General features: G+C 41.5%; 2 protein-coding genes across 2 annotated transcripts; one reads left to right on the forward strand and one right to left on the reverse strand.

Annotated features, from left to right (window-relative positions):
• Positions 1 to 42,063: 42,063 nt before the first annotated feature.
• Positions 42,064 to 45,896, reverse strand: alg2 (ALG2 alpha-1,3/1,6-mannosyltransferase). The gene is made up of 3 exons (XM_080857697.1): positions 45,842 to 45,896; positions 44,720 to 45,041; positions 42,064 to 44,279 (listed from the first exon to the last, which is right to left on the reverse strand). Exons 2-3 carry the CDS (start codon positions 45,026 to 45,028, stop codon positions 43,374 to 43,376), a joined length of 1,215 nt encoding a protein of 404 aa, XP_080713823.1. The 5' UTR covers positions 45,029 to 45,041; positions 45,842 to 45,896; the 3' UTR covers positions 42,064 to 43,373.
• A 428-nt stretch (positions 45,897 to 46,324) lies between these two features.
• sec61b (SEC61 translocon subunit beta) lies at positions 46,325 to 57,643 on the forward strand. The gene is made up of 4 exons (XM_080857718.1): positions 46,325 to 46,437; positions 46,947 to 47,044; positions 47,943 to 48,047; positions 57,260 to 57,643. The coding sequence occupies exons 1-4, from the start codon at positions 46,435 to 46,437 to the stop codon at positions 57,345 to 57,347; spliced, it is 294 nt and encodes a 97-aa protein (XP_080713844.1). The 5' UTR covers positions 46,325 to 46,434; the 3' UTR covers positions 57,348 to 57,643.
• The last annotated feature ends 14,446 nt before the right edge of the window (positions 57,644 to 72,089 follow it).

Genomic DNA, 72,089 nt, shown 5'->3' on the forward strand with positions numbered 1-72,089 from the left:
TCATCTGGCTGCTTTAGTGAAAAATGACTAACCTGGTAAGCTGTTCTTCTGTTACCCAGCTCCTCTGTTGAGGCATGGTTATTATGGAAGCATTTGCATCTGTTTCAACTACCCAATGACTCACCCTGTCATTTTGATCTTATGTGTTATGTGAGAATGAGGTATGCACAAACATGACATGGAGGGGAAAAAAATAGCACACACACACACACACCCCACACTTTATCTTGTCATGAGACCTTAGACTTTGGGTAGAGAGTAAGCGCAGCTGGCATGTCCATCTTCCTGACTTCGACAGACACGCACGCTGGAACACACACACACACACACACACACACACACACACTTTAAGAAGAGATCGATATATGTCTGTGTGGCTGGCTCTGAGCAGGGCTGTCTGCTGGGGTCTGGAGTCCCTGTTTTCCCTGGGAGCCCATTATGACTGCACGCGCACTGTTAGCACATTAATCTGCTCATAGTGTGTCACACCAACTCCCTTCCCCCCTTTTCCCCATGGGACAACCTTATTGTGACCCATAGAGGTATGTGTTTGTGTGTGTGCCTTACATTTGAAAGAAACACTTATCTCCTTATCATTTCTCTCTGAGGCTCCATTCAGAAGGCAGGTCACAGGTACTCTCAGCTGTTTGATTACACGCTGATTGCTGTCTGACACACACACATTTAGAGTTCTATCACTGTCTCTTTCTCTCTCGCTCTCTCTCACTCCCTCTCTCCATTTCTCTCTGTCTGTTTTGGGAACAGAGTTGCCACCAGAAACTACTATAGGGTGAATTTGGAGGAATCATTTCATAATCTGTTGAAGCAGATAAACTGAAGTAGAAAAACTGAGTGAAGAAGAAAGGCCGTTGTACTTTGCTGGTACTTGCTCAAGTAAATCTTTCTTCAATACTCGACCTTAGCCCACACTAAACAATTCGGATTTATGTGCCTGTATTGTACTCAAGATGAAGTATTTCTTCAACATAGACTGCTTTTATGTCTTTCTCTCCCCCTTCTGTGTTTGATTGTATAGTGTATTTGATTGAAGTGTATAATGTTTGGGGTACTTCTGCAACACCACTTTTCAGACATCACATTGTATGCATGTATTCATGAATGTAGGCTACCCCCGATCATATAACTCATTTTAAGTGACTTTTAATTATGACTTTGTCACTTTTCTGACAGACTGCAGAACATTATATGAAAGTAGAATATTCTCTACTTTACAAAAGTGTGGCTATATGTGGACATTAATTGCACATTAATAAGAAGAGCCAAGAGCTGAAGATGTTTTAGTGAGCAAACACACATTCTCTAGAAATAGCAGGTATAGTATTGCATGAATGAGCATTTGTTGGATGCATAAATATTGTGTGTGTGTGCATAGTTTATTTTTGGTTGTGAAATATACAAATTAAAATAATTTTATAGTACTTCATAACCTTTTTACACCCACATCATCAAGAGACAACAAACAATTACTTCAAAATCATATTCTTAAAAGTAATTTTCACACACCCACACTCAATGGGCCTCATTCTCGACCTTTTTCTGTAATTCTTCAGAAATGTTTCTTACACGACTTCGCAAAAACAACGTAAGAGAAACGCTTCCGCTGCATTCCCGCACGCTTGAAAATGTGTTCATAAGCAGCCGAAGTCTTCTCAGCTGGGTTCCTTCCGATTAGCTTCTTAGATTGATGCGCGTTCTCGTGAAAGTGGATTTGCGTATACACGCCCTGCCAGCTCCTTATTAGGAGACGCAATTTTAGAAACGTGTGCTGTCGCAATCTCCCGAATCCACCTCGTAACAGGTGTTCATTAATAAGGTGGAGATATTGTATAACGTTGAACGTCCGAAGTCCGTAAAACACATTTAAGTAGTCACTTTTTTTTTTTTATCGAAAAATAGGCACCATAGGTGTGAAGACCGGTAAGTACGAGTATAAATTGTAGTCCGTCCTGTCGTTCGAAATGGCCACCATAGGAATGAAGACTGGCCACCAGTAGTAGTATAAATTACAATAAATTCATGCCGTAGTTCTTAGAGATTGAGCTTAGTGTTTATTTATTTATTCACTTACATTTGCAGTGTTCATGTCATTCACAATCAGTCTCTTAGCAGACGCGGCCTTTGTCCAAAGTGACGTACAAGGGAGAGAACAGTCAAGCTACGAGCCATATAGACCTAGTGTAACAATAAACACTACCTCGTATAATTATGACTATAAATGTGAAACGTAATTGTTAATGATACAAATATTCTCGTATTTATTATTATCATAATTATTTTAATCCGAGGATGTCTGTAGAGTTGACGTGAACACAATCACCAACGGGTTCTCACAAATTCGCCCGTTAACCCTTTTACTGTAATACGGAGTTTTTTCAAATGTCATTCCTCAACGCGATTCCTGAAATAACCACAAGATGGCCCGTGGAATCACATTTGAGAAGATTACGGCAGAGTTACGACTGCTATTTCGAGTTCTGAAAGTTGTCTGAAGTTCAGAAGAAAGCACAGAAGAAAAAAATAACGAGAATGCAAATGTTTTCATAAATGTTTCCGAAGTGGAGTTCCTTCTGAAATCCTTCGGAAAGTCTTCCCAACTGCTGTCGAGAATGAGGCCCAATGAGTTTTAGATTTACTTTACTTTAGTCGTTAGTTACAATGATACACATCTCATGGTTACTAAGCTTGAGTAGGCCTACTTGCTGTAGGACCCATCCCACTGTAGTAGTGGTACTGAGAGAGTCTAAAGGCTTTTATCCCAGTGTAGTAGTGGTAGGCTACTGAGCAAGTCTAAAGGCTTTTATTTAACAAAGGTACGAACACGTTTAATCATTATTATGAATATGATTACAACACGTTTTATGAGGATGATCTTGTCAACTGAAAAAACTAGACGTTCCTGATTTCGTTGCTGTTGATAATTGTTAGCGAATAACGGTAATAGCCTATTGCAACGACCAAGTCATTGAAGAACATTGAAGTATCAAAGTCGTTGTGACTGAGATCGCTACAATATCCAACTTAACATGAACGATTTTCAGGACTGTTTATTGCTTTCCAGCTATTTGTGTGGACACAAGAATTTGTCCTTACAGATATAAATAAACCTATCTATTTCTTTATAACTTTACATGCTTTAAGTGTAATAATCACAATATCATGTTGTAATGCAGAATTTACTGTGTAATCAATATAGACACAGTAAGTTACAGTGATTTCACAGCATTTTGTTATTCCACAGTAAAATACTCTATTCAAATCCTCCTTTGAGATAACCCAATAAATGACTGTACGTTTGAACAACTGCGCGCTGCATTGTGGGCTCAAGAAGAAACAGTTGGATCCACGGAGGGAGGTATGTTTATCTCCAATTTCTGGCTCATCGGCCACGCTCAAGGACCAAGCTGCTATTGGTCAATCCGCGATTTCGACTTCGGGGTCCAAAAAATATTGCCAATATTACCTGTAAAGTGCCTTAACTGGTCGGTAGATGTAAGGGCCATGCCAATATTACCTGTAAAGTGCCTTAACTGGTCGGTAGATATAAGGGCCATGCCAATATTACCTCTACAGTGCCTTAACTGCTCCGTAGATGTAAGGGCCATGCCAATATTACCTGTAAAGTGCCTTAACTGGTCGGTAGATATAAGGGCCATGCCAATATTACCTGTAGAGTGCCTTAACTGGTCGGTAGATGTAAGGGCCATGCCAATATTACCTGTTCGGTGCTTTAACTGCTCCGTAGATGTAAGGGCCATGCCAATATTACCTGTACAGTCAGTGCCTTAACTGGTCGGTAGATGTAAGGGCCATGCCAATATTACCTGAACGGTGCTTTAACTGGTCCGTAGATGTAAGGGCCATGCCAATATTTCCTCTACAATGCCTAAACTGGTCCGTGTATGTAAGGGCCATGCCAATATTGCCTGTAGAGTGCCTTAACTAATACTAATAAATAATAATAAATTGTACGAGCCGCACAAATACCTAATAAATAAACTTCTCACTATCAGCCGACAGTGGTGTAGGAGGTAGAGGAGCAGTTTAGTAAGGAGAAGCAGTATAGCAGTGGTCCCCAAATGGCGGCCCGTGGGCCAGATCCGGCCCGGGTACGGCACATTTTTGGCCCGCGACGTCGTAAAAAAAACTTTTTTTTTTTAAGATTAACGTTCTTTTTGGCCTCGCAAACTGTGTAGTAGGCTAACGTTACGGTTTGAGTGATGGTGAGCGCGATACGGCGAAATGTTTGATAAAAAGCTTCTGAATAGAAAGTTTACCTTTTAAAAGTTGTGCAAAAGAAGCGAGCTTCACTGTTGTCTGAAAATGTCAACGGGCAGCTTTTCAGCAGAGTCTGAAATGTGCACTTTATAATTTTATTTTGTACACCCCTGTTTGGCAATGTTGTTTTTCAATAAAATAAAACATTGCATAAAGCAAGCCAATCCACTTTTCCATGATAAGAGCATTAAAATAAAATTTGCGATTAATTAATTTGCGATTAATCGTGATTAAATATTTTAATCGTTTGACAGCACTAATAAAAACTGTTATTTTTTTTAACCGCTGTCATTTTTTTTGGGGGGGGGGGGGGGGTTGTTGGCCCTCAGCCTCACTTGCTTTACATAATTTGGCCCTTGGGGAAAAATAATTGGGGACCACTGCAGTATAGTGATGAGAAGATTGTAGGTTCGTCCCCCTGCTGAAGCGTCTGGTAAGACGACTGACACTTCCCATCTCCCTGCGAAATGAATACACGTGAAAAAAATAAACGTGAAAAAAATATATTTATTTCTTATTTTATCGACTGCTACCTAACCTCTAATTGTGTAACCTCTAATTGTGTACCATTTTATTGAGTGAAACCTACTAATTTTACCATTTTATCGACTAATTTTGTTTCTTGACATGCAAGCGCTGAAAATGCGCATATTTTTTGGACCCGGAAGTCGAAATCGCAGATTGACCAATAGCAGCTTGGTCCTTGAGCGTGGCCGATGAGCCAGAAAATGGAGATAAACATACCTCACGGAGGATACAGCAGCACATGATAGAAGAGCTCGAAGGTAAGTTGGACAGACAGCTTGTCACAACTTTATAATAATGTTTGCTGTCTGGGTTAGTAAATGAACGATGTTTTGGATCAAGTGTGCGAGTTATTCGATGAAGAATACGCGAATTAGCGTGGAAGTTAAAGTTAGCTAACGTTAGCCACCAGCTGCAGTAACCAGTTAAGTCATTTTAAAGGCGTTTTCCCCCGCAACGCTTTGCCTCATATCTTTGGAAAGCTCAAATTACGTGTTTTCGTAATGGTCCCCTGATGTCTTTAAGAAGCATAGCGTGCCAGTTATTTGGTCGAGAATACGCAATTATTAGTGCAAATATGCGCAAGTCAAAGTGAGCTAATGTTAGCCTCCAGCTGCAGCAACTAAGTAATTTCAAAGTTGTGTTTCTCCAAAAAGCTCGCATCACAGACAATGAAGTAAAGTATTTTAAATCTTAGGAAAGTGCAAACTATGTGTTTTCATTTGGTGGTCTTTACATGTCAATATAAGGATATGCATGAGTATTTGCTAGACTACTATCTCTCAGTATCTGTCAGTAATTGCTCTCCATACTTTTTCAGAGGCAGTTAACAAGAGTGTATGGAAAGCCAAAAATGACATAATTAAAAATAAATACATATGTAAAAATGTGAGTCATAAATAAACAAAATGACTAAAAATGCACCAAAGAAAAGCATTAGAAAAAATATATCATGCAGTTATGTGAATGGAAATGGAAAATGAGTCCTTTTTATTTACTGTTACATTTATTTACGCTTACATTTATTCCCAAATACATTTCTTCCTCCTTTTATTTTTCTATTTATTTACACATTTTTTACCGTACTATTTCCCGTACCGTATTTATTTCTTCTCGCGCCTTTTTACATTTCTTTCAACTACATTTACATTTCTGGCTGCATTTATTTCTGGCTGCATTTATTTCCGTATTCATTCTTGTCTCAGTATGCAAATGAGGTGGGCTATCATTGGCCAGCGCACCGTTTCGCTCATTGGTCTCGCTAGGCCTCTGGCCTAAGTGTTGGTGAGAACTGAGAAGCTGAATGGAGAGATCGGAAGAGATTGAAAGCTATTTTGATGCAATTTGAATCACAATTTTTTTGTAATGAATCCACCGATCACTTGGAGTATGGTGGCGAGGGAGCTTCGAGGCTTCGCAGAGATGGCTGAGCGTAATAGGATGTCTATGTGGCTGAGACCTTGACTCCAGATTTCTTACCCTGCTCGCTCGCTACAATACGCCATACTCAAACGAAGATCCCCGCTACCTGTTGTGCAGTGGGATGTAGCAACAAAATAGGGGACGCAAACGTCTCATTTTATAGCTTTGGTGTATAGTACTTTCATTGTAGATGCACGACAGTTCATTTCCACGAGGGATCAATAAAGAGACTATCTATCAACTTTTTGAGAAAGTTAAAGAGCTGCACACATTGCCTTAGAGTTATTACAATCCTCACGTTATGTGTGGCCTGATTTCATGGGTTTGGGTGACAAATCCAGCGATTTTTTTTCTCACTTGTCATTAGGGGGGATATTGTGTTGACAAAGCTCTGCAAAAGCTATGTATCACGTCCTGCAGTTCACGTTACAACCGAGCTGACGAGAGCGGACAAGGATCTCAACTGCTGATGTGCACTGGTTGTGGTTAACTTGCTTAGCTTCTGTTAGCTAAACTAACGGTGCACTGTTTAACTTGGTTAGCTTCCGTTAGCTAAACTAACTGTGCACTGCTTAGCTTCCGTTAGCTAAACTAACTGAACCATGGCAAGCAAAACGATAAACCTCATACGTTAAGGTTGACAGCTTGGGTATGATCAGTGTGTGTGAAGGTGACTAACGTGAGTTAGCTGGTTAGCTTGCATAGCTTTGGTTATAAGAATACAGAGCTAGGGGAGAGTGGGGTAAGCAGCTCGACCAATGAGAGAGACGGTGCGCTGGCCAATGATAGCCCACCTCATTTGCATACCGAGACAAGAATGAATACAGAAATAAATGCAGCCAGAAATAAATGCTAGAGATGCACCGATTGCAAAATTCTTGGCCGATACCAATTTCCGGTTTTTAAGGAGGTCTGACCTGCCAAAACCGTTTTTTCCGATACCGATTTTCTAAGAAATAATTATAATCATATAATAGACACCATATTTGTTTGGCTTGAGTACCCTTCTCCCAGACAACATTTTGCTTATATAACTGCAATTAAAACCACAACTAGTGGTAGGCAATATGCTATCATAACTCCCCTTTTCAAGAATAAAACATCACAAATAAGAAATAGAGTGAGAGTTTCAACAGTGCCTCCTGAGCAGATTTATTTTGAACACTGACTTTCAGTCCAGTTTACAGGTCAATAACTAGGATAAAACTAAAATAAATACAAACAAAAGATAGAGTGCACTATTATGTACTGAAAATAAACTGGTTCTCAAAGTAAATTGCACATTTCAGGCCTTTGACCTCTCTAAATAAAAAAGTGCATCATAATATGGGATAAAAAAAACCCATCAATACAAACAGGTACGTTAACGTTACTCGGCTACTCTCAACAGCACAGACGTTCATTTGTGAAAATAGCGATCTTTTTCTAACAATCATCAGAATCAGATCAGAATCAGAATCATGTTTATTGGCCAAGTACATTTTCATATACAAGGAATTTGTTGTGGTGTTTAGTTGCTCTCAATGTACTTTAACTGAAAATGTGCAATGTATCACAACAGTTTAGGATCAAATAAATAAATATAATGTAATATAAATATAATAATAAATGTAACACATTTTCAAGTGTTCATTAAGGTGACGACAAGGGGAAAAAAACTGTTCCTGTGTCTGGTGGTTTTGGTGTGCAGGGATCTGTAGCGCCTGCCAGAGGGGAGGAGCTGAAACAGATTATGTCCAGGGTGTGAGGGGTCTGCAATAATTTTCCCTGCCCGTTTCCTGGCTCTGGTGGTGTACAGGTCCTGGATGGTGGGCAGGTCGGCACCGATGATGATTTCTGCTGATCTGACTGTCCGTTGTAGTCTGTTCCTGTCCAGTTTAGTGGCCGATCCAAACCAGACAGTGATAGATGAGCAGAGAACAGACTCAATGACTGCAGTGTAAAACTGGATCAGCAGCTCCTGAGGCAGGTTGTACTTCCTGAGCTGGCGCAGGAAGAACATCCGCTGCTGGGCCTTTTTGGTGACTGATCTAATGTTTGGCTCCCACTTCAGGTTCTGGGAGATTGTGGAACCCAGAAACCTGAAGGATTCCACGGCAGACACAGTGCAGTTCAGTATGGTGAGGGGGGGCAGTGATGGGGGGTTCCTCCTGAAGTCCACTATCATTTCAACAGTTTTGAGCGAGTTCAACTCCAGGTTGTAGCGACTGCACCACAGGGCGAGCTGTTCAACTTCCCTCCGGTATGCAGACTCATCTCCATCTCGGATGAGGCCGATGATTGTACTGTCGTCTGCAAATTTCAGGAGCTGAACAGACGGGTCTCCTGAGGTGCAGTCATTTGTGTACAGGGAAAAGAGCAGCGGGGAGAGCACGCAACCCTGGGGAGCACCAGTGCTGACTGTCCTGGTACTGGATGTTATTTCTCCCAGCCTTACCTGCTGCTTCCTGTCTGTCAGGAAGTTCGTTATCCACTGACAGGTGGAGGCGGGTACAGTGAGCTGGGTGAGTTTGGTGAGGAGGGCTTCCGGCATGATGGTGTTGAAAGCCGAGCTGAAGTCCACAAACAGCATCCTAGCATACGTCCCTGGGGAGTCGAGGTGTTGTAGGATGTAGTGCAGTCCCATGTTTACTGCATCTTCAACTGACCTATTAGCCCGGTAGGCGAACTGGAGAGGGTCCAGCAGGGGGCCTGTGATGACCTTCAGGTGGGACAACACCAGTCTCTCAAAGGACTTCATGACCACAGACGTCAGAGCGACCGGCCTGTAGTCATTCAGGCCAGTGATGGAGGTTTTTTGGGAACCGGAATGATGGTGGAGCGTTTGAAGCAGGACGGGACTTCACTCAGCTCGAGAGATCTGTTGAAGATCCGTGTGAAGATGGGGGCCAGCTGGTCAGCGCAGACTTTCAGACAGGAGGGTGACACACCGTCTGGGCCTGGAGCCTTCCTGATCTTCTGTTTCTGAAAGAGCTGACACACATCTTCTTCACTGACCGTCAGTGCCGGGGTGGAGTTAGGAGGGAGGGGGGAGGTGATGGCAGGGGGTGCAGTTAGTTGGATAAAGTCTGAGTTAGAGCGGGGAGTGGATGTAGGGTGATCAAACCTGCAGTAAAACTCATTCAGATCGTCAGCTAGTTGAGGGTTCACTGCAGTGTGGGGGGACTGTTTCCTGTAGTTGGTGATGTCCTGCAGGCCTCTCCACACTGACGCAGGATCGTTGGATGAGAACCTGATTTTAAGCTTTTCAGAGTAGCTCCTCTTTGCTGCCCTGATCTCCTTTGTCAGTGTGTTCCTGGCCTGGTTGTATAGGATCCTGTCCCCACTCCTGTAGGCCTCCTCTTTGGCCTTCCGAAGCTGTCTGAGCTTTGCTGTAAACCACGGTTTATTATTGCTGAAGGTGCGGAAAGTTTTGGTGGGTACACACATGTCCTCACAAAAACTGATGTAAGATGTCACAGTGTCAGTAAGTTCGTCCAGATCTTTAGATGTAGCCTCAAAAACACTCCAGTCAGTGCAGTCAAAGCAGGCCTGTAGCTCCAGTTTTGACTCGTTGGTCCATTTTTTCACTGTCTTGACTACAGGCTTTGCAGATTTTAATTTCTGCCTGTAGGTTGGGAGCAGATGGACCAGGCAGTGATCAGAGAGTCCCAAAGCTGCACGGGGAACAGAGTGATATGTGTTCTTTAAAACTGTATAGCAGTGGTCCAGTGTGTTTTTGTCTCTGGTCGGGCACTTAATCTGCTGCCTATATTTTGGCAGTTCGTTGCTGAGGTTTGCTTTATTAAAATCCCCAAGGATAATGAGAAGGGAGTCTGGATATTTTCTCTCCATGGTGATTATCTGGTCAGCCAGGTGCTGTAGCGCCTCGCTAACGCAGGCCTGAGGTGGAATGTAGACACCGACCAGAATGAAGGAGGAAAACTCACGCGGAGAATAAAACGGTCTGCAGTTGATGGAAATAGTCTCTAGGTGTGGAGTGCATATTATCCTTAATACTGTGACATCTGTACACCAACCTTCGTTAATGTAGAAGCAGATTCCGCCTCCCCTAATTTTCCCTAATCATATTCTACTCAACTGTAAGGAATATTATTCTGCATAATGATCGGCTAAATATCCCGATGTGTTTCACATTTTTGTATAGTTATTTGCGAAGATATCCATAGATTTGTAAACTTCTTTTTCTGCACTGGCAGCAATACATAGCATTCCATATGGGACTAGTGGCAACGGGATTTCTGTTAGGGGAGTTGCCATGGTAATGGGTTGACTTGTTGTGGTTGTTCTGAGCACGAGTGAAAACGCTTTTATTAAACGGAGAGCTACTTATCCAAAGAGATATTTTCTCAGTGTGAGTTCTTGAGAGAGCCCTAACACGGACGCTACACATGTCTTATTTTTGACTTGCAAGCATTACAAACAGCGTGTTTTGGGTCGTCCTGGCACACAGCGAAATAAGTCCAAATCAGCGACATGTTTTCTTCCCGAGTCTTGCTAGTTTTTAGCTGTTTTGCTCTTGGTGCATTGAGCTGCTACGCACCGCGCCTGTGGGTCAGTTTGATCGGCCGAAAACCGGAAATTACGACAGTGACCGGCAGGTCACCGATTGTGGCCGGTTGGATATAAAACCGGCTTTTTTAATCGGTGGCCGAATGATCGGTGCATCTCTAATAAATGCAGCCAGAAATGTAAATGTAGGAGAAAGAAATGTAAAAAGGCGCGAGAAGAAATAAATACGGTACGGGAAATAGTACGGTAAAAAATGTGTAAATAAATAGAAAAATAAAAGGAGGAAGAAATGTATTTGGGAATTAATGTAAGCGTAAATAAATGTAACAGTAAATAAAAAGGACTCATTTTCCATTTCCATTCACATAACTGCATGATATATTTTTTCTAATGCTTTTCTTTGGTGCATTTTTAGTAATTTTATTTATTTATGACTCACATTTTTACATATGTATTTATTTTTAATTATGTCATTTTTGGCTTTCCATAAGAGTGGAGCAGGCTGTTGAGATAAAAAGAACACCTTGCCAAAGGGGGCAAAAAACGATTTCATCTGGGGGGGGGGGGGGGGGGGTTATATTCATGAATCACTACAAAGTTGCTATAGCCTAGTTGATATTTATATTTAAGGATGATATTTTTATTTAATTCAATTTCTACACACCTGATTTGCTTGCTTATATCAATCTGGCTTGGCTTTCAATACTAATTGATTTGGTGTACGATTTGGTTAAAGGGGAAGGGGCAGCACTGCATGTGCCTTGGATAAACAATGCAATATTAAATCTGTAAAACTGAAAGTTGTCTTTGCTTTTTGTTTACAGGTGCATCTTAGGCATTAACCCAGAACAAGGCTCGAAGGAGAGGGGTGGACTTTGAGTGGTCTTTGTAAATGTGAATTTGTCGTGAGCATTTGAATTTTTGTTCATATTGTATGTTCTGAAGTTTTAAATTGTTTATTCAGTGTTAAAATGTTAAGGGGCAGCCCTATAGTAAATTGTGAATTTAATACTTGTTATCATTATTAAAAAGTAAAAATAAGTATTCTCTTTGACTTTTAATTAAGCAAACCCAAAGCATGTTTGTGTGGTAAAATCACAGTTTGCAAGTCAGATTTGCAGTATTTTGCAGTGTTATTTAAATCGGTGTCTGTGATACCGTTCAATACCGTCAAAGCGACACGAAGCAAACAGCTTCTAATAAATGTCAATTGAAATTAAAATCGATATCGCTAATGGTTTCATATTTGTGGTATTCCGTCAGGAAGTGTACCTTTGTCTCCACGGCCCCCACAACCTCTCCACTCTGGTCAGCCAGGTCTGCCTGTGTCTGCCTCTTTCGATGGCGAGGCGGTGCTTGTACATTGTCATGGTTTTCCTGAGTTTTCATTCTTTAACTGTCTTCTACTGTATTCAGGTAATAAAAACACCTTGTGCATGTGTGTATTTCTTGCGCCCTCAGTGCAAGATTATTGCCTGAAGAAGTGTTCAATGCATAACTAAGTACACCAGTTCTTCCACTAGGGCAGCAGAGCGCTACAAAGGGTGGTTACGGTAGGCAAGCTAGCTCCTGTAGGAAACAGATTCATTCAGTTATCAGCAGGAGAAACGTGCGTTTGCGATGTTGTGCTGATGAACGGATTTTGTATGTGTTACAGGTGAGCTGGTGTCTGTTGTAATTAGAAATGTGTACTCAGTTAAAATAATAGGTCATGTGTTGTTTAATGTGAACTTTGATGCGATGTTAAATAGGATTAATAGAGATGATATGTATGTTAGCTAACTAGCATGTGTTCGAGTAAGATTAACCTACCTTCTTTTTCCCTCGGTGTTCGGACCACAGAGGACGTATTGTTTTACAGTTCGATACCCTTGAACGTGTGTGTATATATATATATATATATACAGCCGCGGAAAAAATTAAGAGACCACTTCAAAATTATCAGTTTCTCTGGTTTTACTATTTATTGGTATGTGTTAAAGTAAAATGTACATTTTAGTTTTATTCTATAACCTACTGGAAACATTCCTACCAAATTTCAAATAAAAATATTGTCATTTAGATCATTAATTTGCAGAAAAATGACAATTGGTCAAAATAGCAAAATTGATGCAGTGTCTTCAGATCTCGAATAATGCAAAGAAAACAAGCTCATATTCATTTTTAAACTACACAATACTAATGCTTACACTTAGGAAGAGTTCAGAAATCAATATTTGGTGGAATAACCTTGATTTAAAATCACAACTTTCATGTGTCTTGGCATGCTCTCCACCAGTCTTTCACATTGCCGTTGGGTGACTTTATGCTACTCCTGGTGCAAGAATTCAAGCAGCTCGGCTTCTTTTCATGGCTTGTGACCATCCATCTTCCTCTTGATCACATTTCAGAGGTTTTTTATGGGATTCAGGTCTCGAAATTGGGCTGGCCATGACAGGGTCCTGATCTGGTGGTACTCCATCCACACCTTTACTGGCCTGGCTGTGTGGCATGGAGCATTGCCCTGCTGGAAAAAACACTTCTCAGAGTTGGGGAACATTGTCAGAGCAAAAGGAAGCAAGTTTTTCTTCCGGGACAACGTTGTACTTTGCCTGGCTGAGGTTTGTAAAAGACCATAAGGATTGAAAAAGCGGACTGGAGGTTCTTCTAAGTTCGTCTTCTCTGATGAGTCCGATTTCACAGTAGGTGCAAGACTCTCTGGCTTGTAGGCCTCTCCAGGTCTCCGTCTAACCATTAGACGACCATGTGTTGGGCAAAGCTGAAAATTGGACTCATCAGAGAAGACGAACTAGAAGACCCTCCAGTCCGCTTTTTTCAATCCTTATGGTCTTTTACAAACCTCAGCCAGGCAAAGTACAACGTTGTCCCGGAAGAAAAACTTGCTTCCTTTAGCTCTGACAATGTTCCCCAACTCTGAGAAATGTTTTTTCCAGCAGGGCAATGCTCCATGCCACACAGCCAGGCCAGTAAAGGTGTGGATGGAGTACCACCAGATCAGGACCCTGTCATGGCCAGCCCAATTTCGAGACCTGAATCCCATCAAAAACCTCTGAAATGTGATCAAGAGGAAGATGGATGGTCACAAGCCATGAAAAGAAGCAGAGCTGCTTGAATTCTTGCGCCAGGAGTAGCATAAAGTCACCCAACGGCAATGTGAAAGACTGGTGGAGAGCATGCCAAGACACATGACAGTTGTGATTTTAAATCAAGGTTTTTCCACCAAATATTGATTTCTGAACTCTTCCTAAGTGTAAGCATTAGTATTGTGTAGTTTAAAAATGAATATGAGCTTGTTTTCTTTGCATTATTCGAGATCTGAAGACACTGCATCTTTTTTGCTGTTTTGACCTATTGTCATTTTTCTGCAAATAAATGATCTAAATGACAATATTTTTATTTGAAATTTGGTAGGAATGTTGCCAGTAGGTTATAGAATAAAACAAAAATGTACATTTTACTTTAACACATAACAATAAATAGTAAAACCAGAGAAACTGATAATTTTGAAGTGGTCTCTTAATTTTTTCCGCGGCTGTATATATATATATACATAAGGAAACAGATTGATTCAGTTCTCAGCAGGAGAAACGTGCGTTTGAGATGTTGTGCTGATGAACGGGTTTTGTAGAAAACATTAAAATAATATTATGTGGCATCAAGACCAAGTCCATCTTTGAAGGTGTTACATATTTATTACACCTATCTGTTCTGTTTAATGTTATTTTCACATGAAAGTATGCAGTGTCATAAATACATCTCTGTACAGGGTGGGGATTTCAACATGCGTCATTTCTTGATGTATATTTGTATAGGGAAATATTGTACCTACTTTAGATCATTATTGTCAGTTAGGTAACGTCAGTGATCTTCACAATCGTTTGACGGATTTACAAATGACTTGATTTACAATCGTCATTACCTTGGTAATAATTCTGGATGCTTGAACATGTTGAAATGTGCAGCTTAATTGTGTATCACGGCTATTGTGTATCAGTCATTTTACATAGCCTTTATATATATATCTATGGGGAAGATGACTCAGATAGGGCAGCGACACTCTCAATGCATTATCTATGGCTTCCGGGAGGGCTCGCCTATCTCCAGGTCTAGTCATAAGTAATCGACGCAAAAGACTATCCCTGCGTTCCGATTCTTAGAGAGCTCTCTTGACTCCTCGATGTCCAGTCAGAGAGGTGTCTGACGAGAGATCAAGGTATGCCAAAAGACCGTTAATTTTCGACATTCGGGACACTCTATTCAGACAGGATGTGGCGTCATCACGCTGTTTGTACCTAAATGCTCACACTAGCGCGCTCTGTCAGACGGCAGTATGTGGTGTCATCACGCTGTGCGTTAGCAAGCGAGCATTCATCATCAGCTACTGACAACGACATGGCTAACGTATACATCCCTAATGAATTCAGACAATTCTTTGTTAATCAATCACGGCATAATTGCCCCCGCTCGTCAAGCGAAAGGTGTCCGATTAAAAGTGCACCAACGGGTTATTCCCGGGTGGTGGAATAGCCCGTTGTAACGAGCGCCTGCAGCCTGCCACCTGCCCCCGCTCGCCAAGCGAAAAGTGTCCCAATTTAGTGCCTCTTCGTCGGTCTAACTACAGTCCCGGGTGGGGGGATAGCCAGCTGCTTAGCATAACTGCCATTCAGAACCAATGGTAATGCTACCAAGCTAGGCTAGCTAGGTATGCTAACTGTCGGTATACATCGTTAAAAACCACCAAAATACTCATGTCACTGGCTTTAATTTGAGACTGGCATGTTAGTTGTACACTTAATATCAGTACAGTTGTTTAATTACTGCTGATATTTACATTTACGGTCTGTAGCCTTGTGGTCTACTGACTCTGCTACCTAGCCACCGTAACCATTATGTCCGCCATTGATTTCGAAATAAAACTAAAAGCTCCGGTTAGGGAGTGGCGCACAGAGTTATGGGTAATAAATGCTGCCATTAGGGCATCAAGGAAGCTCAGACCCTCTCTTGAAAAACGACCGTTATGTGACGTATTTCAAGGTCTCTGACTAAAGCGGAACTGAAGGTTTAAGCCAAATGGGACACTCCTTGCTCTCTTGATAGGATGGAAGGAAGGAAGGAGGCATTTTAAGACCTTTGGAACGCAGGGCATGGTAAAAGCCAATGAGGACGTCACACAGCTTCGACAGAGGCATGTCAAGATGGCACCTGTTCAGCACAACAACTCCAGCCGCTCTTTGACAGAAACTTCTTTTTAGTCAGCGTAATAATGAAGATAAATTGACCAAAAAAAACAATTAGGACTTCCTAGACCAAATGTATCCATTCAACAGTTTTCTACAAAGGGAGGGAAATTGGAACAAAAAAAATCGCGGTCGTGAAGTGGCTAACGCGGTCTGTATTTCTATACCACTGTCACTTTTCATAAGTTTCACAGTGTGAACTAACTTTGAATGATTTTTTATGTGATGACTTATTTAGCTTTTGTAAGCCAATTCTTTCAAGATCAGTCAATCAATATCGTTGGTTTGGACGTATGTTGCCCCTTCTTTGTTGTTAGTGGAGATATCATGTGTCCTGTTCAGCTATGTTACATCATACAACATTTGAGACGTGTGGATAATGAAAAAGTGGGATCATTTAATGTGGAGCCACATCATGTTTGCTTATGAAGGCTCCTGAATGTAACTTTCTTCCATAGCGTTCCACTTGTAACTTTCTACTCTAGCTATGTAGAAAGAGGGGAGATATTACTTTTGGTTGCTGCCAATAGTGGACAAAAAGGTATTGCTGTATGAGTAAATCGGATAACTAAATGTACCTACTGAATGGCTTAATCATTATCAAATGATCAAATGAATGCCTTAATCATTATCAAAAAAATTGCCCCCCTCTGAGAATTTTTTCAGGAGCCGCCACTGGTACTGAGCGAGTCTAAAGGCTTTTATCCCACTGTAGTAGTGGTACTGAGCAAGTCTTAAGGCGTTTATCCTACTTTAGTAGTGGTTTTGAGTGCGCCTAAAAGCTTTTTTGGAGCATTTGAAATCATTCTGGAATGCATGAGCTAACAAAAAACAGTGAAGTAAATCTGTGAATATCTTTGCCATACTATGAGCTCAATCTTGGTTATAAATCATGGTACATGTGTAAAAGATTGAACCACTGTACAATGCATCAGTCTCCTGACAGGAATTAGCGCCAATGAGCACACATACGCCATATGGCAAGCGCACACACACAAACTCTTGCTCACTCTCACAAAATGACCTAGTATTATCACATTATAGTTACTGATATAGACATTACCCTCATTCAGAGTTTATGGCTACACACTAAGTATACACTCTCTTACACACACATATACACACAAGGCTACACTCATCACTTAGTATACATTCTCACACACACAAATATACACACAAGGCTATAATCATCACTTATAACTTTCCTAACCAGACCATCTATACTAAAGATAGATGACACTGTGCAGCATGCACACACATACAGCTTCACAGTGGTGTGATGGATGCACTATCACATGTGTGTGTGTGTGTGACTATGAATTTCATATATATAGGGGGATAATCTGTAGTAAAATAGATGTTGCTACGGATTCCACTTTAATTGGTCCCTATAAAGTCGTAGAGGATATACAGCTAGCAATGATTCAACTGAGACACACACACACACACATGCACAGTCCCATGAAAACGGTTAGAATAGAAGTGTGACTACACAATGGTCCTTAAGGAAATATGAGAATATAGCCTGGCAGAACACATGAATGAAATGGACGTGATGAGTGAGTGATTGATGGCAGGAAAAGGAGGGGAGGACAGAGACAGCAGCACAGGCAGGGGAGAAGGAGAGGAGCTGAATGACTCCAACAGGAGGAGGTGAAGAGAGTATACAGGACTATACCTGAGTGAGAAGGAGGTGAAGAGAGTACACATGAATGTAACTGAGTGAGGAGACGAGTGAATAGCATAGGAAGGGCAGTCTATGGGACTACTTTAACAGATTCTCACTTCCAAATCGAATCACTAGGTGGCACTGTAGTCAGCAGTGGAACCTACGCTGATACATACAAGCGTACTGCAGATGTGCCCCTCTCTCACACACACACACAGGCCCCTAAGCTGTGATTATCTGAGGGACCCCTCTTGGGCGTCCAGGCCCCTGCCTGCCAATAATTAGCCCAGTTAATTACAACCATACTGCAGGTTAAGCCAGTGAAATCACCCTAGAGAAACACCCATCTCCACACATAGCAATAGATAAATGTGCAGAAAGGCTTCACACACATCATTGCAAGCATATACACACACTCACACAGAGGTATACATACACAGCACATGTCACAAACATTAACACAGTCATATGCATACATTCACAAAACATACCAGTGTAGTTATACACAGATACACACACACATGGTTCCACCTGCCACACATAGAGGTGGAACAGAACAGTGGGGAAGAGGATAGGATGGACAGATTAAGAAATAGCTCCGGGTCCTGGGATCCAGAGGGAATCTCTATCTATCACTCTCGTTCTTCTCTATTCCTCGTGCTCATGTCTGTCTCAGAACCCCCCTCCTTCTACCTCAGGCTAACTACACGGGAGGTGAAGATGGTCCCAGGAAGAAAGCAAGCTGTCAAACAAACCAAAGAATAACAGAGATGGCGAGCGATGTGCAGAGATGGGGAGCGGTGTGCAGAGATTGCTTTTTTATACTGTTGTAGTGTAATTTGCATTCACAACAACCCCACGCTTGTGGAGCTGGCTAGGATTTATCGTGGATTTTCTTTATAATTTGAGTGCAACTCACAATGGTTGAGTACAAAAAGGTATATAGTTGTGGGAGACACAGGCAGCCAATGATGCTCTGTTCATCCCGAAACTTTACACTTGCAGTGGAAGCTTTATTAAAGGTACAGTATTCTGTAACTTGGCCAGACTTCTTGCAGAATGATATGAAAGATGTGAATTAGAAGTACAAAACTAGTTGCCGATGACAGCGGTCATATATTTTTTGCAGCGGTCATTATAAAGAAATATCAGACCGCCTCAGAAGTGTTGGGGTGGCCCCTTCGAATCAATGGAACTTTGGAGGAGCCGTATGATAAAAAGGAAAAACTCACAGAAATAACAATGTAACAAAAGGCTTAAATATTTGTATTGTGACAAAAGTTAATTTGGTGTTGACAAAAAGCTAAAATATATACAGTATATTTTTAAATACTGTGTAAATGTAAAAATTCAATGCCAGCAGAGGTAATGAATCTATGTCTTTCAAGTATAAAATCAGTATCTGGATTTTATCCCAAGAAATTATATAATCACCACATATTTTTTAAAGATATAAATATAAAGATATCTTAAGTCCACATAAGAGGAACAGGGGCATATGTGTGCAGAAAGTCTTTAAAATGAATAATCAACTATCTTAACCTGGTGACTGAATGAATACCTGAGCATAAATATTCCTTGAACAACATACAGACACTCACACTCACAGGCACACTGATGCGCACACTTTAACATGCTGTATTATTCAATGAGAGTATCAAACAAGGCGAGTGTGTGTGTGTGTGTGTGTGTGCATGCGTGTTCTGGCACCTTGTTGGCCCTTGTTAATCCTGACGCCTCCATTACCGGGTGTATTGATAATGTCTATTAGCATATTGATAATGGTCATTAGCATATTAATGATGATTGGATGGATGTTATTGTTTGTTATTGTTTGTCCTGGGGATTAATCATCGTCTACAGCTTTGGACCTGACAGCTCAATCAGTGAAACTCTCTCTCTGTCTCTCTCTCTCTTTCTCTTTCTCTCTCTCTCTCTCTCTCTCTCTCTCTCTCTCACACACACACACACCCTGGATTCAATCAGCAGCACCATCTCTGAGCTGCTTTGAGTGAGTGCCATGGCTTTGTCTCTCGCTTAATGAGACGCTCACCCCCCCGATTGATTGACATGACCCCCCCTGCCCCCCTCCGCTACTGCTCAGGTGAAGCCTTCTCCAGCTGGGCCCTGGGCTCACTGGCATTGCTGTTGCACGAGGATGGTTGGGGGACATATTCCCATGATGCCAGGCAGACAATTGACAAAAGACACACATGTACACACACATTCACACACAGCCAAACTGAGATGAATGACTTAGATGAGCTTTTCTACATGAATGCATGTACATTTGTGTGTGTGGGGTGGGGGTGGTGGTGGGCTGTGCTGAGGGGTAGATTCATGTAGTGTATTCAGGGGAGGGGTGACTGATGGGGGTCTCGGGATGGGGGTGATAGGACTAGGAGGTTCACTCTGTCACTCTCCCTCTCTCTCTCTGTGTGCAGGGGAAAGGGAGAGTATGATTAGGGAATATGCAGTGTGTCGCTGCCTGACTGACAGCTCACTGAGAACTGGATACCTGCCAGATTACCTAAAGCCATTCACACCGCACCCACCTACCCCCACCCTCGCATCATCACAACCACTCATAGGGGAAAACTGTCCGCTTAGGACACGTTTTCCTACTAAAAGCGATTTGGATCTTCGCCATTAAAAAGAAGCATGTATGACCAAACAAACAAAAAAAACATAGGAGTGTCTTTAACAAACTCCTCTACGTTCCTGTATCAAGTATAATGTGTCTTCACCCCGGCACGTAATTTATATTTTTATAGAGCCATCACTGCGCCAGTTATGCGGCCACGCGCGCACGTTATTGATTGCTTTATTAAAAACTCCCCCTGAGATTATTTTACGCTACACGTGTAAATCACAGATAACCCTTACGAGATGTATGCTAATCCACCCCAGTGTTTTATGGAAGCAGTAAAAAGCTGAAATCCATCATTTGTTAACGTGTTCCAACTTCCATGTGAAAGGATGGCACAAGTCTGCATGTGAATACAAATGGAGATCTATTTAATTTCACCTGTCAGCCTGGCACGGTGGCCAAAGTCATAGACTTACTTTCAGTGTGTTTATTGTATGCTCTAAACACAAACACGTGATGACACATAGGCTACTTCATGAGGCTGTCACTTAACCTTGTTGTTCTCCAAGGTTATGCAATCTGACCTGGTTTAGTATCCAGGCGTTTGATTTACGTGTTTGTGTTTCTCGTAGCCTATTCTCTGGGTTTTAATGCATGATTAAAGCGTAATCAGCGGGCTGGATAAAAATACGCCTTCATATTTAATACCTGTGAGTGCTAATGAGCGGACACAAGGGCTTATGACCTCAAACTGCCAACAAAACGAATGCGGGGTCGTGTGGCAATGCATCTGACCCGTCTCCCGTTACCGCATTAAAGCGTATTTTAAAAAAACTCCCCCAGGATCATTAATTAAAGGTATATGCCCGCGAAGTGCGCCAGCACCTCGTTCGTTATCACCGGTTTCCAGGACACACAAAATGGGGGTCTCTTGTGCCTCTCGGGCTCTACCCATAGAGGCCGTGAGGCAGTTATGTAAAATATTTAAAGTATATAGCTACATAGATTGATGTCTGCTCAGAAGTTGTGGTGCCCATGTGTAGGCCTTCCTTCACTTTCAAAATTATTCTGGGATTGCGTTCGACGTAGTGCTCTGGTAGTGGCAGGTATTGATCCCCATGAAGAGTGCTATTGAACCGACCATTGTATTTGAAGTGACTCTCTCGCCTCCTGTCTGTCTGTCTTTTACTCATGAGACAGACCACTTTCTTCAGATAACCAGTTATGAAGCACTAGCAATTTCTTTATTTTAAAATTTTAAAAAAGTGAGAAGCTGCCGCCAGGATTCTTAACAAACTAATACATATTGTATGAAAATGTGAGCAGAATAATTAATTCTGTTACACCAAGACGTGTCTTCACTACAGAGATAAGGCAGTACTTTAAGAAAATGGTTCTCTCGCAAAGGTTGTCTTGAAGGGAGGGATGCGGCAGGCTTTATGAGCATAAAATAGACGGTCATTTATAATAATAATCGTCCTGCTAGTTGGTACAGATGAGTGCATGAATCAGAAGGCTTAATGAGTCATGCCATGCGTTACACATGCCTGCTGCAGCACGGCAGTACACTAAAAAAAAAATGTCTTTGTCTGAACTCAATTTAATTATGGAAAGGATTTCCACACAATTGAATTACTTTCTCTCAGCATAACGTTATTTTGCTGATTTAACATAACACAGTAGTGTTGGTCCAACTTGATTTACTAGAGTTGGTCTACCTTGATGTAATAGGGTTGGTCCAACTTGATTTAATAGGGTTGGTCCAACTTGATTTACGGAATAGGGTTGGCCCAACTTGATTTAGTAGAGTTGGTCCAACTTGATTTAATAGGGTTGGTCCAACTTGATTTACGTAATAGGGTTGGTCCAACTTGATTTAGTAGAGTTGGTCCAACTTGATTTAATAGGGTTGGTCCAACTTGATTTACGTAATAGGGTTGGTCCAACTTGATTTAGTAGAGTTGGTCCAACTTGATTTAATAGGGTTGGTCTAACTTAATCTAGTAGTCAGTCCGACTTAATTTAGTAGCAGCTTTTTTTTATTAATTTGATGAAGCCACACTGATCCATTAAGAAGACAACTCCACAGTGGAATTGAATCATAATGCTTCACTAGGTCTACAAACTGTTAAAAGTTAAGGGTGGAAATAACACAAAACAAATATTTGTTTTTGCAAAAACAATATGTATTTAATAAAACAGAAAGCTTGAGGTCATTAGTTCATTATACACTTAAAAAAAGAAAAGCTTCAGGTAATTAGTTCATCATAAACATAAAAAAAAGCTTCAGGTAATTAGTTCATCATACACATTTAATAAAAAAAGCTTCAGGTCATTAGTTCATCATACACATTTAAAAAAGGAAAAGCTTCAGGTAATTAGTTCATTAGTTCATCATACACATTTAAAAAAAATTATGGAAAGGATTTCCACACAATTGAATTACTTTCTCTCAGCATAAAGTTATTTTGCTGTTTTAACATAACATAGTAGTGTTGGTCCAACTTGATTTACTAGAGTTGGTCCACCTTGATTTAATAGGGTTGGTCCAACTTAATTTAATAGGGTTGGTCCAACTTGATTTACGGAATAGGGTTGGCCCAACTTGATTTAGTAGAGTTGGTCCAAATTGATTTAATAGGGTTGGTCCAACTTGATTTACGTAATAGGGTTGGTCCAACTTGATTTAGTAGAGTTGGTCCAACTTGATTTAATAGGGTTGGTCCAACTTGATTTACGTAATAGGGTTGGTCCAACTTGATTTAGTAGAGTTGGTCCAACTTGATTTAATAGGGTTGGTCCAACTTTATTTACGTAATAGGGTTGGTCCAACTTGATTTAGTAGAGTTGGTCCAACTTGATTTAATAGGGTTGGTCTAACTTAATCTAGTAGTCAGTCCGACTTAATTTAGTAGCAGTTTTTTTTTATTAATTTGATGAAGCCACACTGATCCATTAAGAAGACAACTCCACAGTGGAATTGAATCATAATGCTTCACTAGGTCTACAAACTGTTAAAAGTTAAGGGTGGAAATAACACAAAACAAATATTTGTTTTTGCAAAAACAATATGTATTTAATAAAACAGAAAGCTTGAGGTCATTAGTTCATTATACACACTTAAAAAAAGAAAAGCTTCAGGTAATTAGTTCATCATAAACATAAAAAAAAAAGCTTCAGGTAATTAGTTCATCATACACATTTAATAAAAAAAGCTTCAGGTCATTAGTTCATCATACACATTTAAAAAAGGAAAAGCTTCAGGTAATTAGTTCATTAGTTCATCATACACATTTAAAAAAAAAAAAAAAAAGCTTGAGGTCATTAGTTCATTATACACACTTAAAAAATAAAAGCTTCAGGTAATTGGTTCATTATACACATTTAAAAAAAGAAAAGCTTCAGGTCATTAGTTCATCATACTATGTAAGGGGTGACAGTAATCCACGAGACAGTCATTGGGGTCTTTTTGATAAAAAAAAGTTTCAGGTCATTAGTTCATCGTACACATTTAAAAAAAGAAAAGCTTCAGGTAATTAGTTCATCATACACATTTAAAAAAAGAAAAGCTTCAGGTAATTAGTTCATCATACAAATTTAAAAAAAGAAAAGCTTCAGGTCATTTGTTCATCATACACTTTTAAAAAAGAAAAGCTTCAGGTAATTAGTTCATCATACACATTTAAAAAAAGGACGTTGGAATCATCCTGGAAGGGAGTTGGGTAGTGTGGCATTTGCATCATTAGCTCATCATACACATTAAAAAAAAAAAAAAAGCTTCAAAAAACATCATCCAACAGACAAAATCAATGACTCACTAAAAAGCTTGGTTTTGAATGCCTGTCCTTTCACTGAAAGCTGGTTTCCATCCAGTTCCATGATTATCTTTTGGAGAGCTTCAAATGTATACCTTAGCTCTGGTGGGTAGCTCATGTTCACAGCATGTATAACTCCAAGCAACATTGCCATTGCAAATGCCACACTACCCAACTCGTGGATTACTGTCACCCCTTCCAGGATGATTCCAACGTCCTTTGGGTCATCTGCACTAGGGCTGCAACGATTACTCGAGTTACTCGAGTAACTCGATTACAAAAAATGATCGAGGATTTTTTTTTGCCTCGAGGGTTCGTTTAGTTCATATCATTCTCCGGTGTCACCATTTCATACGGACTTTTATTATTGACGTGCGCGCGCATTCAAAGATTTACGTTCTCTGTAGACAGCAGCTCCGTCAGTCTAGGTTTCAGTATGGTAGTGAGCAGTTTAGTTAAGCACACAAGATTCACATACACGTAGAACAATAATGATGTAAGCACTCGAAACTTATTTGTCACAGTATGGTGAAGTACTATTTTAGGCATTGTGTGCCTACCTTATGATAGTACGTAGTTTCATGAAGTGCAGGGTACGTTATAGTAGCGTTAGCGGGCTAAGCGGAAATTAAGCTATGTTCTGCTCTTATGTTGATTCGATGTAGTAAGGATGGGTTCATCCTTATAAGTTTATATTTCGACTGTTTAATGTATTATAGATGATTTCATGTTGCCTAGTGTGTCCACTATCTATTAATATTAGTTGTGTAATTGTTATCATGTAGCAACAACTCATGTTAATGTAATTCAGTGCAGTGCTGATTTGCCCAGGCTATTCTCATTGAACACACATATTGTACGATCGTACGCATTGTCATGTAATGGAAATTGATGAATTAATTAAGCAATATAGCACGAGTGGGAGTGGGGTAGGTGAGGGATAATCCCACGGGTGGTGTTCGGCCGTAGCCACCGAGGCCGCCAGGCCGAGTGGCGTAGGCAACAACACCCGTGGGATTATCCCTTACCTACCCCACTCCCACGAGTGCTATATTGCTTTTATAAAACAATTCTACAGTCAACAAATTAACATTTCAACACGAAGTTATTGATTCAAAATGGTTTATTTCGCCATTGTTTCTCCGCAACAAAAAATAGTTCCATTGTCAACGTCTTGGTTTGGAATTTTAAAAACTTTGAATTAACGGTTATCATCAATGCGAATGTTTCATCGCGGAGTGATCTATTTTTAGCTGTGAAAAGTCCCGTAACTGTAGGTATGTTGACGAATAACCTATAGCATGGAACGTCTCTCGTCCAATCAGAAACAGCTAAATTACGCGCTAGAACCCAATTGTTTTATAAATGGAGATAAAGAATACTGCTTTGGTAATCGTGGGTGTTCTAACAGTCACTGCCCGAGCGATACAACCAAGCAACCTAGAACCAGCAAATACAGTTCTTTAACTCATTAACGTTAACAGTTCACCATGCGGAGCCACTTCAATGTAACGTAAATGTTGACGCTAGCTGATTAACGATTGCTAGATACTATGGACAGAAGCGTTACGCCCGACTCACATTGTTGCGTTGGAAGCCGTTGATGCGTCAGGGTTAACGCATCCCCATTCACTTTGCATGGGGTGACGTCATCCTTTGCCGAACTGAATTGTGGCTCCGTTTGTTTCGCGTGCGTTGCGTTTCATGCTTTGCTCGCGACAAGAGTTGAAGAAGGTTCAACTTTTCGACAGGCAATGCATGCGTCAGCCAATCAAATTGCCGTTCATGCATAACTGACAGCACAGGCACTAGCCAATCACATCCCGTATATGCTCACGTCTACAGAGCGGCAAACTCAAAAAAAAAACATGGCTGCCAAACTCCGTAGATGGTCGTATTTGTACCTTCAAGTTGGTTGTTTGACTTTTTTTTGGTTAGATTTTTTAAAAGTTACCGAGAAATAGACACTGTACAATGTAAAAACCCCTTTATTGTAACTGAGAAATACGTATCATAGGATTTGCGAGGTGTCTGAGCACACTGTCTAATGATGGGTTAGGGTTAGCATGCTACTACTCACAGGGTAAAAGCTTACTAATGACGTGATTGGTTTGTTGACCTGTCAATCTCACTATAACGTCTCCGTTATCAACAGAACCCCATGCGCCAAACTCCTCCTCCACCGTCCGTTGCATCAACGCAACAATGTGAGTCGGGCGTAACGCCCGACTCACATTGCTGCGTTGATGCGTCAGGGTTAACGCATCCCCATTCACTTTGCATGGGGTGACATCATCCTTTGCCGAACTGAATTGTGGCTCCGTTTGGTTCGCGTGCGTTGCGTTTCATGCCTTGCTCGCGACAAGAGTTGAAGAAGGTTTAACTTTTCAACAGGCAATGCATGCGTCAGCCAATCATATTGCCTTTCATGCATAACTGACAGCACAGGCACTAGCCAATCATATCCCGTATATGCTCACGTCTACAGAGCGGCAAACTAAAAAAAAAAAAACATAACTGAGAAATACGTATCATAGGATTTGCGAGGTGTCTGAGCACACTATCTAATGATGGGTTAGGGTTAGCATCATAGACATCCTATTACGTAATAGGATGTCTATGGTTAGCATGCTACTACTCACAGGGTAAAAGCTTACTAATGACGTGATTGGTTTGTTGACCTGTCAATCTCACTATAACGTCTCCGTTATCAACAGAACCCCATGCGCCAAACTCCTCCTCCACCGTCCGTTGCATCAACGCAACAATGTGAGTCGGGCGTAAGTTTGATTTTACGGTGTGTGAGGTTATTTGTAGACTATACTATGAGTCATAGTGATGCTAGGCATGATGTTACAGTAAGTAGCAGAGCGAGTACAAATGCACCAAGATCTCATGTCATGCACGTCTCTCCTCCCGCACGCGCGGTCACATACACACAGCTGCTGAGTTTTGACCCAATTAAAGTGTTGGATTAAAAAATGTTTTCTTTTGTCAGGAATAACAGCCAATTGCTTATTATAACTAAATTATTTCAGGCTGCAACTGTCCCTAAACCCAATGTACTGGTAGCCTACATTGTCTCTATAACGCTCGCATGGTGTTTCCATGGCAGCAGTCTAAAGTTTGCAACGCAAACCAGTGAGCAGCATTTATCATAGCAAGCACACACAGAAACACACATGAACATTACTCCCAAAACAGCACTATAATGCTTATAATTTGAATGCAATGGGGTTAGTTACTTTGATGACATTTTGGAGGTTTTGATAACGCGATCGCGGCAACTGCGCGATGCTAGTCGGTCGGATACGTTAGCATGGCGGCTACGTTAGCATGGCGGCTAATAATGCGAGTCACTATTGACATGACGTTGTTGAAAACGCAAAATTACTTTAATCCGATTACTCGATTAATCGATGAATTCTTGATAGAATACTCGATTACAAAAATATTCGATAGTTGCAGCCCTATTCTGCACCTTCCTGTTTTATCACAAAGACCCCAATGACTGTCTCGGCCATCTTTCTCTGGCCGTCTTCTCCACTGATGTCCTGTGGTAAAACATAACAAATCAATTTCTTAAAAACCATCATCTTATTTCTGCAGTGATGAATGTATGGCAAAGTGAAAGCCCCCTCCCCCAAAATGTAAAAATCACTATTACAATAAGGGTAAGTTTAGGCAAACTACAGCTTATGCTGGATATGCTGGAATGCAATATCATTTTAACCCCTTATTTTCTGACATTGAAAACAAAGGGGATAGTTAGTCCAAAAGATTTGATTCTATCATTATCTATACCAGTTTTTTTTGGAGTGACAGTAGGTTAAGTCTAAATTAGGTAAACACACCATGTATTCCTTCACCAGATTGTCTAAATCTTCGCCGAAGTAGACAGAAAGACCTCGGAGGATGCATTCCCGCTTCACGTTAATGCTGTCATTCTAGAAAAGAGCAGATCGAAAAGAACAAGAAAAACATCATGAACACCTTTAAGCAAACCAGCATTATGGGCTTTATCTTGAAGATCCCAAATATGATGAGCGTGCCAGCTGACCCTGATTAAAATCATCAACAGTGTATGTATTCACATCAGGTTAAGCAAAAAAATCTTGCTAGCTTTTTATCCTAGTCTATTTATAAAGCCCTCACACCTATGGGTCATTAATAGTCTTCAATTTTCCTGACCTGCATGTCCAATCTTTTGGAGTGAGAACATACAAACTCCACAGAAAAGAACCGGACAGAGATTCAGATTTTCACTCAAATTGACTGGAATGTTTCTCATTGACAAGAGTAACAATTTGGAGAACGTTGAGGTTGAACATTCTGAAAAGTCAAAGGTTGATTAGTTTGATCACTTTCCTATTGTCATACCTGGGTCATGGGTGCCGTGATGCTCCTGATCTTTCTTCCCAGAACTCCACCTTTCTTAGCGTACAGCCTCATGAGGTCATCTGAGAGCAAATCCAGCCTTGTGAAGAACCTCGACTGCAAATGAACTGTTGTTATCCGCCTTCATATTCACCTTCATGAATATAAATCAAAGAAAGACAATAGTACACAAATTAGAGAGAAATACACACCGAAAAACACTGCAGAGAGACTTTGCAAAAAGCTACAGTGGATTGTTCATCACACATAAACTTACCTCATTGACTTGAAAGAGAGCTGGCCACCTCATTTGGAATTCTGCAACCATGGGTGTATCTTGAACGACCTCTTTCCGTCTTTGAGCAAAAGTCTTGTCCATCATTGTTTTTACCTTGTCCTCATTGTTTCTGATCTTTACTTCGGACAGCAGGGCCAATCTCATGTTCTGTAATGTATCCACTGTTTCACCTGAGGGATAGTTAGGGCAGTAATTGACTTCCGCTTTCCTAGGCTTCTTTACACCGCAGGCAGGACTGCATTTGCTTTCAGGTTTTTGTTTCAGAGCATTCACTGTCACTTCAGGGCATCCAAGCTGCCTTAGCTTTGATCGGTAGTTACCCATCTTGTACTTTAAGCTTGCCTTCCAGCCACTGTATCCAGTGACTGAAGCTGGCTCTCTTAAACAAGGGTGTACTGACACAAGGGCCTCAGCAACATCATTAAACTCAGAGTTAGAGGGGTAAACTTTATACTGAATAATCTGTTCTGCCAAGCCATTTAGAATGGTAGATTTAAGTTTTGGATCAGGATTTAACCAAGTGCCATTTTCTCTGGAAGCAGCGTTTGCTCTCTCCAGCTGTAGCTCTGAATCGTAAGGGAACCGTGGCACAGGGAAAACACTAGGCCATCCAGAGGACCTAGATGAGGTTGCGGACCTTAATGAGGTGGTGGATTCAGGAACAGGTAGAATATTCATGTCACATTCGGAAGGGTTTGGAGAGAAGTCTGAAGAACGGTTGGTGGCAATGGCTAGGTAAGGAGGTGGCGGGGAGCCATCAGGCTCGTTAGGTGCAACAGAACCACAAACTGTCAAGAAGATTACCTTGATGGTACCCTTGTCCTCTACATCTGATGTTGAGATTAAGTTCATAAATGCATTCCCAAACTCAGAATCAATGTATTGGAGCCTGAAGTCCCCTTCTACTCCGCACTGTGCCTTTATGTTTTGGATTAGTTCAATTACAGACTCCGGCATCCCATTTGGAAGGACCAATCTTTGGCAGTCGTTCTCTCCAAGTATTACTCTAAGCTTCATCGGAGCCGCCATTTCGTGAAGGGGTGGGTCTGTAAATGATTAAAAAGGGATGTTGAATATTACAGTGGGCAGGAAAATGTAAACAGTCTTTTCAGCAATAGTCTGAGATATCTCTTCTTTCAAAACTTCAACAGGGATAGTTGAGACATTTGTGACATCAAGGGGAGATTTTACCAGAGTGAGTGGGCTGGCGGTCCGCCGCGAGGCGTGCTAACGTCTGTCCCGTACCCCTGTCTCCCGGTGCTCCCCGGATGCCCTTAACTGGGTGTCCGACAGGGCTCGGAGCGTTAACTTTGAAAAAATCAGAGTGTTCAAAGCAGGCCGCAGCACGCCTGAATACCGCAACAAGGAATAATGGAATAGGACAACGGCAGGGACGTGCAGTCATAGGAGGCCTCCCCTGTCATTTTGAAAAGTAAAAAAAAAAAATTATAATAATAATGTATAATAATCATATATATTTATGTATTATAAAATACATATTCATATTTCTCTAGTTATCTGTGTTACGAGTGTCATTTCTGCATGATTCTGATCATTTCGAGCATTTTTATTATCAAAATCGCTGAATTTGAGCATTTCCGGTTCCCAGTGACAGTGATCAGCCAATGAACAGCGGACGTGCCGTCAAGGGAGGCAGATGCATTGGAGTCTATGAGCAGGGTAGGCAGTGCCTCCCATAGACATGTATAGGTAGACACCGCCTCCACTGCTTCTCGGTGAAACGCGTCGCCGCCATTTTGGGAAAGGAGCTCTCTGCCGTCAGAGGTCTGTCAGACGTGTCAAACTAGCGCAAGTTGTCTGGAGCTGCGATTTATCTGGATAAAAATCACGATAACCTTTTACATTTCGCAACCAATTTCATGGAGTATTCAAGGGTTTATGCTCTACGTGAAGTGTGTGAAAAAGATTTGCCTCTACGTTACTTTGAATCTCGCTAGTTTAATCGCCAGTCATACATGTGCATGGGTCTATAATAAACGCTCGTGCATTTTGAAAATACTGAGAAGATCTATAAACTATCGAAATAGTGCTTCTTTAGTTACTACGTATTGACCATCATTAAGAGAAAGAGCATACATCAAATAGTGAGAAACTGGCAGTCAGTGTGTTTTTCATAGTTTAATAGTTCCTTTTCAAGTATGTGCATTAAGAAACCTTGAACAGTGCAATTGGCAATACACAGTTATTTCACAAATCAACATTAGGCTACAAAAAAAATCTATATATTTCTATAGCAGTAAAAATATACACATCTCAATATATACATAGCCTACACATCTCAATAGTTGAACTGTAATATAAATAACATAGCATATATATAATACAATATAATATAATGACTCAGTATAATGTGCAATGGAATAACATATGATATATACAATATGTGATACAATATAATATATTTTAAGTATAAGTATATATTCATATTATAATATATATATATACTGTATATTTGTACATTTGTACAATTTGACATAATATACAATCATGCTCTTAACATTTTCAGATCTATGCAGTGCAATTGACACAATATATAATTGTGAAATAACTGTGTATTGCCAATTGCACTGTTCAAGGTTTCTTAATGCACATACTTGAAAAGGAATTAAACTATGAAAAACACACTGACTGCCAGTTTCTCACTATTTGATGTATGCTCTTTCTCTTAATGATGGTCAATACTAGTAACTAAAGAAGCACTATTTCGATAGTTTATAGATCTTCTCAGTATTTTCAAAATGCACGAGTTTTGAAAGAAAAGTGAGCGTTTATCATAGACCCATGCACATGTATGACTGGCGATTTGACTAGCGAGATTCAAAGTAACGTAGAGGCAAATCTTTTTCACACACTTCACGTAGAGCATAAACCTTTGAATACTCCATGAAATTGTTTGCGAAATGTAAAAGGTTATCGTGATTTTTATCCAGAAAAACCGCAGCTCCTGGCAACTTGCGCTTGTTTGACACGTCTGACAGACCTCTGATGGCAGAGAGCTCCTTTCCCAAAATGGCGGCGACGCGTTTCGCCGAGGCAACGGGCTGAAGCAGTGGAGGCGGTGTCTATCTATACATGTCTATGGTGCCTCCCCTAGGATTGCGCAATCACTCCAAACTGGGTTTTACGCATGCGTGCGCAAGCGTAGAACCTTTTGAGTTGAGCTGCTACAAATGCATTGAAAAATATTGCAAGGGAGGCACGCACTACCACTGATTCAAGAAGGGAGGCGAGCGAGAGGGCAATTGTCGAGTATATTTTGGTTCTAAAAGCAGGTCTTCTTCTCCACTTGCTTGACGGCGAAAATGATGTATTGCTCAGCTGAAGCAGTCCTCAAAACTGGACTTGCAGTCCAAACGTGAAATGATTAATAATGGGAGACCAATGGCGGAGCTAATATGTTTGCTTCAAACGACGGGACAGAAGGTATTGACATTTGCAGTGGAGTGTTTCAAGTTTCCCAACGGGACATTTCATGAAAAGGACAACGGATTTCTACTGAACTGTAAGGGGAGCCGTGAGTGGGTTACTTTGGTTTCACCTCAAATGGACGGTTAAGAGCTCCAACGAAATGCACTTTAAATTATACCGGTCAGTAGAACATTTTGGTATTGTGTGCTATGTCTGTGGTGTTTAACTGTTTGCTTGTTAATACGTTGTGTAAATAAATATGTAAGTGTTTTTTTCTCAACTTCGAATTCAAGTGTCCGAGTTGCAGTGTTGGGCAAGCTACTTGATATGTGTAGTGAGCTAAGCTATCAGCTACTCTACAGTAAATCCAGCTTCATTACACAGAAGCTACCACTCAAAAAAAAAAAGTAGCAAGCTAAGTTACATAAACCTGTCAAAAGAAGTTTGATACATAAGAAGCTACTTTCAGTTAAACAAACTGCATGCCAAGTAAATGCAATTTGAGTGATCAATACAACTGTCAGTCAGATAAAAACGGTTGAATGGATGAAATTCATGTGTTCGTATGTTTGTGTTGGATGTCATTGACGTTGACAGGAACTTTTTCTTTGGATTACAATGAAAACATATTAAGTTTCACTCGTCTCTTATAAAGTGACGTACTTTTGAAGGTATGGCTGTTGAGTCAGGTATTCAAACGCAGATGAAAACAAATGAGTGCAGAAGACCTCGCATACCTTCATCTTTCGTCTATTTCGTTCAATTTAAAATTAGGGGAGAATTCATTTTAAATGTAAGAGCAGTGTACTTGAAATGACGATATCTATCTATCTATTTTCACTCGTCTCGCCTAAAGTGACGTACTGCTTCATTTTTGTGTTTGATGGCTGCAGGGAAGCCTGTTATGAATGAACATCAGAAAGGTCCAGGATAAACTAGCTTTCGAGGACGCTACTGCGGTACTTGTTCAATAAAAGAGCTTAGCTACTGAAAAGTGACTTGGTTTTGTAAATAGCGACGTTACTGCCAAGCTACTGACAAATGTAGTTTGCTAGTAGCATCGATACAAGTAGTGACGCTACTGCCCATCACTGCCGAGTTGTGTAAATGGTTATATTTTCCCTAGACAAATTGAAATGAGCCATATCATTGGTGGGAGGGCTACATACGCTACCTTGTAACTATTAATATCTTATTTGACACGGTGTAAAAGTTCAATTACCACACCGATTGTAGAAGTCAGTTGACTATTGAGCCGCATAACTTCTTATAATAATAATAATCGTTTAAAAGTAATAGTATAAGACAATAAAACATAACGTTTTTTCAGTTGTGGTGAGACGACAATTTTTAAACCATAATGATGTATAGGCTACATTTCTATTTTTTTTTTTTAAACAACTAGAGATCGGAATGACGCAATCACTTCCGGTTTCTGTGCCTCACCAGCTGCGAACCTCACCGCACATCACTGGACTACGGTTCTATTTTTGTGGGTTTTCGGAATCATGGCCTAGAATGGCAGATGCCTATATGGGAAAACAGTACAGCAGTAACAGCACACACTCGATATCTGTAGGAAAAAGCAAGAGTCAATACATTCCTTTGCATAGTGTATAATACTGAATATCAAATGTTACCCAAACGCAGAACTCAAGCCTTGATTTTAAAATATCTTAATTTCACGCGTGTCACATACAGCTAAGAGCTAATTGGGAAAGTAGTTTGGCAAATATGGCGTACACCTCAACTTCAGAGTGTTGGAGAAGCCAAACTGGCAGGCAGACCAGAGTGCTGGCCTTAATTTTAATTTGTTTAAAAATAGATATATATTTAAATTGAAACTTGGTATTTGTATGCTCAAAATTAAGTGAAAATCTTAATGCTACTAAAGGCTGTTTGGGACAACAGTATGGCACCCACCTCAAATTCAGATAGCCTTGGATGAGCTAGAATGGCAGGTGCCTTTACGGGAAAACAGTACAGCAGTACAGCACAAACTCGATATCTGTAGGAAAAAGCAAGAGTCAATACATTCCTTTGCATAGTGTATAATACTGAATATCAAATGTTACCCTCAAGCCTTGATTTTAATATATCTTAATTTCACGCGTGTCACATGCAGCTAAGACTTTGTTCAGACACACGTGTAAATCGTCCCATTCTCATTGGGAATGAATGGAGACGATATACCTGTTGAGCAGGGGAAAGCCCCTGCCTCACTTTCAAAAGGTGCGTTTCCATTCAGCTCGTTCGCATTAACGATTCGCATTCACGGACGATTCGCATAAAACAAATGCGCATCAGCGATCGTTTCCATTCACCCGAGTCTTTAGTCTAATTTGGAGGAAGAGTTTTGTGCATGCTAGAATGGAGTGGACGCCCTCCTCTCTGCCGTCGGGACTTTTAATGCTGTAGCATTTGAGTTGTTTGCCTTAATAGTTGCTAGAAGGAGAAGACGTAGCCGGTTTTAACATGTTTTACAAACTCACATAGCAGCGAATTCCGTTCCCCGCAGACGTCCGTAGCCTACATCTGGGAACGATCCAGCACGGTCTAGTGATTTTTTTTAATTTGGTGAAGGCCCACTTCACTGACCAGCTGTGGGTCGAAAACTTCACGCTGACCAGGTCAGGATTTCAAGAATTGTGCAACGGATAGGCCCTGCTGTGTTGCCTGAAAGTATTTGCTGCCGAAAGCCTGTCCCCACCGACGAGCGCATTGCAATTGCGCTTTGCAACATGCGCGGAATACAGTGTTTTGGGCGAAACGTACCACTGTACAAAGATGTTTATATGCAGTATGCTTTGCCATCCGAGTACAAGCAAAGACATATATTAAGTTACCATACCTGGGCGAGGCGCAAGAGATTGCGAACCAAAACAACCGCGCACACCAGGGTACTATTCGGCGACACTCGCTAAGCGGTTTAGCGAGCTAAATTCCAGGCTAAAACACCGCTTTAGCGGATTCGGCGTAGCAACTTTTGCTCAATTTCCATGGTACTTAATCGCTTAGCCCTAGCCTGCTCCAGGGCAGGCTAAGCAAAGTTTAGCTGGCTAAACTTGCCACACCCACGCCAAAAGGAGGGATCCCATTGACAAGGAGTCATAGTTTGATTAGGGTAGGAAGAGTTCTTTGCGATCGCCAAGAAGATCCATTTTTCCATCATGATGAGTTCTTGTATGAGCGCTACCGATCCACCCGACAAGGAATAATTAATTTAGAAGACCTTCTCGAGTTATTTATTGCATACACCACCGTCAAACATTGAATGTCATCAATTTCTTGCGAGTGGTAGCCTTCATTTTTGTAATGTCGGCGATGCGGAGAACAAAGCACTCATAATTATATGACAGTGGTAGCCTATAGTACAGTTGAGACATTGGTACAGTTGATAAACCCGAAATAACTTTCATGTGCAGCCTGAGACGTGATTTTTAGTTTGCACATGAATACTAACGTTTTCTTTGATCCCAGGAAATTTGAGCACATAACCCATCTCCATTACGGAGATATTGGCTAAAGTTGTTTTACCTACTTTAACTTACATCATTGCAAACGTTTAGTTTTGCAAACGTGTCTAGTTTTTGTGCAGTAGTGAATGGTGGATGGTGGAGGTGGATGGTAAGGTGGGTGCATGATAAGAAGAGAGAAATACACACAGTTTCTTTTCATTGCTTCAATTTATTGAATTTCTTATTAATACATTCACATTTAGTCATTTAGCATATGGTCTTATTCAAAGCGATTTAAAACTACAATTCCTACGAAGGTGAGGGGAGTCGATCCGGTGATCTGCTGCATGCAAGCCATACGCTCTACTCACTGCACCAAAGTCACATGTCCAATAAGAGAAAAGATATCACCACTTATACAGCCTATAGACAGTTTCTTATATTGCTGTCGCAGCCGCGGGAGTGTTGAATTTTGACATGATTATGGACTTGAATTCTTCATAACGCGTTCATGATCATATCCTGCCTTATCGGAGAAAAAATGAGTTTGAGTTTAGACCATTGTATCTTTCAAAAAAATCCAGGTTTTGGTGATCGACCTCTCTTGCCTTTTGAAGCAGGACATGCACGCGCAATTTAGCTGACGAGACAAATTAATTTGAGGTTAAAATAAATTAGCGCCCGTCGCCAGACCGGCTTGGCCTGTTCTCATTTAGCGAGCTAGATTATCTCATGTTGCGAGCTAAATTAATTATCTTAGCTTCAATTGTTCGCCGAACAGGGCCCAGATCAGTAGAAAAATATCAGTATTTATTTGATTTTATCGTTACTTGTTTTTTACTCTCATGATGACAGATGAGGTGCTCTCGCATAGAAACGTGAGCGGAGAGCCAAGCTGTTGCTTCACTGGATAGGCCTATATGCTTAATCAATACGTTATTTGAAGTCATGAAAGGTGTAGAGTAGCCTGTAAGCGAAATACACTGGAAACATAGATTATTTGAAAACAAGTCAGTTCTAAATGTCGAAAAAAACATGCTGTGAAGGCTATTTATGTTGTTATTGTACCACAGGAACTGCAATCTAGGATGAGCTCCCGCTTGTATTTGTGGATCAGAAAGCCATGTCTCAAAACCGAACAATTTGTCTCAAAATTACGTCACAGGAAGAAGGATTGCACGCGTGTATTGGGCGATCCACAAATGCAGATTCCACACTTCACACGCGAATTGTAGATTTACAAACGACAGACCATGAGAAATGCACACACGAAATGTTATGATTTAAAGAAATAACAAACGATATATTTACGAATGGACATCTAGCCTATGTGTAGGCTACAAATCAACACATTTATGTAAATGCCAACTTACAAATCACGAGTAAGAATTTTGTTTGTGTGGATCGCAAAGAACATTTGTAAATCGTGAAACATTTGTGGATCATGGTACTTGCATTTACGAATACTTTTGAGACATATCTCTCTCCATACCTTCACACCTTTTGAGCTCTCTTTGCAACACGTTCTCATTCCCAACTCGTCAAAAAGTGAAGCTTGGTCAGTGGCCCTATAGCGTCAATAAGTGACGCTGTAGCTACCTTCTAGCGTCATTTTTCGACGCGCACACAGTACACCGGGGGTGGGGAATACATCTGTGTGATCAGATTTTAAATATTCAATTGTTAAATTGGTGAAAATTAAATTTGAACATATTTGACAGTGCCCCGACTTGTGGACTATACCCATATGGGTATAGTCACTTAGGTGAAGTTAAGAGCTCTCTATAATAGTTGGTCCCATGTCTGTAGCTTGTTCTGTTGCTGAATGACAAGCCTTCCAACATGCACTAAGGTCAAGGTTCAGAGTTCAATATCTCAGGGCAGGAGTCACTTGGAATCTTCACACTGATATATGATACTCACCAGGTCAAGGCCTGTCCAAAAATGTCTTTAATTTTGTGCGGCAAAGTTAAATTTTCACCTCTGTTTGGTGACAGTCAGGTGTAGTTTCTGAGACCCTTTGAGACTCCGGCCTGGATGAACCTCAGTCTTTCAATGTTTTGCTTATGTTCAGTAAAAATCTTCAAGGTATTAGATAGATGGATGGATAGATAGATGGATACTTTATTGATCCCGAGGGAAAATAAGGTCATCCAGTAGCTTATACACTTAACACACAAACATACAGACATTAATCACAATGAAAACAATACACATAGGGAGAACATGTACACAGGGAGTGGGGTGTATATAGGTACAGGATAAATATGACCCTATATAACAGTGTGCATTAATTGTGACAGTGTTGAAAGTAGTGGAGAGTAGTGCAAGGAGTGCAGGGTGTTGTGTGGATAGTGCAAATAAAGTACTGTGCTTGTGTGTGTGAGGATAGTGCAAAGTGATATAAATAGAAAAGTAAAGTCTGTCCAAGGGGCTTTTATAACCAGTAAAAGGATGGGCAGTGAGGATGGAATATAGCGAGGTGAGAAGAGGAAGGCAGACTGAGGTAGACTCATGCAGAGAAGTCCATCTCCCTCCCCCTCTCCTTCTGCGTGGCGTTGTAAAGCTGTATGGCCCTGGGGACAAAGGACTTCCTCAGCCTGTCTGATGAGCATGACAGTGACAGGAGTCTGCCACTGAAAATGCTCCTCTGTCCATTGAAAGTACTGTACAGTGGGTGGTGGTCATTGTCCAAGATGGTCAGCAGCCTACTCAGGGTCCTTCTCTCCGCCACTGATGTTAGGCAGTCCAGTATTGATCTATATATAAAATCATCAAGTCATAAGTCAATTATTGTCATAATCATAATTATAGTCATTTGAATCTACCGGGTGCTTTGCCTATGTCCCTTGTATTTTACTTTATGGTTTCACACCAATACACTTCAGAGGAAAAAATTGTCATTGTTATTCCACAAAAATTTGCCGTCCGCTATATTAACTGGTAGCCTATTTACTACTTGCTTCAGCTTATGTAACCATCGATGTACATGTTTGTCTGACTGGTTTAATGGAAGTCGGCTGATTAATAGATGCGATGAAAGAGTTGATATATGTATGATGAAATGTGGTTTGCTAACACAGTCAACCCTTGTGCAGTTAATTACATAAAAACACTGTTAATGTAATGAAAATCCTATGTACATCCTCTGAATCTCTCCTCTTACGGAATTCATGTACTCTTAAAACATGTGGGAATTGCGGTTTTGGACGTTGCATATTTACTTTCCTAATTCAGTCCCATTCACTGCATCTTGTTCACGTTTTTTTTTTTTTTTAACGTGTAACCGTACGTTGCATATTTATTTTCCTAATTCAGTCCTCCCGGACTGTGTTGTTGCTCACTTGACAGCTACGGGCGCGTCGAAAAACGCTAGAGAACTTGACAGTTTTGTGGCTAATTCTAAGTATTATAAACTAATTCACAATCAGAAGACGGATTACAAATGCTGGTTTCAGTGCGGTTTAATTGAGGATCTTAAACCACAATCAGAGAAAATCACACCGGTAGAATTTCTGCCGACCTGAGTTTCGCGGCTCATATTTAAAACATACTATAACACTCCCACTCAAGCCACGACTGGCTGTCCCTTTAACCCAATGAAATGACCTCATATACTCTGACTCCAACCAATCAGAAGGCTTCTAACCTAAGTCTAACGACCCTCCCCTTATACCTTTTAAAAACTAACTGTACTTTAACTCTTCACACTATTAAACTAACTTAAAATATATAAAAAATTAATTAAAGAATGTAAACAATACTACATCAGCTTCGGTCTAATAGGAATCAATGAAACACCCTTGCACGTCGAAAAATGATGCCTAATAGGAATCAATGAAACATCCTTGCGCATCGAAAAATGACGCTAGAAGGTAGCTAAAGCGTCACTTCTTGACACTATAGGCCACTGACCAAGGTTCACATTTTGACGAGTTGGGAATGAGAACGTGTTGCCCTTTGAGGTCTTCAGAATTCATGGATATCATGTGACGTCTCTGTCTTTTAAGCACCGCCATATTTGTGTCTGATGCAGACACAACCTACGGTCACAACTCACAGAAAGTTCAAAACGCTAGGGGATATGTTGTGCTGTTGCATGCGACAACCTTAATATACAATTGCTAAAGATTTAGGGAATGACTGACCTGTTAAGTGAAATGCAGCATGTTGATACAGTCGTAGTAATGGCTGTGTAATATCAAAGCTATAGCTACTATCTTGAGCAAGCTACAGTGCTAGCAGTAATAGCTAGTGAGCTGTTTGCGGTCACATTCACAACCCACAGACAGTTCAAAATGCCCTGGATATGTTGAGCTGTTGGATGCGACAACAGTCACCAAATAAAACCTAGACATACAATTGATACAATCGTGAATAGTTGCTGTGTCTTAGCACTCTACTGAGCAAGCTAGAGTGCTAATAGCTAGCGAGCTATTTAGCCCTTCACCCAGGGCTTTGGCTACAACTCGTTAGCCAATATTGGCACTCTTGCCTGCTCAGAAGAGTTTCTGTACGCTTGAAATCTCCGGTTTATGGGGATAGATTATGTACAAGGTAAATGTCAATGTCGGGAAAAGAAAGTTGGGGCAGATGCTTTGCAAAAACACAGAGGAATTGGGTTTCATGGCAATGTTCCGAAAGCCCAATATTCCGACAGCCCGCTGTTCCGAAATTGTGAGCACAGCAACGTAAACCACTATAGCCCACATGCACATCCCAATGAATTGAGCACACAATCATAAACATATAAATGCATTCATTTCACAAGCATGAACTTGAATTCAGAATATTATTATACACACATGGAATTTGCATTGCGATGATAAAACTACTTGTATGACTTGTCAGTGCTTGTAATGTCCTGCGACAATCTGCCGGTGATTTCCTTCGCACGAATGGTATCCCCTATTCAAAACCAGTGTAGGCTAATTTAACAAATATTGCCTAGGAAAAGTGATATGCGTGTAGCACGTTGAGCGTCTCCGCTGCGCAAATTAAAAGCTGTGTGTGTTTTGTGCCACTTAAACTAATTCTAAAGTATGCCAGGGGGACTTTTTTTTCGCAATATTGAGATTTCGGAATATTGGGCTTTCGGAACACTGGGCCGTCCCCAAGGAATTGTTAATCGCTAACGGCTAGTAGCATACTAACATTAGCTAGGTAGCTCAGACACCTCGCAAATCCTCTTAGACGTATTTTTCAGTTACAATAATGTGGTTTTTATATTGTGCAGTGTCTATTTCTCAGTAACTTTCCAAAAATCTAGGCAAAAAAAAGTAAAACTAAAAACTTCTACGTTCAAATACAATGATCTACGGAGTTTGGTAGGCCATTTTTTTTAAACTAAGGTAGTAGATTACTAGGGTTATATATCGGATCCAAAAAAAAATTCTAAGTGTCAGAATCAACTTTTTCTTAGGATTTTTTAGGGGTTAGAGTATAAGGCTAAAAACTAGGTCTCGGTACCCCTACAAATGCCTGAAAGTACGTTACACTTCCTGTATGACGTCATATGACGCGGATATTGTACTATTTTGTGATCCGAATAATACGCAAACGATTACTAGGGAAGGTACGCGACTACCTACTCTCCTCGTCCTGAATGGTCAGCTGTCAAAAAGGCGCTTGACATCACCTGGCGCTTTTCTGAAAAGTTGATAAAATTGAACTCTATTCAAAGGTACGACCAAACATATAATTTTTCATGTATCCACAGACGTTTCAGAGAATGTAAGGTCATGAAAATTCATGAAAGGTTATTGGTGAAAATGTATATGAACCCTGTGAGTTAATAAATAAGTTCAAGTAGCCATATTGTATTTTCCACTACATTTATTTGGACGGTTTAGTTACTAGTTCCTTTTAAGATGAAGATTTTATACAGTGGATAATATATCAAGATTTTGAAATACAATGCATTACTAAACATTAAACCAGTTTCTTCCAGCCTGTTTGGTTTCTGACGTCTTACAAAAAGCAAGAAAGTAGTAGGGGGTCATATTTCAGATGTCTAGGAGATGCAAACAGCTCCCCCAAATAATGATTTCCCCCATTAACCTTGTCCCATGGCTTGATTTCAATAGATGTTCAAAGGTTAAAGAAAAAGTCCAAAATCTAAAAACACACCTCAGGTGTATTTGATGTCCCCATACATCAACTGTTTAAAATAGTTCCAACTAGCTCTACCTCCAGCAGCTACAACAGTAACATGCTGCTTTACACCGTCTAATGATGTCAGGATCTGAATACTTTTTCCACAACTGCCTATTTACAAGATCTCTTTGTAAATGTTACGAAATCCTGCAACTGTTGTCCACTGGAACATGATGTTGTCTTTTGACTACTGCAACAAAATTGCAGTATGTTCTTTAAGTAGAATCTTATCAACAGACAGTAAGACTTGGATATGGACAGCAACACAGTCAAAACTTTCCGAGCACAAGTTTAATGAATGCACACATTCTGATTCAGTATGGTCTTCAATACATTCAGATCACAGACAGAAGCCAGTGCATGTGAGAAGATATACGTGGTCCCATTTAATCATGACCCCAGTGCCTCAGCATCAAAACAGGAAAACAAATCTATGAGGGGGGGGGGGGGGGGGGAGAAAAAACTGAAAGTAACCAACTCCAAACCACCATTACAGGCTGTGCACTCACTGCCCCCATCCAAACTTCTTCAAGAATGCTCTGCAAGAACAAACCAGACCAGTCCCCGCCACAAACATCCGCTCTACTCTTACCATCGACCCAGACCCCCGACTGCCCACTGGACCACCAGAATTCCCCCCTATCGATCTGCGAGCAAGGAGCTCTAATGGCTGGAGGGGAGCTGGGTGTGGGGGAGGGGTATGGCTTGGCGTGAGGCTGGGAGACGGAGGGATCGATGTGCAGACGGCTTCTTTAGGGAGGCTCAGACGGTTCGTTAGGTTGGCAGCGCGTGTTTGCAGGAGCAGAGCAGAATTGGAGGTTGGAGAGAAGGGGGGCTATTGTCCCTTCTGCTGCGGTGGCTGCTCTGGTCCCTAATGGGGGCAGATTCCACCAGCCTGTCTGTTCTCCAACACTGGTCCCATAGGAATTCAGTGCGTATGCACACAGACACACAGATGAACACACACAGATGATCAAACTCTCTCACACGCACACGCACACGCACACACACAAACACACACACACACACACCACACACACAACACACACCACACACACACATACAATGACCGTCCTGGTAGAAAAGCTGACATACCAGTGACTAGGATACAAACAATAGGACAAAGTTTCCGAGCAGAACCACCCATCACGTCCAAGAAGGAGACCAAGACAATGCAAACAGTTGTCTTCAGGAGATATTCCTGACATGACATCACATCATTCACCTTTAAACTTCCTTGGAATGCCTAGTGGTAAACATTACAAAAAACTTTATTTTCAATCCTACAACTCCCATTCCCTATATGCATATGCAGCAAAAAAAATTAGATTTAGAACAGGCGAATATAAATATGATTTGAATCTATTAACAGCATGAAAGATATTGAAAGAAACCACTCTCAACCGCTCTCATTTTCACTGGGTGCACACACATTAGCTTGTCAGAATGATGGAACAAAAGTGAATCAGTTGTCAGCATCTCCTGTGGTGTCAACCATGCCCCTGTGGTTAGTGCCAACAGCTGTGGCTTTGGTCTATACTGTACATGTTTTTGTTTTTGGGGAGCTGGCTTTACTGGTTGCCATGGAATCATTGGGTCAGGCTGACAATGTGACTGTTGAGTTGCTCGGTAAAGGCCTGCTGAGAAAAACACTTGATGACCCGCTCCCTCCCCGCCTGACCCATCTTCTGCTTTAGCCGGGGCTCACGGACAAACTGCTCCATGGCCGCAGAGAAGCTCTCTGGGGTAGGCGGACAGAGGAATCCGGTTTCGCCATGAGCGACCGACTCCAGCGGGCCTCCCGAGTTGACGCCGATGACAGGACAGGAGCAATACATGGCCTCCACAGGCACAATGCCAAAGTGCTCGTTGGCGGGCGTGTAGAGCACACAGACACTCTGCCGCAGCAGGCTCACCTTCTGTGTGTCGGAGAAGGAGCGAACGAAGGTCAGGTGAGCCTGCAGCCCTAGGGAGCGACACAGTGCCCTCAGCTCCTTATAGTGCTCCACGTTCTCCACTACGCGCGAGTCGTAGCCCCCCGCCATGACCAGGTGCACCTTCTCCCACAAATCCCCCTCGCCAAGGCGCTCCCGCAGAGACGCCAATGAATGCAAGGCCAGAGGGAGGTCCTTCTTGCGCTCGTAGCGGTTTATGGACAAGAACACCAGGCTCCGTCCCTCAGGTATCAGCCCATCCAGCCCCTCATTAATTGGCGTGTCGAAGGAGACTGGGTTGAGAGAGGGGTAGAGCACGTCGGTGTGCACACCCTGCAGGCGTGGGAAGGTCTGACGGAAGACCGCAGCTGTAAAGCGGCTGTTGACCAGCACGCGATCCGCCATGCCGGTGGTGGTCTCCTCAAGCCAGTCCAGCGGGGCTCGGTAGCAACGCTTCAGGAGGGAGCGGCGCGTGGTGAGGAGCTGGTCAGGGAAGTGGCAGTAGAAGAGGACCTTCTTCCTGTGGCGTGCCAGGCGAAGCACAGGGATACATGCCGACACCTGAGAGATGGGCAGCGAGTGCAAAAGAAAGAAAACAAGAAGTATGCCACCACACATTTGTCTGCCTTGTCAAGACCAAACAGTGAACATCAGGGAGAAATGGACTAAAGAGTATGCAGATTATGCCTTGTAAGTGTTTCTTGTCTATCTTTCTGACATCCCAATAACATGGGCATGACATTGGACCAGAGTGAGATTTGTGTTCAGGTGAAAGCTTGCAATGCAATGTAATGTAATGACAATGTCATCGCTGTTTTGTGTTAGAACTAGTTTACTATCGAAGGCCCTTTTGGCCACAATTTGCACTACAGCAAACAGCTTGAACTTTGTTTGGCATCAATGAAAGAAATGTATTATGACAAAAAAGATGATTTTACTTTCAGTCCGTACTTTAATTATGGACCTTGTTAGGAAGTGTGTGAATGTGTATGACAGATCACCTGATCACAGAAGACCACGTCAAACTCCTCATGGCTAAAGAGCAACAGGTAGAGTGCCACATAGATCATGCGCAGATAGGCACACAGGGCGTGGAAGTACCCACAGACGCTCCTGGGCAGCCAGTCTCCAACACACACCACATGAAGATCAGGATCCAATGTCTCAGAGAAACAGTGGGTAGGGTCGTAGTGTGCAGTCCAGATCTGCACATGACATCCACGGGACTGAAGGGCCATGGCTGCATCCACCACCAGACGCTCCGCTCCCCCGATACCCAGATCAGGGTGCAGAAAAACCACCCGCACCATTCTGTGCACACAACTGAGAGCACACATTTCAAGTAAGATGCAATGCAGCAGAATTAATCATAACTGGGAAAGATTCAGTATACAGCGGAAATTCACTGGGGCTATGCTTATAGTTGGATTGAAATTTAATAAAAATATCTATCCTATCATCTATCCGATCATTTCCATAACCATCAAGCTACAGTACTGTCAAAGCGTTAATTCTAGTCAAGAATTAGTCAAGAATGCCGTAGAAGACGTGCACAGCAAGTGCGAGAGTATGATCTTACAAGGTGGAGGTCCAGTCTCACATCACCCTTAGTCACACCAAGTCTAACTTACCCTTCCACTGAACACACTACAACGACCTTTCTAAAAACTAAAAACATTAATGATGACCAGATGCATATTTACAGAGCACACATACACACAATCGTCTTAAGGGGCGTACAGTCAATGACTCACGTACGTACTGTACAACATCCGGAGTGCTAAAGTTACACTAAGTTATTAAACCAGCCTTATCCAATGACTCCCTTACTTACTGTGTTGCTCAAGTCAGCTTTGACACCCAGAAGATAGCGTCTGTTAAGTCACTTCACAATTCTACCAACCGTAGGATTTCGCTCCTACTCCCTTCACATTCACACCTCTAGAGCTAGACTGGTGTAGTGAAAACGAAAGCTTACTTTAATACCTAGAATGTCTAGATAGCTGAGCTAATGAGTTGACTATTAGCTAACTAAACAGTAACCTGCTTGATGGTTGGGTTCCGCACGTTTGCCAAAATAAGTAACATAATAGTAACTCGCATAGCACCTAAAATAGTATTACCTGAATCTGTGACCAATTAGCTTTTTCTTGAAACGACCTTCAGTTCCTTGGGTTGAGTCACCGGACAACTGATAACTAATCTGGCAATAGAATATCCCAAAATATGCCAGACGTGGTTGACGCCATGTTGGCTCAATGGTCAGACTTGAAAATAACGATATGTGCAGACGAACTGAGAAAAGCCAGACGTCTGAGCCAAAATGTCTTCCCAGGCCCACAGTAACTGGCCAATCAGAGCACGATATTTGTGGAACTCTGGTTAATCCATTGCCTTCCGTTTAAAAGTTTAAACTATTCATGGACGTAGTTAGAAAAGTTAATTTTGGAGGAAACAGTTTTGTTAACATTATTTTTTAGAGATCGGAGGAATTTGAAGTAAAAGACATTTTTAAAAATTGAGCTTTCAGTGTAAATTCCAATCAGGCATTATATTAGACCATCTCTTGGTCCTCCAGTAAGTTGTCGTGGCTTTGCAAAGGAGTCGTCATCAAAAAGGTCTTTTCCCAGTTACGTTGATTTAGTGCAGAAGAAGATACCTACAGTGTGTTTCAGGAGACTTGTCAGTGTCAAGTAGCATATCTCCATCTTCCAAAATGGTAAGACTAAAATGTTACCTTATTGAGCTCGCAATTCTGTGTGAGGTAAATCTGGCTCGTTGCTTATTTGTAGATTTAGGTGTTGTCTGGAGATGAAACCGTGCCGGCTAGCTAGCTAACGCAAAGTTAGCTAGTCAACGTTATTTGACGTGTGTTTGTAGCGAGCTAAAGCCGTTGAGTGCTCATTCATTCAAAAATGTATTTTATTTATTCAGTAATTTAACAAGGTGTATTTCATGCACTAGTTTCAGCTTTCAACTTAGCTTAATTATTTTCAATAAGTTAATGGTTACTGAGCTGGAAAGGTCCATATTCCAATTGTAGACGTGGCGTTACGACTTCGCCATATTTTGTACCAGAGAAAAAAAGAGAATAATCTATGAATATATAAATATATATACACACTCTTATGTATTGGAACCACTGCCACAGTTCCCGTAGTTCAGTTTGATGACTTTTTAGATCATATGTGTGAAAGCTAACGTTCACGTATTCTATCTCTCCCGCAGCCTGGTCCAGCTTCAAGTGCCACAAACGTGGGAGCGTCCAGCAGGTCTCCCAGCAAAACAGTAGCCCCTCGGGCAGCAGGGTCCACTGTCCGACAAAGGTATGGTCCTTCATACGCACATGTTCACTTACAGTAGTACTGCACACAAACACAGGTAAACTCTTGCTAACATACTCACATTCTGGTACGACATTCATGTGTAATCATCTTGAGTATTTCATCAGTTCAGTCCGTTAGTTTCAGTGCTTCACTAAGTGATTGGGTTATCCTATCAGGCGCTTCAGCCTACTATCTTAAAGATAACACTGTCTCCATCACAGATACACATACACAGAGACACTCATAGAAGAGCAGGAATCTCACAGTATGATTATTGTTTTGAAGTCCAAACTGCTGTGAGCTGTAATCGTTCAGAATAATGTTTCCTGAAGGCATTGTTGAGCAACTACTGTGGTAACCATAGAGACAGATTGTTAAAAATTATAGTATTTGTATATATCTCTCTATCAGTTAACTGGTAGTTATTCAACAACTCTTTTAATAATGACATGCTCATGGCTGTTGATATATCGCTATTTTTTAAGGATGTAATGTTTAGTACTTGGTACATGGTATCAGTAATTTTTAAGATGACGTCACTGGAGGGCAATAAGAATACTTATCAGACCGCAGACCGGCAAGGACGTCAATACGCGGCTGGCATGACTACCCATTAGCCAATCAGAATGCTTGTACTGTCGTTGCCATATAATAACTGGTAGTTATTCAACAACACTTTTGGGAAAACAGACTACAGTGTGACCGTATGAAAATGTGATCTATCAGTCTAGCAGGATACAAGAAGCGGATGTCTTTAGTCACCTGAAGTTGTCTTCGTGTGCAGTTTTTTCTGGATGTTAAAGGACATTGCCCACTGTTTCCTTGACTATGCAATGTCTTTAATGGAATCGATATTGCAACAGTACATTCAGATGTGTGTTTGTGTGTCTGTGAGCAGGAAGACCACCAGCAGTGGAAACCGCAGCGCTGGCAGAACCACGACAGCAGCAGGGACAGGAGGCATGTGGCGCTTCTACACCGAGGACTCACCTGGGCTTAAAGTGTGAGTATATGATCCCCTGCTGGATACACACCTGGAAATGGCTGCAGCATCTCTTTACACAACCTGTATGGAACAAAACACAGCCATTACCTCATCCAGTAGAGCCCCTCTCATCCTCCACCCAATACATGTGTGACACCTCCATGCATGAAGGGTTATGCTAAAACATGAAGCTACAACGTATAAAACCTTTAGTTTCACACATCACATTTATTAATTTAGGAGACACTACTCCACAACAATATGTAAGTGGTGTACAGTACAGGGAAGTCCACTTCATTTTCACTAGCTTCAAGGGGAAGAAAACCTACAGGATATTGAAGCTTAGAGGGGAAAAAAAGGAAAGGATTTTTTTTTTCTCAAGCTAAAGAAGTTATGGAGGGGGAAAATATGTTCGTTTTGTAGGCGATTATGGAACAGTTGGGTCTTGAAATATTTTTTCGACACAATATTCAAACCTGAAATCCACAAATCCCCACTTCATACCACATTGTAGCTCACTGTATATTTGTGATAAGTCATTGCACATTACTCTTGGTTGTGAGGTACACTGCACATTGCCTGTACATAACCCTACTGCACACTGATGAATCACCTCACAAGCCTCACACAACCCTCACTTTATCTGACTTTTCTTACATTAAAACACTCATTTGTTGACTGTGGTCTGAACAGGGGTTGTCTCTCCTAAACAAACCTCCAATAATCCTGGGTGTAAACCAACACAGGTGGTATCTCTATTCTGCATTCTATGTAACGTTTACTCAGTCAGAGGGCTTCTTCCTCCCTTACTGCCTGATCTCTACTGTTTCCACTGTGTGCAGAGTCTTCAGCTTAAAGTACTTTGCATGACTCCAACACTTGGTGTCCATGAGGGTGGGCACTCTTCTTCAGCTATGCAGCCAAAATGGACATAGATGCAGACATGAGGCCTTCATTTCATAGGGCAGGTGTGACATAATGCTTGACCGCAAATGGCGCAACATCAAAGGGAGGAGTCGAGAAATAGTGATGGTCGATAGTTAATAGTTACTTGAATTTGTGTCTTCTGAGCCAATCAGATCACAAGGAATTCTGACATGTCCTTTGATGAACCAAACAAATACCAGGTGGCTTGTCAAATCAAACAGACATCACTGCATGTTATACAAATATTTTTACTGTAAAAGTGTCATAGTGAAATGATTAAATTAGGGCTGTGAAATGATTACACATTTTAATCAAATTAATCACAGGTTTATGAAAAAAAAAAATGTCAAGATTTAAGACAAAAGACGGATATAACAGAGCTGCCAACATAAACGATTTTGGCGTAGCAGATACGATTTCCAGACCCCAATTACACTGCTATGCTTGACTTGAATATCCTATGCATTTCCCAACAAACAGATATCATTCTTCTAGCAGGCATTCACGTGCATGGGTTGACATCCAACCAGCCCTAAAGCTCACATATAACCCGTATTGTGAATCGTCTTTTTACATGCCGTTACCAATGTTGACCAGCGACTAGCGGTGAGGTTCGTGGCTGCTGAGGCACCGACTCTTTCAGTGTCAGATTTACAAATATATGAACCCAATAGAGTAGCTTAAATCACCATTCAATTGGCAGCTTGCACATTGACAACTGGTTGTTCTTCATATTTCATATCATCATTCTTTACACACACATTGGTAAGGTACATACAGTTGGCAGTTGCTAGCTTGTGATGAACTCATGTTAATATCTGGATATATGAACTTGTGAATATGAACGGTTTCATACGAAGTTGCACAGGCAGTTCCCATTATAATTGTATATAGTTCAATCGAGGAGACCATAACATCACCTAGATAACTAGCTATCATTTCATGCAAATTGAACTCTTCCATTTAAATCGTTGAAGGTAATTTAAATTGTCCTTAGCTAGCTAGTAAGCTAGCATATTAAACTATTTAACCGTAACAACTTCAGCTGGAAAGTTTAATTCCTCAAAATCAGCTCACCAATGAAAAGCAGTATTGGGTATAAAGTGATCAAACACTTGTATGATGTTAAATGGCTTTACATAGATATTAAACAATCCTCAGATAAATAATGTGAAATCAACGGAGCAAGGGCTTAAGGCTTTTTTTATGGTACTCCGTACGACACGTTTTTGGGCACATAGGAACGCCTTCAGGTAGCTGGAACGCCTTCTCAGGTACCTGAAACGCCCTCTCCGTGCTCTCCAGAGCCGTCGGACAGCTCTCCGTGTCCCCGCAAAAATTTCTGTCGGTCCGCTCATGGCGACGGATACTCCTTGGCTGTGATTGGCCCACTATGACATAATTTCCATACGACATCAACTCCGGAAACTAACATTCCTGGACCTAGCGTTTCCTGTTTCATTACCTTTATATCCATATATATATATATATGAACAACAGCCACTGTCAAAGGTGCAGATCCTTTCCTTGAAAACTATTCCCTGTATATCACAATACATGAGCCGGCCCAAGTAGCCTACTGCCAGAGAACCAGCACGAGCGACAGCAATTAAAATATTTGTCCAAACGACCTGAGCCCCACGGAGTCAATGTCTCAACTGTTCATACTACTGACACATTGACGTATTTTATGAATAGCCTGCCATTATTTAACTCCGGCATCAACATATACTTCATGCACTCGCTCACACTCGCTGTGATGCACTGCACTCGCTGTGATGTGTTCCTTTCATTTCACAACGTATTTACTGTAGGCTATAATTCACGATAGCAGTTGCCCCTTCGTAAACATTGCTACACATTTTATTTGCTTAAAACACACAAGTATATCCTATAGGCTACTGTCAAATCAGAAAGAAAACAGCTGTCACTCGGCTATTACCTAACCAATACCTTTCAAACACGGTGATAGAATGAAGGACAAATGAGTTGGGAATACTATCAACAGGTTGACTTCACTAGCCTACTTATAAAGATATTTCAAATATGGAATGTTTAATGCTTAATCGCGCCAGCCGCAGTATCTCAATTTGCCAAGATGATGAATATGGATTATCCGTGTGCTCTGCCCTGCTATTGTTCTAACAATAGGCCTACAATATTCCTTTTGTTTGAGTGTGGTTGTTTAGTGCGATATTCTAGTTGGGCTACTGTATATAAAGGAAGGCATTGCAACGGGAAAATCTCCTGAATCTCATTTGTGCTCCACCTGTCACGTCTCTGCGACCCACAAGTTGGGCTTCCACCACACTTCGAGACATGCTGCCGTTGGGGGAAATAATTACTATAGTTCATGTTTACTTGTATGAACTTTTAACTATTTCATGAAAGGTGTGGACTTGTACAACTCTGTCAGTCGTTCAGATGTTGTGCCTATATCGTATCGTCTCGTCACATGATCAAATAGAGATTTCAAAAATTACCCAGAAATCATTGCAAATCTGAATATGACAAAAATACCAAGGAAAATAAGAACGTATTAATTTAATTTAATCGTTTTTTAACAGTTTCTATAGTGTAAGATAAGCATATCATTTTGTTGTAGATTGCAACTATTTCTCCCACAAAAAATACCTACCATGAAAGAGATAAGTTTGCCCTTTCAGGTGTATATGTAACATTAGACAAAGCATGAAAGGTGTATGTCTGCTGACACCTGTTGCATTTCAGTAGCGACAGCTGGTGAGAGGGAAGTAAGTAAAAGTTGTGGAGGAGAGGGAAAGCCAACTAACGATTTCCATCGCACTCCATTTCCATCGCACTTCCATTCCATTCCTCCCCCTACTGTTCTGGAAGAGAATTGTTTTCAGCACCCACAGCCGTTGGAGTACTATAAAGGGACACAAATGCTAACTAGTACGTACTATCCGGCCGCCCGCCCACTGCCCGACTATCCGACACGACCGTTTTGAGTACTCTATAAGGGCCTTTACTCTGATAACGATGTAATGTTAGCGAATGAGGGGTGAGAAGCTCCCCCTTGCTAATATTGAGTCTTCGCTGTTCGTCCAAAGCCAAATATATTCTTGAGGTTCCAAATAGCAATTTGGCTTTGAATGTGAGAAGTCGATCGAGCTATCTTCTGTCCCGTATTTTGAAACAAACTTTTAGCTTCAGCATTGGTCTCCCACCATTATTTATCACTTCACATTTCGATTGAAAGTCGCGTTTTCAAGCTCCCGCACGCCCCCTTCATTGAGGCAGAGATACTGCTTTTTCACTGCGGTTTTATGTCAGATCAGCTTCTACACAGACGTGAAATACATTAACTATTATATGAAATGAGACTCAGCTCGTCGCTGCCTAACCTCGCATGTCTCCTCTCTGTTTCACCAGGGCATGCGCAAATTCAGCGATTTTGATTATAAAAATGCTTTAAATAGTTCGAATCCTACAGATATTACAGCACAGATCAGTAGATAAACATTAATATTTATTATATGTTGACTAATGTTCAGTGCTAAGTGACCATGTGTTTGGGTAATAAAACACTTTTTTGTGTATGTCTTTGTATAATTGTGTGCAACAGTACAGGGAAAAGAGGAAATTATAAACTCAAAATACTGCAGTTATTTTGCAGAAAAACATGTCCTAATATGACCTAGATTGCATCTCAGAGCACGTGAACTCTCTGGCTTAGACTCCCCCGCCTAAAAAAAAATTCGCCTCGCTCCGCTCTGCTTGCTACTACTTTATGAAACACAATGTTGCCAGCTCTGCATTTGGGACAACAGTGACCAAAAAAAACGCTTTAGTTAACGTCCCACTATATGTGTCTGTTTGTCTGTGGTGCCTCCTGCGTTGTGTCTGTGCAAGCAGGGCACCCAAGTATTATGATTTCTAATAACATAAGTTCACATTAAACATAATTTACAGCATATGCATTAATTACTTTCGCAAGTAAGCTGTGATATAAGCGAGAAAATGCAATAAAGTACTGTATGTATATAAAAAAACAATCAAGTAAAGTACAGATACTCAGAAATAATACTTGAGTAAAGTAAGAAAGTATTTTTCGACTCAATGACTAAAACACCCCTGTGGATAGGTATGGTTTGTGTTCTGCGGGGTGGGGGTAGGCGGGCACCAGAGTCACTGTTGCCCAGGGGCACCATGAAGTCTTAATACGGGCCTGCTCACACTGACAGATGTAGCGCTTGCCCCCGTCCTCGCCATTCTTTTGGGTTGAGTCCTAGGAGTTTTGTCGACGTAGCAACAGTAACTAAGGGGGTGGGGCTTTTGAAAACTGTCAGTTGTGAAGATCATTCTGCAATCTTTAATAATTAGGTTACGTTCAACATTTGCAATTAAGTTTTATACAGAACATATAGGCGAACATAATGGATTTGATTATAGGACGACTTACAGGAAATGAATACTGAGCATCTAATGAGGCTTGCTATGTTTCTGACCTATATCGTATAGAGATTGAACAATTATTACTATAGGCTACCTATGTGATTATTGTGACACTGTTACCATTACAGAGAATGTCGTTTGATTTGACATATTTTATATTTTACTGTCAAAGTATGCAGTGATTAGAGTACTTGGAAGCCAAGAGGCAGGTTACATTTCAAAGAAATGGCAGAACGCCTTCCTCAACAATTTCCATGCAACGCCTACCTTTTTGATCACACACCCAAATGAGGCATCGTCTGCCCTGAAAGAGGCTTATATCTGTGAGCATGTTATCAAATGACAAAATGAATGTGTCCTTGAGATGTATGTGTATGTATGTTGGACTAAAAACAAACAGCAGTCTGGTAACATTCAGCAAGAGCAAACATGCGTGTTGAGTGGATGGCCTGTGCAGAGGTATGTCTTAATCTAACCTGAAGTTGGCTAGTACACTATACATGTGTGTGTATATGTGTATATATAGTTTACTATCGAACTTCAAGTTAGATCAACACATAAACCTCTGCACAGGCAGGGGCGGATCTAGCCATTTTGGGGCCCTAGGCAAAATATAGACATGGGGCCCTCATTTTTGAAACACGTACACAAAACAAATAACCATCCCAATACTCTTAGAATCGCAATAAACCCATAATGCACTGCCATTCAACCTCTCCACAGTAAAATCAGTTTCAGATTTCTCCAGCCTTTGCCAAAATTACATGTTTATTACTCAGATCAAACGAGAGAGAGAGAGAGAAAGTGAGAGCGAGAGATTAGAATTTCCATTTTCTGCCAGAGATACAAAATGATCTTGCACTTAACAGAACTAAAATACAAAATGGATATGAGTCTATGAAAACCACCATTTACATTTAAACAGGACCAATGAAAAGATTTTGTGTGTGGAGAGGAATAACAGTGGCTGTGTGTGTGAGTGAGAGACAGGCAAAGCAGTGGTTCAGTGTGAGTGAGTGAGTGAGTGAGTGAGTGACAGGAGAGAGAGAGAGAGAGAGAGATTTGCGAGGTGATAAGCAGACTTCTCGTGTTCTTTTAGGAAGGCTGATACTTTTTTCCAGTTGTTCGTGCCGTCAGTGCAGAACCGCTGCTTATTGCAATCGGCAAACAGCTGACAACAGAAACAAACAGTGCGGTCTTTCGTCTTACTGTACACAAGCCAGGACCTCTGGATTTTTTCGCCATTTTTCATATTCAAATAGTAGTGCGTGCTTGTAAAGCGTCTGCCCTGTTTGTTCTGGGGGAAATTTCCTCGTTATTGCACTGGTCCTTTCTGTACAATTGAACTTTCGTTTAGCACAACCACTATCATAATCCCACTTCATTTTCACCGAGTCGCATACAGATATACAGATCCCTCTGCTTTGGTTTGAAGTAACGTTATTTCGCGCTGCGCGCCTTACTACGTCATCATATTCTGGACTAGTCCAATGCACAATGGAGGGGGGCATGTGTGCTGGAAAATTATTATTTAGGCATTAGTTCGGCGTTATGTTGATATTTTTGTTATTTTTTTGTATGTTTTTTTTTTTTTTACTTTACATAAGTAATGGCTGGGGGGGTCAGATTTGGGGGCCCCTAATAAAGACAGATTTGGTTGGGGCCCTAGGCACTTGCCTAGGTTTGCCTAATGGAAGATCCGCCCCTGTGCACAGGTCACTCACTCATAACACGCATGTTTGCTCTTGCTGAGTAAATGGAGCATAATGCAGGAATCATTTATTTAGGTGTTTATGAAAACCTGTAATGAGTTCCAACCTTCATCCTCTCTGTAATATTACACACACACACACACACACACAGGTATGTTTAATTGATGCAGGAAGAGTGGGGGATGAAGGGAATGGGGATAAACATGAAATTTTAATGACAGGATATCAACCCTCTGTCTTGGGCCTCCTCCTGATCCATACTAACTGAGTGTAGGTGTGTGTGAAAGTGAGTGTGTGTTACAGGAGAATGTACATTTGTGTGTGTGTGTGTTTAAGGGTCAAAGTGTACTGGTGTTTAAATGCAGCTGAAGTCTTCAGAGTGTGAGGAGAGGGAGAGAGCAAGTGACTGTGTTTTTAATTAAAGTTCCGTTCTGAAAGGTCACATCAATTAAAGCCTGGGGGGTGGGCCTTTAGTCGGCATGGTTACGCTGCTGCCTAGCGACCCGGGGGTCTCTACGAAGGGGTTCTAATTAAGCCCTTCGTTAGCTGTGTTCTCGTTAGCCTCTTCCCATCCAACCGTGCGGCTAATCCAGAGTCACATGACCCAGAGGGAGCACTGTGATTGGTCCTTTGGGTCAGGCGGGGAATCGACCTCAGCTGTCTATCACAAAGAGACATTGAGCATCTGTCATAGAGGAATCTCTAATGACAGAACAACTTTCACCTAGGAAGTAATACATTACAGCACTGCCACTCCTCATATTCATCTATTTTTAGTCATTGGGCAGGTTCTGACCCAATTAGAGACGTACAGTTTATCAGCGCTTGGACTTTGGAGCAACTTGAATATTAACTAAACTAAAAGTCAACATACATCTGGGGTCGTTAATACACTTTGCGCACACATGTTTATGTATTTAAGTTAGCCCTCTAAAAATCTTGTGCTGTTAAAGCAACATTATGTAACATTTTTACCTTACAATCATTTTTGGTGGTATACTGACTTGTTATATGGATAATGGTGTCTGCCACAGCACACCTGGTATTGCTTTAGTGGACAGACATGATTACTATGTAATGCTTTATGGCACCACCTTACACAACAGCTAGCCCCTTTTGCTAGCTATATTTAGGAGCTAGTGCAGTATTTTCTGTATGGACATGATAGAGGCCACAAGGAGACCGAGGAAGACGTTGCCTCAGGAAGAACGAGGGCAACCGAGCAAGAGGCCGAATAAGAGTCGGTCTCAGGCTGGCTTTTACTTGCTGGCAAGAGCTAAAAGAGACGAAAGGATGCAAGTCAGATGCAAAGCTGGCCTTCTTTCTGTTGGACTAGTCGGTAATAACCAATGAACTCTCTTGCTATGCCTTCCGGTTGCTTGATGTTTGGCTGTGTTGGAAAGTTGTCGACTAGCTAGTTTTTCTTCATAAACCTCCCTGACAATGTTGTTTCCAAAAAAAATGTCTTTGCTGGTTCCATATCCTTTAGCTTGTCAACAACTAAATCTATCTATCTAAACAAACGTGTACACTGTCCATTAGGGGGCCTCGAAGCACAATTTGTGTTTACGACAGTGGAGTGAACTACACAACTTTAGGGGGAGCTCAGTAGCACAAAAAAACCTATTTTCTGAATAATGGAACAAAACAAGTGTATAGGTCCTAAGACTTCCCTCTAGAAATGCTGTCTGACTGCTCTTAATATTCTTGTAAAGCAATTTTTTTGAGAAACGGGCATGTACAGTCTCAGACACACAGGCAACTTGTGCATCTCGTGCAAGCCAGAGGATTATGTTTGGATCATGTCACAAAATAATGTCAGTCTTATCACTCTTGGTTCTCTCCAATGGGCTCACCATTCAATGAAGATGACAGCCAGCCAATCTGGGATCCCTTACAGTTACTAGTTACACCCTCCACTAGGGGGTGCTGTAAGAGTGAGACATACACACTTAGACATACAGGCAAACACACGAATGTGATGCCTTCAGGCAAGGTGGAGATTCTTCTCGGTAAGCCTCTGTGAGCACTAGAGCATTTGTGAGCTGGGAAGGTATTCTGCTACCTTAGCCCAGCCTGAGGGGAACCATATATTAAGTGTCTGTTTGACAGCTGTCATCCTGTTAACTCTCACATCCATAAACTCTTGCTCTCCTTCTCTCTCGCTCTCAGAGGGCCTGTCCCAGTCCTGGTCATGAGTCTGCTGTTCATCGCCTCCGTCTTCATGCTGCACATCTGGGGCAAGTACACACGCTCCTGAACGCCTTTGTGACCCCCGACCTGAGCACCCCTTTGTCTCTTAAGCCATCGGACCTGGACCAAACCCGCCACCCTGCCCCAGGAGTCAGACATGAGCCCCGCCACCCCTCCCCTGACAAGCCAGCCCCATCACCCTGGGCTGGCTCTGGAGATATTTATCACGCCTGTCAAGGCTCATCATGTATCTCATATGGTCATATTTGTATTTCTCTTTCTTTTTTTCTTTTTTTTTGAATTTTGGCTGACACAATTTGTACACAGTGTTAAGTAATAATTTTCAATAAAGTAAGGTCTCTATTTGTGTGATACATATGTGTATATGCTGAAACAGTTATATTTATGCTGAGACATAATATGCAAATAACAGATATTTGCTTATAACCTGCTTAAGGCACTACAAGTGATTGTATGCAAACCAGGTGTTCTTGCATTCCATAGGCTTAAGGAGGACAATGTGTGTCTAGTTGTCTGTTTTAACTTGTAGGTCTGTTAGCTCAGCACCTGGATGCACTTTCACAGGTATACAGCCCCTCTCACCAGGCACTGACACCCTCTTAGTGAGTCTTAAAGGCAGTCAGACAGAGCTGCTGAAGTAAAACCCTGAGAAACTCAGGTTCTGAGTGCACCTTGTGCACCTTGTTTGCCGGTTGCGTATTTATCAGATGCCTGAAAGCCACATACCGGAAGTGACGTAGTGTTTCTAAGTGTCAGAATCAACTTTTTTTTTAGGGTTAGAGTATAAGGCTAAAAACTAGGTCTTGGTACCCCTACCAATGCCTGAAAGTACGTTACACTTCCTGAACCCCCTGTGTATGACGTCATATGACGCCGATATGTGACTTTCAGGCATCTGATAAATACGCAACCTTGTTTGTCTTTCACTGATTCTTTTCAACCATAGTTGATTATAGCTTCAGATGGTTTAATTGGCAAGCCTGTCAGTTCATTGTCTCCTTTAAGTTTTGAACACTTGGTGGCTGAGATGGCCAATACCCATTTCCCATCATCCAAATGAAGCTCATTACAGTCCATACCTCCTATTAGTGTTTCAATAGAGGGACTAGGCATCAGAATGACTGCTCAACAAATATACATAACTGTTTGGATGCTAACATATATTATTTTTGAAAGGGTGCAATGACTCAATATTCTGTTTATCTGGTACAATGATGGAGTAACATGGAAAAAGAACCAAATCAAGCAAACCAAGTTTGTGAAGAGAGGAAGAGTGGGTTAATCAGCGGGTTCTTGTGTTTCTTCCACATCTGAGACCTTGTCCTCTAGCCATTTCAAACAATACGCTCAGATGGTTAGTTGTTAGTAGATACTTAAAGGCACCCAGTGCAACTTTATAGGCTTGAGACTCGAAAAATAAACATTCAATTTCTAGTCTTTTTTACACGTAGTAAGTTTCAATAACCATACCATTACATATCGACATTCAAGGAGCAAAGATGAGACGTCGTTGTGTGGTGAGAACTGATAGAAAATCGTAAACGACAACAATCGCTGGTGGGGAGAGGCCATTTTTCCATTGACTGGAATCCTGCTTTATTTATTGGTGGCTCCAATAAATAAAGATTTGGGGAAAAATGGCGGCGATTGTTGTTGTTTACGATTTTCTACCAGTTCTCACCACACAACGACGTCTCATCTTTGCTCCTTGAATGTCGATATGTAAAGGTATGGAGTAATTGAAACTTACTACGTGTAAAAAAGACTAGAAATTGAATGTTTATTTTTAAGCCTCGAAAGTTGCACTGGGTGCCTTTAAGGGCAAGTGCTTTTAAGTCCTTTTTAACACTTCTACTGCAAGGCCTATATAAGCACAGTGGGTAAACATGATTTACCCACAACTGAAGTCAGTGTCGGACCCATTCTCCAGGTTAGACGGTGATGGCGTAGCTGTGGCTCCCTGCAGGAAGGAGTCTGGCCCTTAGGAGGCACTGTAGACTGCTCTACACAACCATCTGGCAAGAGAGCCTCTGCAACTGTTTGTGTGTGAGAGCTGTTCATTATTCATGATGCCACTGAGGCTTGTGTTTCCCCCTGGTCCATTCAAAGCTCAAACAGGCACAGACAGACACACACACATCAGTATCAAGATTAAACATGTTAAACTCTTATTTGCAACTTCAGTTTGCGTGTGTGTCAGGTTTTTAAACATTGATATCTGTCAAGTTATCAGGGGATTTTTAATTTCTGCCCAAACTTTAAAATGGCCTTGGCCATCAACAGGGTTAGTATGGAATCGACTCAAGACAATTTCTTCATTCTTCTTTGATTTATTGTAGTCATAAGTTCAAATACGTCTTTTCAGTTCAGACACATCTTTTTAGAGGTTGAAAAACTTTACAAGAAACAAACACAAAATACAGCAATTTCACAAAACTTCCTTCCATCAAATACACAATTGCTGTTCCCTCTTGGACAGAAAGAAGTGGTGATCTGCGGAGCCTCTCTTTTTGCAGTCTACATTCCTGCACAGGTAAGTGTCTCTGCAGCAGTCATCATACTTATGCAATCTAACACAATCACAATATCAGTCATTCACACACTTTGTGTGTTTGATGGCATAGTGAGAAATATATCTGTTCTAATGACCAAAAACAAACGAATCAAATAATGAATTTGGAAACAACCCATTCATATGACTGACTTGAGTGCAGGTAAAGCTGAAACCAGATGAAAATGGCCCTTGGCTGTTTCCCTGATGCCATCCCTCACAAGCACACATGTACTCTCAAAACACAAGCACACATGTACACTCAAAACACAAGCACACATGCCCACTCAAACACTAGCACACTCAAACGCAAGCACACATGCACACTCAAACACAAGCACACACTCAAACACAGGCACAAATGTACACTTAAACACATGCACACCCAAACACATGCACACCCAAACACAAGCACACACTCAAACACAAGCACACATGCAAACACAAGCACACATGCACACTCAAGCACTAGCACACTCAAACACAAGCACACATGTAGACTTAAACACAAGCACACATGTACACTAAAACACAAGCAGACATGCACACTCAAACACAAGCACTCTCAAACACAGGCACACATGCAAACACAAGCACACATGCACACTCAATCACAGGCACACATGTATACACAAGCACACTGAAACACATGCACACTCAAAGACATGCACACTCAAACACGTGCACACTCAAACACAAGCACTCTCAAACACAAGCACACATTTACACTCAAACACAAGCACACATGCACACTCAAACACAAGCACACATTTATACTCAAACACATGCACACTCAAACACAAGCACACATGCACACTCAAACACAAGCACACATGTACACATGCACACTTAAACACGTGCACACTCAAACACAAGCACACGTGCACACTCAAACACAAGTACACATGCACACTCAAACACAAGCACACATGTACACTCAAACACAAGCACACTCAAACACAAGCACACATGTACACTTAAACACATGCACACTCAGACACAAGCACACGTGCACACTCAAACTAAAACTACATTTCTACACAAATGATACAGAGACACACACATTGTCTGTTACCTCCAGTAATGGGTATTAAGTTAAGCACACATGCACGTGTAGGGTTTTGTATTCTGGTAAATGCATGTGAGTGGCCTTGCCTTGACTCCAAGTGTGGAGTGCAGTCCAACTGTCTGTATTTTGTTTGGCAGTAAAGAGGGAGGGGGAAAGAGAGAGAGAGGGTTGTCTGTGGTTCTTAGAAATTTGAGTGCTTTGTTATTTTTCTTTCTTTTTCACACTTTTTTACATTTTTTTATACCATTTCCTGAGTTTCAACCACTGCCTGTGCAAAGGGACAGTCCCCAGCAGCGCACAGCTGCAAAACACAAAAACACACACACACACACACACACACACTCACAGGGAGGGTGACACACACATGCACACATACAGAGGAAAAAGTTCAATCTGATGTACAAATAAGTTGAATTCCACACATATTCTTCTGATAGAGCACTTTTTTTACTGGAGGGACAGTCGGAGAGAAAAAGAGATAACAATAGAAAAGCAGCATAAGTCTTAATATAAGGAGAACACACACAATCTCTAACAGGACAAGCTCAGAGAGGTACAGCATCTGAAATCCCTTAATTGTTGTTGCTGAAAGGTTTGAAACCTGTTCTTACAAGAGAGAAAGTGAAGTTTTTTTTCTTTTAAGAATGGAGAAATGTATAGATGACAGATACCAACTCTCTTGCTTTCATACAAGTGCATACACACATAAAACAGTGTACTGTTTTTTACAACCCTGGAGAGTGAGTATCTGAATGGTTGCCTAATTACAGACATAGTCTGCAGTGCTTACAGCAATCATGACAGCCCCGCTAAAGGAAAGGTGATAAAGATTCAACTACAAACTTTGCCTGTTGCTAAATTGGGACAATACGATTTGCATACACACAGGCATGGCTTTGGCATTTTGTCTTTTTTGATTATTTAGTTTACCCTTTCCTAAAGCCACCTTTCTGCTCCAACATGCAGTTTAGCACATCAGTTCATGTCCTGCTCAGACTGGCACATCTAGAGTGCACAGAGTTGTATACTCCAACGCACATGAGGCCCCCTTCTGAGCCGAGGTTCTGCTCAAGGGTGTTTTTTTTCTTTTTTTTTTCTTCTTGCCCCTGTCGTCTCTGTGCTTGCTCTAGGGGGGTTCAGATTCTGGGCTCTGGAACGCACCTTGAGACAATTTGATTGTTCTGGTGCTCTATTAATGAAATTGAATTAAATTACTCATTTATTATTTTAATTACTAATTCCAAAATGCCAGAAAATGCTTCATAGATGGATATCCAATTTGAAGCCCTTCAATAGTTTGCGTCTTTAACTGAGATACAATGGTCAGCTGTGTGTCTCTGAAACCTCTATACATACCTTGCCTATCGATCACTAAAGCATTAATGACTGGGAAAATGTTCTTGATAGAGAGTGGGCCTTGATTTTCAAATGGTCCTGGAGTAGGTTTGTTCCACAGATATGAACAACATCCCTCAGTGTTTTGTACACAAGGTGCAATTTTACAATCTCAGCGTTGAAATGTTTGTTAGATATTGTAAAAAAGTTGGATGATATGCTGAACATATGTGTATGTATGTGTGGATTGTGTATGTAAGTGCCTGTGGTTGTTATCTTGTGGGCGTACATGCATAGGTGTATGTGTACATTTCCTTTCACCTGTCAGTTTCTCTGAATGAACAATGAGTTTATGGATGTAAGGATGTAAGGCTATAGGGCTATGGGCATGTGTCAGTGTATGTCTTTGTGTGTGTATGTGTGTGTGTGGGGGGGGGGTTATGCACATGTCCATTTGTGGATGTAAAATTGTGTAAGAATAGGAGCTGGTGACCTGAGAGAGTGTGTGTATGTGTGTTTGTGTGGGATGTTTGTGTGTGTGTGTGTGCGTGCGCCTGTGCGCATATGAGAGATGAGTTCTCTGTATTAATGGATCATGTGGTTGATAAAGCATGGAGACGCTCACTATCGACCCACACTTTGGACAACAACCCTCTGGGACGGGCTTGCCTACTCACACACACACACACACACACACACACAAATGCACACAACACAAATACTCCCTGGCTATTCCCCTATCTCTCTGGTCTTCTTGTTATTATGTGAAGCGTGTGACTAGGCCACAGTACAGGCTACTCTGTGTGACCGCTGGTGGAATGTGGGACGTAGTGTGTGACGTACTGGGCACGAGGAGACCCCGCGAGGCGGATCAGACTGGAGCAGGGTGTGTGTGTGTGGCACTGCTCAGGTTTCAGTCTTGTGCTTTCTAATATTAAAATCCTGCCATGCCAACCAGTGTGAGTGTAAGTGTGTGTGTGTTTGTGTGTGTGTGTGTGTGTGTGTGTGTGTGTGTGTGTGTGTGTGTGTGCTGTGTGCACTCAAGTTTCAGTCTTGTGTTTTCTAATATTAAACCTCTGCTAACCAGGGTGGGTGTTGGGAGATGGCTGGGCGCGTGGTGGAGGAGTGTGGGGTCGGGTGAGCGTGTGAGGTTATTTTTAGGGAATATATTTTCCACTCTTTGGACAGGAGATGTTCCAGGGGCTTGCCCTCTGTGGGAGCCAGCATGCACACAATCACATACACACACATGCATACACACACACACACACACACACACACACACACACACGTACATACACACACACACACACACACACACACACGTACATACACACACACACACCCACACGTACATACACATACACACACACACACACGTACATACACATACACACACACACGTTCATACACATACACACACATACACACACACACACATACACATGCACATACACATACACATACACATACACATACACATACACATACACATACACATACACATACACATACACACACACACACACATACACATACACATACACATACACATACACATACACATACACATACACATACACATACACATACACATACACATACACATACACATACACATACACATACACATACACATACACATAGACAAGATGGGAGACAAGAGGGGACCTACAGTGTGATGTCACAGAGGAAGGGTGTCCCTGTCACGTCCTGTACAGACACTTCCTGTTATCAGTTCACCACAACTCGCCTACTATGTCATGTCAGGAGCTCTCTCTCTCTCTCTCTCTCTCCCTCCCTCTCTCTCCTTCTCTCCCCCTCTCTCTCCCTCCCTCCCTCCTTCTCTCTCCCTTCCTCTCTCTCTCTCTCTCCCCCTCTCACCCCCTTCTCTCTCCCTCTCTCTCTCTCCCTCCCTCCTTCAGTCTCCTTCCCTCTGTCTCTCCCTTCACATCTCACTCTCTCTCCCTCTCTCTTCCTCTCTTTCTCTCCCTCATCCTCTCTCTCTCTCTCCCTCTCTCACTCCCTCTCTCTCCCCCTCCCTATCTCTCTCACATCCTCTCTCTCCCCCTCCCTCTCTCTGTCCATCTCTACATCACTAACATTTCCCCACTCCATATTTGCCCCTTTGTGAATGCATGCTCCTGTCTTTCCTTGGTAATGCAACGCCAGCATAGATGTCACTGTTCTCTCCAGTCCTCCAGCACGTGTTTCTGTCTGTGGAACGGCTGTTGTGGGACACTGGCCCAGCTATATCCAATCTAACATGTGCTATCTTGGCTCTAGCGTGTGCATTAACACTGGCCCCAGCAGCATCCATGCTAACATGTGCTATCTTAGCTTTAGCGTATGCATTAACACTGGCCCCAGCTGTATCCATGCTAACATGTGTGGCTCTAGCGTATGCATTAACACTGGCCCCGCTGCCTCCATGCTCACATTTTCTTCCCACAGACTCGCACTTTTGAAGTCGCTGGCCCTGTCATCACTATTGTCAGCACTGTCAACTTCTGCTATGATGAGCTATGGCTGCTAGAAGGCAAGACATGTCAAACAGGTGGCTGACAGAGTGCAGGGGTTTGTTATGTGTAGTAATGGCTTAAAAAGGGCTGTCCGACAACAGATTGTGAAAGTGCCATGATGCAATATTGAGAGGAAAACCGTTCAAAGCCTCTCATCCTCACAGGCCAAGTGTACCAAAAGGTATACATACTGTAACTTGTAAATTTAAAATACTACAACTACTAACAGCAACACTAATACTTCAACAACTATTTCTACTAACTACAACTAATTCTAATAATACCAATTCCTCTGCAGTAGGCATCAGGAGTGATGTTCTGTGTCTGTATTGCCTGTGCACATTCAGTTTTGGTGCATGCCCAGCTTCAGTAACACCACCCTCAGCCTACTGGAATCTTCTGGTATTACTACACACAAATTGTAAAACACACGAACAACAAGTAACTGACAGCTGGATCGTGGCCGATCAGAAATGGCCCAGCAAGGCTTTGTCTGTCATGTCTATCAGTGCTTTTAGGGCTTGAGCTTATGCTCTTCAAGTTTGATGAAAAAATGTTTACAGCTATAAAGGTGATTATATGACATGACTCATGTATTTGCATACTATTGGTGATTTGCATATTAGTGTGCAACATTAGTTTGTGGAAGAATATGAGGATATGTCAGAATGTATGTATCTAAGGTGTACATTTTTGTACCAGTTCCTACAGGGCTTACGTACCCCTCCCCAGGCAGGTATAATTAACCACGGTCTCCCTCTCAACCTCATCCTCCAGAAGTGCTGTTACAGGCTAGCCTTTCCATATGCAAATGCAGAATATATACCACACCCTAAACGTTTGAAGGTGAAACTTTATTATGATTTTTATGATGTGACTAACCCAATCTCTTATGTAACTTTAGGAGCAGCACACACAAACTTTCTGTCTCTCTCTTTCTTTCTTTCTTTCTTTCTTTCTTTCTTTCTTTCTTTCTTTCTCTCTCTTACACTTTCGCACAATCACACACATGCAAACACTTACAGAGAGAGAGAGATATGCATCATGCATGCATGTGCATCAGTGATTTGATTTCAAAGGTCCATCACGCTGATTTCATGGCAAATCCTCAGTTTACACTAGTTACATTAGTTCAAAGAATGATACAGATTTTAAACATGGGAACAGTGTTAAATAGTTATTTTAATTGAGAGATAATTAGATGTAGATATTCAGAGTCTGTTTGTAATACATTGTTGCTCACTGCAGAACAGGGACGTGCACAGGAATTTTGAAGGGCAGTTTCTCTGCCCTGGAAAAAAGGTGCAACACGTTCATTTTTGTCACCGCCGCTGCCACGCCCACGCCCCCGTCCCCTGTTCGCAAATTTTGCCAATATCATTTTAAACTCTCACTACCCAACGCTGCCACGCACCCGTCCCCTAATCGCATATTCCACGATTATTTGATCTTGCATGAAGTTCTGCAGCCGTAATACTATTTAAAAATATATATATTTCCTTCGGAGGGGCAACTTCAGTCGAGGAGGGCAAACGGGCAGTTGCCCGAGCAACCTTAGCCCCCTCCTGTGCACGTCCCTGCTGCAGACCATATTTTTTACATAATTTGTATAAAGTGAAGAAATGTATTCCACTTAAAATGTGAACAGAACTGTTTTTATGATACATTATTGATATAAAAGTAATTCATGTCATATTGATGTACATTACCTTTTCAAATGTAGACACTCTTTTTGAGAACCTCCTAGAGTGATGGAGCACGCCGCTGTCAGTGGAAGAGCCTCCGTCCTGCTATCGTCTGCCCAAGAGACAGTCACTCTCAGGGCAGTCTTTCCACAGCAGTCTTTACGCAGAGTTTCTGTGCTGCCCTGAGGGTCCTCTGCACCTTTGTTCGTCAGAGGGCTGCTACCTTCACACTCCAGCCTGATGTTTCAGAGACAGTCACTCTCTTCTGCCAGTGACCACCTAGCGATCGCCTGCCTTCTGTGTCTGTATCCCTCATCTGAATAACCCACTTGAGTGCCAAAGAGAAGCTTTGACTTCGCTCATTGCTACAATATACTATATATTATGGATCATCAATACATTTTGATAAACTGAAGCAGTAAACAAATATTCCTAATAAGCAATGCTCTGTTTCTTAAGCCCAAATGTTTTTTGAGTGAAGAAAATTGCAATACAGCACATTCAATTGGTTGGTAAATAATAACACCTTCATAAAAATGGCCTCATGATATATAGAACATTCATGCTTATTTAAGCAGCAATGTGCGCTGCAAAAGTCAAGCAAAAATGCTTTTATTACCTTCTGAATGTATGTATTTTGTCCATGTGGGGTATTAATTGCCTGAATGTCCATCTTCTGTCTATCGGGTCATGACCTAGAGAAACACCACAGAAGTGCCAATGCTGTGTAACCTTCGATGAGTGAGGATTACGTCATGGGCAGATATTTGCATATTTGATGACAAATTTGCCTAAAAGTCCGCAGCCGAATTGTGTGTGTGTGTGTGTGTGTGTGTGTGTGTGTGTGTGTGTGTGTGTGTGTGTGTGTGTGTGTGTGTGTGTGTGTGTGTGTGTGTGTGTGTGTGTGTGTGTGTGTGTGTGTTTGTGTGTATGTGTGTGTGTGTGTGTGTGTGTGTGTGGGTGTGTGTATGTGTGTGTGTGTGTGTGTGTGTGTGTGTGTGTGTGTGTGTGTGTGTGTGTGTGTGTGTGTTTGTGTGTATGTGTGTGTGTGTGTGTGTGGGTGTGGGTGTGTGTATGTGTGTGTGTGTGTGTGTGTGTGTGTGTGTGTGTGTGTGTGTGTGTGTGTGTGTGTGTGTGTTTACCTGTGTGCAAGAGAGATGGAAAGAAAAAGTGAGAGCAATAAAAAGTAATGTAGTGAGCTGCAATGTGTCCAGACATTCAAATTAGAATTACCCAACTATATAAAAAATAAACCACATTGTTTATAAATAGCATTTAATCATAGTATGAACATATATATAGGAGTGAGGTAACATCTTCACAAATACAGACACACACACACACACACACACACACACACACACACACACAGACAGAGACACACACACACACACAGACACACACACACACACACACACACACACACACACACACACACATACACACACATACACAGACACACACACACACACACACACACACACACACCACTGATTTGCCTGCAAGACTCCAGGTCTCTGAGGGGTCAGTGAAAGGGGTGGGGTCAAACAGATTCTTGCTCATTTAGATAGATAGATTAATGTAATGTGGACACCCCCAACATACCTTAAGTGATTATACAAGATGACCCATGTATTTGCATACTATTGGTGATTTGCATATTAGTGTGCATCAGTAGTTTGTGGAAGAATATGAGGATCTGTCAGGATGTGTGAATCTAAGGTGTGAGTTTTTGTACCAGTTCCTACAGGGCTTACGTACCCCTTCCCAGTGAGGTATAATTAACCACGGTCTCCCTCTCAACCTCATCCTCCAGAAGTGCTGTTACAGGCTAGCCTTTCCATATGCAAATGCAGAATATATACCAGACCCTAAACGTTTGAAGGTGAAACATGGGAACGGTGTTAAATAGTGATTACATTTAGAGATACTTAGATGTAGATATTCAGAGTCTGTTTATAATACACTGTTGCTCACTGCAGACCATATTTTTTACTTCATTTGTATAAAGTGAAGAAATGTATTCTACTAACAATGTGAACAGAACTGTATTTATGATACATTATTGCTATAAAAGTTATTAGTTACATTTTGATGTAGACACTCTTTTTGAGAACCTCCTGGAGGGACGGACCACGCCGCTGTCAGTGGAAGAGCCTCAGTCCTGCTATTGTCTGCCCAAGAGACAGTCACCCTCAGGGCCATAGACATGTCTATGCTCAGGGCAGTCTTTCCACAGCAGTCTTTATGCAGAGTTTCTGGTCTGGCCTGAGGGTCATCTGCACCTTTGTTTGTCAGAGGGCTGCTACCTTGTCATCACACTCCAGCCTGATGTTTCAGAGACAGTTGCTCTTGACTAGACTGTGTCTTTTGCCAGTGACCACCTAGCCATCGCCTGCCTTCTGTGTGTGTATCCCCCATCTGAATAACCCACTTGAGGGCCAAAGAGAAGCCTTGACTTTGCTCATTGCTTACATTTACACTTAGTCATTTAGCAGACGCTTTTGTCCAAAGCGACGTACACTGGAGAGACAATCAAGCTAAGAGCAATAAAAACCTGGTGTAACAATTAATACTACTTTACATAAGAAATCGAAAACGACATAGAAAGAAAAAAAGAAGTGCGGACTATAACTGCTGAAGTGCAAGGTAAGCATTCGTCCAAGTGCCAGTTAGGAAGGGAGGTGCTCTCTGAAGGGTTGGGTCTTCAAAAGCTTCTTAAAGGTAGAGAGGGACGCCCTGCTCTGGTAGTGCTAGGCAGTTTGTTCTACCAACAAGGAACTACAAATGAGAATAGCCTGGATTGCCGTGCTTGCACAGGTGGCAGTGCCAGACGACGCTCACTAGATGAGCGCAGCGTCCTGGGTGTAACATTTGCCCTTACAAGAGCATTTAGGTAGGTGGGAGCAGAACCAGCAAGCACTCTGTAGGCACGCATAAGTGACTTGAACTTAATGCAACCAGCTTCCGGCATTGCTGCAATATACAATGGATTATGGATAATCAATAAAGTTTTGATTAACTGAAGCAGTAAACAAATATTCCTAATAAGCGTTGCTCTGTTTCTAAAGGCCAGTGGCGGACTTACAGGCGGTATAGGCGGCTGTCTAGAGCGCCATCTAGAGGGGGAGCGCCAAATAATGCGCCCGAAAATAAACAAAAAAAAAAAAAACACAATTATATATATATATTTTTTTCGGGCGCATATTTTGGCACCCCTTCTATATCTCAATCTAATATTTTGACATTAAAAAATGGATCTAACAGTAGGGTTAAATAAGCCAAAAATCCGAAAACGGAGGGGTATGTTCTTCATTGGTGATCTCGGAACAAGCGGCGTGCATGACTGGACAGGCCGGATTACAGAACTCATCAATTTGCTCTCCTTACCGTTGTAAAGACAGGTGAAAGTAATGATATTGCAACTTTGAGAGGTGCAGGGAAATGTACTTATGATGTAGGCTATAATACACATTAAGGGTTGCTACAATATGTTATCATGAAAACACTAATGAACACAGTATTTCAGAGATCAAACTGATTTTGGAGAAACAGTGTATAATGCGCAGATAGACAACACATGGGGAAACATTAATACAACTTCTTCAGAGGGTTATCAAACATTATTGTGAATGACGAACATTTACATGGATTTATGGGAACAGCCGCTCGACAGCACCTCGTCTGCTGCAACTAATTATAAAACAAACTTTCTCCAACAATATCACGTATGCCTATGCGCAAAATAACGTATTCTTTTAACGACATTGAAGCGAAAAAATACCTTTCGCCACAAAGCTAAATTTAACAAATAATGATAATACTGTAACGTGCCGGCATAGTCGCCCCATAATGCCGTGCGGCGGGTGCAACATTTTCTATGTGTGATCCACTAACGATGTTCCTGTTCCTTACTGTTCTTATTGCATGTCGTTGTTCTGTGTTGGGACTGAGTTTAGGTGTGTGACGGTAACACATGTTTATTTGTTGCGATCGTCGTTGTGTTTGGGGGGAGGGGGGGATGGGGGCAGGAGTGAAGCTCGCCTAGAGCGCCAAATGTGCTAGGGCCGCCCCTGCTAAAGGCCAAATGTTTTTTTGGGTGGATAACATTGCAATACAGCACATTCAGTTGGTTGGCAAATAATCTGTCCCGCCTTTATAGACATGGCCTCATGAACATTCTTGCTTATTGAAGCAGCAATGTGCACTGCAAAAGTCAGGCAAAAATGCTTTCATTACCTTCTGAATGTATGTATTTTGTCCATGTGGGGTATTACAGTTTTTTCCAATCGTTTTAGTCAATATACCTAAACCATGTTCACATTCCCAAAACACTTAACACATTGAACATACCAGTAGACCATGTGAACCAAACTGTGGATACTTGCCCCTATGCTAGATACAAATGCTGGCAATGACACCTTCTTCCAAAATTCATGGATACCTGTCCCAGTCAATGTTCACTCCAGGCAAAACGCTGTGCAACTACAGCATATTTCACCAATGTTTAGATACTCTGTTCAAAACAGTTAACTTTTAGTTCAAAACCTAACTTATCAGTTATTACTGTAAGATCACTGTAGATGGAAAGATGCTGCATTTGGATGACAAATTAAGTTACTGTATATGTTTGAATAAGAAAAATATTTCTTATTTTAGCAGATATTTTATTTTAATTATTACTATTTTTGTTTTCCTGTGCACCATAGTTCTTGGTGAATTGGCATGGAACTCCTTTTTTGAAATGCAGCTAGACAGGCAGAATTTAGCAACTTTAGTGATTGTATGGGATATTGTGGCCTTTCACAACTCCCGCCAAGTCACAGGGGGGATGGTGTCCCTATTCCTGCCGCCGTACTCTCCGTTCCTCAACCCCATTGAGATTTTTTCTCCGCATGGAGATGGCAGGTCTATGACCAACGCCCACAGGACCAGATGTCACTTTTACAGGCAATTGCTGCTGGGTGTATGGACATAGCCCCTGAAGACATCCAGGCCTGGATAAGGCATGCACAAAGATTTTACGTATCCACGATGAATGGCAAGAGAAACCAATTGTTACGATGTTGACGAAAATCTGTTGTGTTTGTGATTTGTTTCTTGATCAAATACAGTATAACGTAATTTCCCCCCAAAAAAATCTTATTTTAGGTTTCTGATAAAACACTAATTTACTGTATTTGCAATTACAGTAAAGTAAATGTACAACACTTGTCAATTGTGACATATTGTGAGAGAGAAACCAACATATGAACACTGTCAGCAGATTCTTGGCTTGGATTGACATATTTCAGTATTTTAGAATTATTTGTTTACTGTCATATTACAAACTTTATTACTGTAGTCCAAAGAAGTGTTTGTCTGTGTTTTTTCTCTTTTTTCAATGCAACACTACAGGAAATCTATGCCAAACTGGAGGACACAGCAACATTTTATATATGCAATTGGCAATGCTTCAAGATGTTAGTGTTTTTTAGGTCATTGGGTTCTGAGAGGAAACATGTGTTAAGTTATGGCAGCATTGGTTGTGGTGTGGTTGTTGTAGTGCATTTTGCACCAAAGGTTAATAGATATGCAGAGGTATGTGTCTCTAAAGCCCACTGTGTTAAGTGATAGGGAAAAGTGA

The sequence above is a fragment of the Sprattus sprattus genome (assembly GCF_963457725.1).
Source record: "Sprattus sprattus genome assembly, chromosome: 19".
NCBI lineage: Eukaryota > Metazoa > Chordata > Actinopteri > Clupeiformes > Clupeidae > Sprattus > Sprattus sprattus.

Excerpts from the sequence above, each read along its gene's own strand:
- alg2 (XM_080857697.1), bottom strand. The coding sequence starts at position 45,028 with ATGGTGCGGGTGGTTTTTCTGCACCCTGATCTGGGTATCGGGGGAGCG. Across the intron at positions 44,280-44,719 it reads ACGTGGTCTTCTGTGATCAG|GTGTCGGCATGTATCCCTGT; the intron begins GTGATCTGTCAT and ends CCCATCTCTCAG.
- sec61b (XM_080857718.1), top strand. Across the intron at positions 47,045-47,942 it reads GGGTCCACTGTCCGACAAAG|GAAGACCACCAGCAGTGGAA; the intron begins GTATGGTCCTTC and ends GTCTGTGAGCAG. Across the intron at positions 48,048-57,259 it reads GACTCACCTGGGCTTAAAGT|AGGGCCTGTCCCAGTCCTGG; the intron begins GTGAGTATATGA and ends TCTCGCTCTCAG.